At 37.9% G+C, this 72,089-nt stretch overlaps 1 protein-coding gene across 4 annotated transcripts; it reads right to left on the bottom strand.

Annotated features, from left to right (window-relative positions):
* Positions 1 to 22,754: 22,754 nt before the first annotated feature.
* On the bottom strand, positions 22,755 to 69,349 carry qm (geranylgeranyl pyrophosphate synthase quemao). 4 transcript variants are annotated; one of them, XM_069839605.1, is made up of 6 exons: positions 69,247 to 69,349; positions 65,347 to 65,501; positions 51,151 to 51,416; positions 47,136 to 47,275; positions 41,674 to 41,776; positions 22,755 to 31,968 (listed from the first exon to the last, which is right to left on the bottom strand). In XM_069839605.1, the coding sequence occupies exons 2-6, from the start codon at positions 65,493 to 65,495 to the stop codon at positions 31,745 to 31,747; spliced, it is 882 nt and encodes a 293-aa protein (XP_069695706.1). In that variant the 5' UTR covers positions 65,496 to 65,501; positions 69,247 to 69,349; the 3' UTR covers positions 22,755 to 31,744. The 4 variants fall into 4 exon arrangements, with proteins under 4 accessions (XP_069695706.1, XP_069695703.1, XP_069695704.1 ...); XM_069839602.1 differs by lacking the exon at positions 69,247 to 69,349 and adding an exon at positions 66,767 to 67,020; XM_069839603.1 differs by lacking the exon at positions 69,247 to 69,349 and adding an exon at positions 66,697 to 66,822.
* Between the last annotated feature and the right edge of the window lie 2,740 nt (positions 69,350 to 72,089).

Here is a 72,089-nt window from a genome sequence, read left to right as displayed (position 1 = left end):
TTTTACTTTGATCCTCTAACGAACGACTTCTGTTGGCAAACTTCATAACAACTTTTCAAAGGTTCCCTTGCGGGATTTCTTTACGTCAAAAAGAGATTCTGATATATTAGATTACTAAAAAGTCAGGGCAACTTTTCATATGCACGAACTTAAAAAAATTGTGTTTATACAAAAATAAACACACCAATTTATTCACACAAGAATGCAGTATATACGAAGAAACTGATTTATTCACAGTGTTCTGCCCAAGGGAAGTCTTACCAACGAGAACAGAATATTCTGCTCGTTGGGTCTCACGCTCCAAACCCAGTATTTTCAAATCTTTCCTATTTTCCGCCTCCCTCTTAGTCTCCGCACACGATGCATGTATCTTAATGTTGTCTATTATCTGATATCTTCTTCTGTCCTGAATTTTTTCCGTTCCCCATTCCTTTCAGTACATCCTTCAGCAGATAGTTTCGTCTTAGTCAGTGACTAGCCAATTTCTTTTTTCTCTTCCTGATCAGTTTCAGCATTATTCTTTCTTCACCCACTCCTTCTAGATAACTTCATTTCTTATTCTGTCTGTCCATTTCACACGCTCCATTCTTCTCCATATCCACATTTCAAATGCTTCTAGTTGTTTCTCTTCACTTCGTCGCAATGTCCACGTTTCTGCCCCATTTAATGCTACACTCCACACAAAGCACTTCACTAGTCACTTTCTTACTTCTTTTTCCAGAGGTCAGCAGCTCCTTTGCATTAAAAGATAAATGTATTAATGTATGAAATTCAAATAAATATGACCACTTTCTTCAGGCTCTTTAGAATAGTCAAAAGCAATTAGGATTAATTTGAATTTTTTCTTTTGTTTTTTTAAGCTGACACGAATGGCTTGGTCAACCTCCCAAAGTTGGAAAAATATTTTCATTTTCTAAGAAAATAATTCTAGCTGTCTTCTAAGAATTCGTCATATAGTTGAGTATTTATTTACCTGTGGTGTCTCGAAATTTCCTATATGCTACTTATTCAATATTCGGAATTATCACTAATTTCTTGTAATTTCATGTAAAAATATCTCAGAATTTATACAGCAGAGCAGAACACTAAGGATTTCGGTCAACCAAAATATTCGCTACCACAGTAACGAAATGAAACGATTTCTGAAAGTATTGTGACAAACCCTATTCTTTTGTAAACAATTTCAAGGTATCAAATCTTACTTTTAATAAAATTCCGCCCATTTCCAGAAATTGTACAACCCTGCATATAAATAGGCTAATAAGGTAGTAACGACTAGCGAAGCCCAATCAAGAGCAAATGTTGACGCATTGTACACACATTTTACAAATTAATCTCTACAGGGAACACAGGGCAACGCTTAATGTATTGCACTGTATTAATAACCTACCTAATTCATTTGCGTAGTCGTGCATGACATTAGAACTAGGTACCTCATATTCTCTGTGAAAAAAAGGCAACCAACGTGTCACAACATATTACATCAGCTGTTGTACACTCAACTAAGCTGATGCAATTTCAGGCATTTTATTTTAATTTACTACACTCAAGAGATAAAGCCAATTTAAAACCGAAATATTTATAGTATCATGTTACGGATTTTTAAGTGAACAAAGATAATGTATTCTATTTAGAATTGAGTATTTTTTCCCACGTTAAGGATAATAACTAAAATACAAAGTGTAAATGATAAGTGATGCAGTATATTCCATTCAACATAAGAATCTAATACTGTTTTATTCTACGTGTAACAGTTTGCCTAAGTTAATTCGATTTTTACAGGTGCTGTTTCTTTTGTTTCTCCACTGCTTTAGAGTAGTCTAGTGGTCAGCGCGTCTGACTGCGGAACTAACGGGCCCGAGATTGAATTCTGGTTGGTAAAAGTTACTTGGTTGTCATTTTTTTCGGAGCTTTCCCTCAATTTATTATCCTGTTTACTTCCAGACAAACAGAATCTAATCTACTGGGTGCATCAAAACAGGATTCTTCATAATAATCACAAAAAAAGTAGGCAAAGGCAGAAATGACTACACGTCAGTATGCGCGGAGCTAGTATTTTTTTGCTGTTGTGAAATTGAATAACATAATAGGATGCATTGAAGAAATTGTGAACGGAAGAACAGTTTGGGACAGAAGAAGACATCACATGGTAGACGACATTAAGATAGCCTATATGGACCATATGAGGAGACAAAGAGAAAGGCAGAAAATAGGAAAGATTGGAGAAAGCTGGGTTTGGAGTGAAAGACCTGCCCATGGGCAGAACACTAAATAAATAAATGAATAGGATTAAGAAACTCACAAGAGCTAGGTTACAGAACATGAACCAACCACCAATAGGAGAAACATTAACAGCTTTTATCTGTGAATGAACTGAATTCACAAACTCTGACCTTCACTTAATTCATATAGAGGTAAAGCATGTCGCAAGACGAGCACTTAAACTTTATTAAGAACGCTTCCTACATCATCAGCTACTTGCATGTTTAACGTTTGTCGCTGTTGCCCAAGATTAGGCCTACGATTAAAATTACACAGGTAAGTAAGTAGGCCTACTATCCACCTTCCAAGAAATTTAGTTCATTGACATTAAAGTGCGAAACAAGAAAACATGAATAATTAACTTCAGAGTAGGGTGTACAGTGTTGGTCGCCTATATTACACGACACGTAATTTATGTCGCGTAGAAAAACTATAAATAAATAAATAAATAAATAAGTAAATAAATAAATAAATAAATAAATAAATAAATAACTAAATAAAGAAATAAATGTATTAAAGCTTTGAAAGGCCAAGAGAAAAGATTTAAAACAGAATTAAACAAATTTCTGCATACCTTCTGCTCAACTGATGAACTGTTTATGCTTGCAAATTCAATTAATCTGTTCGCTATGAATGTATAATTTTGTATAACTTTTGACTTGTTCCATATCTCAAAGCTATAAGGTTAATGTAACAGCTATGAGATACAATAAATGAAATGAAAAATAAAATCATGCCACCTACTAATAAGGTGAGCAATTATTTCTTAAGCATGAATAATGTATTCTGAAATTCTGTAGCTTATCAAGTACAAAGAGAATGAATTTCTATAGTAAGTACAGGTGGGGAAAAAAACAAAAGCTCAAATTATTGATTCTTCTGTACAATTATTATATAATATATTTTCGTCACATCAGCTGAAAAAGAGAAGTCAGCTTGCGACAGAAACAATCTTATTGGTTCCTTATGCTCATAGGTCAGCATTTTTATTGCCACAGTATCCTAAACACATGCTCAATGAATCAGTAAGTACACTAATTGTCTCATTTTGAATGAGGCAGTCCCATTTTGAATGGGAGACTCTCATTTTCAGACCTTCCATCCCAGTCCTGACAGTTCTTGCTGGGACACCTATTAGTTCCATTTTGTTGGAAAATGCATGAAAGAATCTTGCTGAGCAATGTCCCAAAACAGGATGATGTTGCTATATATACATTGAAACTTCTCCAGACAACCACCCCTTTAAGACAACCGCCCCCTATTCCCAATCATTATAATCTGGCACAGAATATTATTTTCATAAGACCAGTATATTTTGTCCCTCTTTAAACGACTACCCCTTTTCCCGACCAATGACAGTGGATTTTGACCGCAAAACAAATGGTTTTCCCCCTTTAAGATGACAAGAATTTAAAATAAAATTGGGAATACTGTAGTATTATTCCTATACAGTATTCTTAGAGTTAAAAAAACAGATGCTTCACTCTCGCTCGGTCGTCTCAGGTAAGTTGTATTATGTCTTTAGAATTTTAAGAATTATGTCATTTCAGCACCAGTGAGGAACAATTAAGCCAGGTTCGCTGTTCAAGATTACTGCTAAGTTATTTCCCTAATTACATGTCAAAATATACACAAAAGTCTGTCTGACCATTTACAATATCACATCTGACAAAAGGTATAGGAAAGATGGGTTTGTATTGAGTTTTGACAATACAGTACCCTAACAATTCTTCGCCTACCTGACAAATTGTATTTAAAAAGGCAATTAAAGATGCTCTTGGCAGTATTGCAATGCATATGTCTCTAGCTCTTGAATTAGGAAATAAAAAGCTTTATGATTTAATCAATGAAGTGGAAAAAGAATATGAAAATATTATCAGCGATAAATGTTTGAAAAATTTAGTACAAACATCCATTTTGAAATATACCATGAAAAATGATTAACTTAGTATGTAAAGTAACTTTTATTTCTATTTTTACTGTGGTACCACAGCCTAATTTTTGTTTCATTGTGAAGTATTGAGAATATCACTATTAAATGTACGATTCATTGTGTATGATAAGTTACACTTGAATTTTAGTCTCTTATGAATCCTAAGAAATCTGAAAAGGTTGAGATTTAAATCCTTCATTAGGCTATATGCTAAATTTAAATACTGTATAAATCTAAATTGTTGATACCTCCTTAAGAAGACCACTCCCCCTAGACGACCACTTTTTATGTGCAATTTCTGATGGTCGGCTTAAAGAGGTTTTACTATATATGTATATCATTACAAATGTTTTTATCTTACAAAATCCCATATAAACTTTATAATTTAAAAGATTAATGAACTCAAATGTCATGATATAATATCATAACCATTTCCATGAAATTTCAAATAATAAAAGAGTGTCTCAATGTACAACATATAATTCCTAAGAATCCAAGGAAAAGTGCAGTTGCATACTTTCGATACTCATAGGTCATTAATGTTTGTCAAAACACTTAAAAAAATTGGAATTACTTCTTCACCACTTTCTCCATTGTGCAATCTTCTGGCAGAACTGAATCAGAATCATTTTCAGCAATGTAAACCACTGTGTGAGAAATACTGGAGAGCAAGAGAGTTAATGGCTTTATGACCAAGCACTCAGCATTTGTTAACACCATCATCACTGCTGCCGCCGCTGCCACCAATATAATAAGCATCTGGTTTATATGAGCTTATCTTGTACTTTGCGGATGCAAGTGATACAGTTTACAATATATTTTTTTGAATACAGAGTGTCCCATTTATCTTGTACACCTATTATAACTTTTTTCTTTGGATAGGTATTGGAATTGTTGTGTTTGAGCATTATGTTAGAACGAGGAGCTAACATGAGCGTAGGGATTTGATGCTTGTAACTACATTATGGTACAAGATACACGTGACGTCATCAATTTTTCAAATAGCACTACATACTTTAATCATGTTACATTGATTACACACATTAAGACGAGTTCAAAAATGTATCACAATGTCACCTTCCTAATCAATTACAACAACAAAACGAAATAAAAGTATAATCTCAACGTGATAATGTTATGCTTTGAGAGTCACAGAAGATGTTCCAAATGGTGACCATTCACATTAATGCACATTCCAAGGCATTCCCCGAAAGACAGTATGACTGCTCGGCATGTTGCTGGCTGAATGGAAGCACAAACCTGTCGAAACCGTTGCTGCATGTCGTCTGCTGTTGTCAGAATATTCTGGTACACACTGTCCTTTACAGTTCCTCACAGGAAGAAGTCGAGTGGCGACAGGTCCGGAGAATGTGCAGGCCACTGTACGTGGATAGTGGCGTCGACAGTTGTTGTGGTTTGTTTACATGTTAAGACAGCAAACACACAACACACGACGTGTACAGATGTCAGTCGTCTTTCGTTTTGTGTAAGTTAAAGCACAAGATGAATGTGACACAACAAATGGTAAATTCTGATGGCATTCATTTTGCATTTTGTTGTTATTGATTGGAAAGGTGACATTGTGATAAATTTTTTTAACTCGTCTTAATGTATGTAATCAATGTAACATGATTAAAGTAGGCTATGTAGTGCTATTTGAAAAATTTATGACCACGTGTATCTTGTACCATAATGTAGTTACTTGCACCAAATCTCTACACTCATGTTAGTCCCTCGTTCTAACATAACTCTCAAAAATAAAAATTCCAATATCTATCCAAACAAAAAAGTTATAATAGGTGCACAAGATAAATGGAACATTCTGTATATGAAAGGTACATCGTATGTGACTCACATGTAAACAATTTTTACACCTGGAAAAACTTTGTTCTACTTCTACTTCGCATAATGTAGTGAGTGTGTACTGAAAATTGGAATTACTTCTTCACCACTTTCTCCATTGTGGAATCTTCAGGCAGAACTGAATCAGAATCATTTTCAGCAATGTAAACCACTGTGTGAGAAATACTGGAGAGCAAGAGAGTTAATGGCTTTATGACCAAGCACTCAGCATTTGTTAACACCATCATCACCGCTGCCGCCGCTGCCACCACCAACATATCTGCTTTTCGGTAGTATGACACATTGAATCCTAAATACCGGTAGTTGAAGTTATTCACTTGCTCTAATTCTGTTAGTAATCATTATTTTACATTTCATGTGTAGGAAGAGGGAGTTTCCAAGTATACTGTGATGTAAAGTGATCTGGACTATATGAAAACTTATATAGCCATTACGCTTGCAGTTTCATCGGTAAACAAATTGATATTAACAGGTACAGGCTCCTTCAGAAGCAGTTCAACCTGATTGAAGAATACACTAGAAGACAATACATATGAAATATTTGAGTATGTTAACTCCCTATGCATAAGTGCTTAATTTACAATTTATATTTTTCTGCAACTCGGTCCATGGTCTAGGCAGGTTAGATGTATCTATTAACTTCGGACGGGTTTTGTATTTCTTTACCAGCTTCCTTCATGAAAGAGCACCGTTAGTAACCAGTAGCACAACATTTTGTTTCTTAACACCTGCAAGCCACAACAAAGACAAGAAATGTTCCAATAACTCCGCCTTTAGTTCTTCTGAGGTTAAGAGCTGCATTTCACCTATGCCATCTGGCATGATACAGTTTAACCATAGACTGTTGCACCGACTTAATGTACACTGTATACTGTATATTGAAGCAGTAATTAGGAGAGGGAGAGACCGATTTATTAGCGAAGTGATATCTCCATATTTCTATTACATGTATTCGCGGGGATGTTCTGGCGACTTCGTTAGAATTAGCTTCCCCACACAGGTGTTTCGTCACTTGTCAGCATCGGACAGATTTAGGGCCACCTTGAGCGGTGTTTCGTATAGAGACTCGATGAAGCATAAAAGCCGAAGTCGGACTAGACCCGTGGGAAAGATACTGCCAAGCTTGGGTTTTCCAAAGAACGGGTATTCTAGTGAGATATACAAACTAATTTGAGGTTATGGGAAATCCAAAGTCTAAATTTAGAGATGACATATTTCGCGCCCAATAAGAAGAGATCTTGGTCCAGCTTATGAGGTCACTTTGGACCAATAGGGAATAGATTTTAGGCCAGTTAGTGACGTAGTTTTTAGCCAATAGGATAGTTAGTTTTAGCGTAGGATAGGTTTTTATAAATAAGGGTGACGGGGAGCGGAGGACTTCTTTCTTGGACGTGAAAGGAGCAAGACGTGTCCTGAGAACTTCTGATTGGCGCACCGGCGAAAGCAGCTACAGCGGACAGCCAACCAGATTCCTCAGTTCTACAGCAGCAAGCGAGCGCAGCAGCCAAGCAGCTCTCGGCCAGGGAGGCTCGAGGCGCCGAGCATCGTACTTCTGTCGGCCAGGCGGCGGACACCTACGTAATCGGCACTTCTTAAAGAGCAGCCTATTGGTTCCATTGCCGCACCGGCGCTCAGCGCGAAGAAAGCCGCGCAGCCTACGGAGGGCTGTGCGCACTAACTTCCCTAGGCCAGGCGGATCCCGGTCGGGGATTGGGTCCTCTCTCGAGGAGACCCCTAGCCGTCCTCGGCCCCTAGGCAGGCTTCCTGCTAGGGAGAGACTCTGTGCCTTCGTGCCGGAGTGACTGCCCAAAGGCAGGGCCTTCGGGCTAATTTGCTTTCCGCCCTCCACTCTTCTACTATTGCCCGGCCCTTCTGAGGGCTACGCAAATTTTCGTCCGGCCCTTATCAGGGCCAACGAAATTAGCGAACCAAACCGACGGTCCCCGGCGGGCTCCGCAACGCTTGTTGCGATCGGCTAACCGGGCTAGGCTTCGGCGACCGGTCGGGCGTAACTGCTGGGCTTCCACCCTTAGTGGGAAAGGGGCCTAGCAGGTTCTTGCACTGCGGACAGAGTGCCGCTTAGGTCTCCCCCCCCTGACAGGATCGAATCTGTAATTCGAATGGCTCCAGTTAAGAGCAACAAGGCCACGAGCCATCCTACTGCAGGTGGCGTACAGCGGTTGCTAGTTTGCACTAGCCAGACAGGGCCCACCACCTCCTACTTGCGCGTGTCGCGTCCCGCGCAGATTACTCCTCCGCCCAGACGTCGGAACCTGAGATCGGCTGGTCCTGTACGGACGCCGCCTGTCCCGGTCCCCGTTGCGGAGATCCTTGAGCTTCGTCCCCCTACCACCATCCCAGTCCCTTCAGGACTCCCGAGAAAGCCCACCCCTCCCAAGATAGCTCCCAAGGTCACTGAGGTGACACGTATTGACTTGCCCGGTCCTAGCGGACTGAATAGCCGTGGTGTTACGGTCTTGGCTGATGAAGTGCCGTCGATTCCATCTGGGTCCGGCGCACTTCAGGTCATTAAGGCCAAAAAGAAGAAGAATAAGGGCTCAGCTAAGACTCAGCAGGGCGGCATTCCTTCCGCTAGTGAGCTCACCAAGGAAGAGAGATCGGCTCTCTCTACCTTGGAGCAATTGGAGGCGGCGACTCTTCAAGTCGTGACCGAGGAGGCAGCACCCCCCGCCGAACCTGAGGCCCCACAGGAGACGGCTGCTGCCCCTGAGGTAGATGAGGCAGTTCCCCGCCCCCCTTCCCCAGCTCGTACTCACGTGTCGGAGAGTGAGGACGAGGAAGTTGATGTTGAGACTGCCCTCACTAGGCGACGTGGTGATATCCCACCTGTTATTATTACGCCAGCCTTCACTGGCTCGCTGGGCCGACTGAACTTAGAGTTCAAGGCACAATACGAACCGTTGGGCTTCTGCTCGTACAGGGCGCGCGGCGGGACGGCCGTGAAAACTGTTTGCGAAAGGGATTACGCAAATCTTTGCAGGTTCCTGACCGAACGGGGAGTAGCGTACAACTTGCTGCGCCCCAAGAACGACAAGCCTCTGCGATTCGTTCTAAGAGGAATAGATATTCACACAGATGAGGAGGACATCCAGGGCGACCTGGAATTCCAAAGCATAATCGTCCGGCGAGTGACGAGGATGCACTCATCAAGGACAAAGGCCAAACTCCCAATGGTCATTGTCGATGTGGAGAATTCCCCCGAAACCCGGGATAGAATGAGAGCCTTGCGTCAGTGCTGCCTGATGAGGGTAACAGTTGAGGACTACGTCCCCAGCAAGCGCCCGCCTCAGTGCAGCAACTGCCAGTGGTACTACCACACGCAGGCTAGCTGCAAAGCGCAGCCTATGTGTCGAGCTTGTGCACGCCCCCATAAGACTAAAGATTGTCGCAAGCCGCACGATGTCCCCGCTACATGCGCACTCTGTACTGGCGCTCACACCGCCAATTATGGAGGGTGTCCCGTGGCACTACAGGTTAGAGATGCCACGGAAGGAACGAGCAGGGCTGCCCGACGGAGGAGGGCAGAGCTCGAGGAACAGCGGACGCTCCAATACGAGTGGCTCCGGCAGCAGCGTGTGGAGCGAGCTGCGAGGCAGCAGCAGCTGTTCCGAGAACAGCAGCCGCAGCCACAGGCTCGCGCCCCTGTGCAGGGGCCCCGTGCGGAGCGACGCACGGAACTCGGGCCGGTCCGCCAACAGCAGCAGCAAACGCAGCAGCAGCAGGCGACCATTCCTTCGCTTTTGGAAGTGCCCGTAGCCGCGCCTCTGTGGTCCACCGTGGCAGCGACAGCCCCCCAAACTGCTGCCAATAATGTAGGACCCCTTTCTCAGCGCCCTAAGCGCAACAGGGGCAGCAGAAAAGCCACCAAGGCTACCACGGTAGAGTCCATCTCCGCCCCTGTCCCACCGGCCCAGCAGGAAGCTATTGCAAGCACCTCGAAAGGCCCGACCGGTCAAGGCGCGACCTTGGACCAAGTTCAGCACTTTGCCGAGGCGTTGCAATTAGCAAACCCTAACCTCCCGCTCGCCCCAATCCTAGAAGGATTAACCAAAGTGATAGTTCTCCTTATGGAGAATCCTATGTCTGCCCTCCCGGAGATATTTAAGCTCCTAACCTCCCTCGTTTCTCTCAATGGCCAGACGAAGTGACGGAGTTGCTAGGATGTGTATATGGAACGCCAGGGGCCTTAGACATGATAGACATGAGTTCAGGGCTTTCCTAGACGCTAATAATATAGACGTAGCATTTATAACAGAAACGTTCCTGACACCCCAAGTAAATTTCAGATGCGCGGGGTTTAAAGTCTATAGACAAGATAGAGCAGGTAGAAGAGGCGGAGGTGTAGCGGTGTTCGTTCGTTCTACGATCGCGCACTGTGAGTATCTCCTTCCCCAGCTAGCGGCATTAGAGGCAGTGGCTATTAGAGCCTACATAGGCAGACTCCCCTTTCTGCTTATGGCTGCCTACAGTCCTCCGGGCATACTAGATGAACGCGATTTAGATATAGTGACAAGTCTATCCGATAGATTCGTAGTCGCCGGCGACCTCAATGCGAAGCACGCTAGCTGGAACTGTCAACGCCCCAATCGGCAGGGCGATAGGCTTTTTCTTAATTCTACAGGAAACGGATACGTCGTGATGGCCCCTAGGGAACCCACACACGTACCGGATGCTGCAAATCAACTGCCTGACATATTAGACATCGCTCTGGTGAAAGGTCTCACAACTAGAGCGAGACTAACAACCCTGGATGATCTTCCGTCCGACCACCTACCGGTGATAATGGAGATCATGCACCCAGTCGAACTCTCCCCAACCGCTGAGAAATTCAACTACAAGGCGGCAGACTGGGTGTTCTTTCAAGACCAGGTAGCCGCTACGCTTCCACCACTCCCCCCTGAAGTCACTCCGGCAGGGATAGATAGGTCAGTTAGCGACCTGACGGAGTGCATAAAGAAGGCAATGGTTGCTGCTATACCGAAACGGTCTTCACAACCGGGACGGATGCAGCTCCCAGCCTATATTAGAGATCTAAAGATCGCCCGCAATAGAGCAAGAACATTGTGGAAGCGTACTAGGTTAGATCAACATAGAATAGAAATGAACCGCTTGCGCAGGCGGATCAGTGAGGCGGTCCACGAGACGGTCGTGGATGCTTGGAAATCCAAGGTTGAGACGATGGACAGCAGAAACATGTCAGATGTCTGGCGTGTATCTCGAGCTCTGTCCAATCCGTCTCAATCTATTCACCCATTAGTAGTCGGTCCAGATGTCACGGCCTTTACTCCTGAGGAGAAGGCTACCGCACTGGCAGACGTTCTAGAGACCACTTTTCAACCCGTGGAACAAAATTTAAACTTGCCCCATATCAGAGCTGTTGAGGAATCGGTTCGAGACCTCCTTAGCAGGGAGCCGGAAAATGGGATACGACCTACGAACACCCACGAGGTCGCCCATTTCATTCGTCGCCTCGGCCCTCATAAGGCCGCAGGAGCCGACGGTATCCAAGGAATTATATTGCAGCATCTCCCAAGGTCAGCTATGAAGCGCATAGCAGAGATAATTAATAACATCTTGGCTTCCGGTCACTATCCCATTCCCTGGAAAGAAGCTCACGTAGTTCTCTTTCCAAAGCCCGGAAAGGATAAGACGAATCCAAGCAACTATAGGCCTATTAGTCTCCTCAGTTGTCTCAGCAAACTGGCGGAGCGGGTCATACATAGACGCCTCACTGAAGTAGTATTGCCCCAAATCAGGAACGAGCAATTCGGTTTTCACCCTGGTCGTTCCACTACACTCCAGGCACTCCGCATGACGGAGGACATTACCTGGGCTATGAGCACGAAGCGTGTAGTAGCTGCAGCTTACCTGGACATCGAGCGAGCATTCGACAAGGTTTGGCATGAGGGACTCCTCGTTAAGTTACTGGGCATGGGAGTCCCAGATGGAATGATACGCCTCATTTCTAACTACCTCCGAGGCCGTACATTCAAAACCCGTGTAGGCACTAGTTTCTCCACCCCCCGTGAAATTCACGCAGGAGTCCCACAGGGTTCCATTATCGGGCCCATACTTTTCAATATATTCATTAATGACCTCCCGTTTCGCTATATCCACGGCAGAAGTAGTCATCTGTATATCTATGCAGACGACACTGCCCTCTTGGCGATGGGCAAAACCTATAGATTAGCGTCCCGTAGATTACAGTCGATCTTAGATCACCTCCAGCCGTGGTTCCACGACTGGAGAATCAAGGTCAATGTAGAGAAATGTCAGGCCATACTCTTTTCACTAAGAGCGAGGCTCGAAGACATACCACCACCACCCACACTTTTCGGACGAGAAATGCCGTGGATGAACCAAATTAAATATTTAGGGATCATTATGGACTCTCATCTCAACTTCCGAGATCACATCCAATCCCTTCTTCGTAAGGCCAACGGGCTGATAGTTAGACACTATCCCATTCTGGCGGCCTTAACTCCTGACAACCTGAGGGTAGGACTTACCATGTATAAGGCCCTCATTCGCTCTGTCATTACCTATGCCGCACCCGCATGGGGGTTTGCGGCAGTGTCCCATCTCCGTAAACTCCAAGTTGTCCAAAACCAGGTGATTCGACTCATTACCCATCTCCCCCGAGTCGCCTCGAGAAGAAAGTTCCATGATGAACTAGAGTTGCCAACCATAGACGAGTTCATTGCTCGACTGGCTAGGAACCTGTATGCGGAAGCTCGTGCTAACCCCAACCCGCTCATATCTGGCCTCGGCCAGTATGATCCTAGGTTACGGCGTAGACACCAGACAGGTCCATTAGCTATACTATTGAGACAGGAGGACAGGGAGGCTGGCGCTACTCCCAGGTTTTGGTAGCTACGACTCAACTCCATGAGACTCCTTGGATAGTGCAACCGCTGTAAAATGACCTTGTCTTAACTGGGCTAAACAAAATCCCTCCATAACCTTATCTGCTTTTGTTGATCGATGGAAATCTAAGAGAGCCAATTGGCTAGTATATATCCATCGATTCATAGAGTCATTCAACCTAAGAGCCAACTGGCTAGTCTCTGATATTGAGACAACTCATCCTGCCTAAGGTTTTTCCGTGGATTTCCTAAGGCGCTAAGACAAATGTCGGGATGAGCCCTAAAAGAAATGGGCCACGGACCTGCTCTCATATCCCCATGAATCCCCCTAATTAACAATCACATCTCTCCCCCCTCTTCGCAATTGAGCCATCATATAGCCAAATGGCTGGTCTCGAAATTGAGACAAATCAACAAGGCTCATGACCTCCAACATAATAGCCAAATTGGCTAGTCTCTTATATGAGACAACTCATCCTGCCTAAGGTATTCCGTGGTTTTCCTCAGGCGTAAGACAAATGTCGGGATGAGCCCTATAAGAAATGGGCCACGGACCTATATGCCCTTCCCCATATATATTCCACCTTTCTTATAAATTATGTATGCCCTATTTCAGATAATATTAATAGTATATTAAACATACGAGGTCACTCAATAAGTCGCAAATCGAAAGGACAGGGACCTCTCAAATTGCAGTTTAGATTTCACGGCGCTTCTTCCGACGGCCTTCACCTGCTTTGTCATCGAACAACAGATGACGGCGTCTTGCCATCCTAACGGCACACACCAGCCAACTCCTCCTCGCCCCGTTCCGTGATCAATTGATCAGTCTCAGCCCCCCTCGCGTATGTGGTACCTAAGAGGTTACGTCCAATTTCGGCTTCCCCTTCAAAATTTTCTAGAGCTCCTTCAGGGGAGCAGCGTAACCCGGAGTGAGACTAGTGGCCAACAGGCTTGGAGCTCACATATTTAGTTTTGTACAGCCCCCAACCCCTTGCAAGGACGCGTTTTGCGTACCTTTTAAATTTTCCTCCCAATTCTCCTTCGATTTTTCGATTTTTTTTCGGAGATCATCAAAACAACTTCACATCGTGTCGGCGGCCCTACATACAGGGCACAATAACTACTTCGTTTGGTGTCGACAGGACTACTATTTCGCTTCGTGTCGACACAATCACAACATCTCATCGTGTCGGCGGCCCAACTTAATAGTCTTTCTTCAGGCGAAGACTCGATAGATTGAACTTTGTCATCGGCGAGACTACTCGCCAACGTTTAGGAGCTTCGATCGTAGTGTACGGGACAGAGTATTGAATTTATAGTATCGGATAGAGCTTATTCAGAGCTGCAACTGAGTCGATACAGAATTGCGACCAACGATTGAATTATAAGTCAGCCGGAAATACATACTCTAGGGTTTACCAAGTGAATACGACAATAAACTTATAGTTTTGGAATTTACACTGCCTTTTATATAAGTAGCCGGCTTGGGATTATTCCCGACATCAAACTACACCACAACCGTACCTCGGCTACCCTGAGTGAATCTCACGCAACACCAAGACGCACCCACCCTCAAATGGCGCCCAACGTGTAGTCACAATAACAACACCACCCACAAATGGCGCCCAACGTGGGGCCTCAACAACGACACCACCCTCAAATGGCGCTTTCCAACGTGGGGCTCGAAGGAAGACAGCTGTTCCAGTGACCGGCCCCGGGTGCGAACACAACACCAAACAACGCGGAGGACCGGACGGAGCATTTCAGCCCTGCATAGCCGAGGAACGACGCTGGAAGGCGGGAACAGAACCAGGCCATCGCGATATCACGACACCACCAGTGAAGGCCACACGGAGACCACCAGAGAAGGCAACTCGGAGAGGCGGTGGCAAGTATGAAGGGAAGATGAATAAATGTGTATATATGTATATGATATTTTGGGGGAATAATTATAAAGTGTATATGTTTCAATTTCTGGTGTGATATTTTGGGTATATATATGTATTTTTTTGTGTGTGTGATATTTTGGGGGAAAGTGAAATAAGTGTATTGCGTAATTTGTTGGAAGTGAGTAGAGTGCAAATACAGGCCTAGTTAGATTATTATTGGGAAAGCAAGCGTCGGATAGATGACAGAGTAGCATATAGATGATACTACGTAGCCATAGGAGTAAAGTAGTTAGGAAAATACGAGAAAGACGAGGAAATAGAAACAAAGGAACCATGGAGCAAAGGAAGGACGAGGAAATTATGGAAATCAGAGAGGAGGTCGAGAGTAACGCAGGACAGGAAATAGAGGGAGAGCGATCGGTGGAAAAGCAACAGAGGAGAGAAAGTGGCAAAGGGGAAATGACGCTAGAACAGTTATGGGAGCAGATGAGACAATTCATGGAAAATAACTCAAGGGAAAGTAAAGAACAAATAAAGCAAATGGAAAATAAATTAGACAACAATTCAAGGGAAAGTAAAGAACAAATAAAGCAAATGGAAAATAAATTAGACAACAATTCAAGGGAAAGTAGAGAACAAATGAAACAAATGGAAACTAAATTAGAGAATAACTCGAGGGAAAGTAGAGAGCAGATTCTGAGGGAAAGTAAAGAACAAATAAAACAAATGGAAACTAAATTAGAGAATAACTCAAGGGAAAGTAGAGAGCAGATTCTGAGGGAAAGTAGAGAACAAATAAAACAAATGGAAAATAGATTGGGGGAAAGTTCGAGAGAGATTAGAGATCATATTGCAAAATTAGCGGAAAGAGGAAACAAGATGGAGGACAAAATAGAGAAGCTAGAGGGGAAATTAACCGAGAATGGGATCGGAATGGAGAACCAATTGAAGATAGCTATGGATAGGATGTCAGAAAGTATGAAGGATTTAGAAGTTAGAGTTAGAGATAGCGCTACCAGAGAGAATAGCGATCTAAAATCAGATGTTGAGGAAGCGATAGTGGAGAAGGTTCGAGAAATTCAGAATTCGGTAGAAGAGAAAATAGGTGAGATGGATCAGGAAGTGGACGGTCTCAAGCGAGCCATAAAGAATAAAGAAAGGGCGGATAACGAATGTTTGGAAGAATTAAGAAGTAAATTAAACTCAATAAACGACGTACTAAATGGGGGTAGTCCCGCAAATTTAAGCGGACATAGCAGCTCGGACCGTGCAGTTTCTAGACAAGAGGGCACAAGTGAGAGCCCGGCATCAGGTAGTAACATAAATGTAAGACATGTCAACAATAGTGTCAGTGAGGAATGTCAGACCTCACGTGATGACGTGCGTAGTGAGTTGATAAGTGTAAACGACAAGGCATATTTAGGCCGTCCCCAGTACCCCACTCACATTTTGAATGAGATTGGTTACCCTATTTTTGATGAGGTTGAATTTTCAAACCCACATAACTACATAAGTGAACTAGAAACGTACTTTAGAGTAAGAGGGGTGCCGGATGACTTAAAAATGACTGTCGTACGAAAGAGCCTAAAGAGCCGACCACTCAACTGGGCGCTAGTGGCCCTAGGGGATAATGTCACTTATGAGGAATTCAGAGAAAAATTTTCGGAGAGATACTGGGGACAAAGACAACAACAAAGAATTAGGAAGGAAATTAATCAGAGCAGGTTTGACGCGGGAAGAGGCGTCTCTATGATAGATTATTTTCTTGAACTGGTTAAGAAAGGGAAAAGCCTCAACCCGCCAATACCGGATTCAGAGCTGATCCAAACTGTGATTTCGCAGTATCCCGAGAACATAAGATATAATCTGATCGTAGCAGGGCCCCGAGACTTCGGGGAAACAATAGAGTTATTGACTGCGCTGGATGGTTCGGACGCCACGCACTATGAATGTAGTGGACAGGCAGATTATGAACATGGCAAAGGAAAGGGTTCAAGCCCCACCGACCAGAAAGCGGGGAAGGGGGCAAGTACGGCCTTTTCATCCCCAAGGACAGGAGCCCAAAATCAGAGTAACTGGGGTGGTGACAGGAGCCCCAACAATGCACATAGTCGGTACCATAATGGCCATAACGGAGGGAAAAGTCCCAACAGGGAGAGAAGGATTGACCCGCCCTTTGGGGGTCCTTACAATAATAGTAGGAATAACCAGAGTAGTCATAACAGGATGAGGAACGATCGAGGAGGTGTTGGTCCCGTGCGTAGGGTTAACCACATACGATGGTACACGGGAAGACAAGAAAATGGAAATAATAGGCTTAGAACCCAACCACACTGGCTTCGGAACAGGAATTACAGACAGGGATTCTGGCAGCCTAATTTTAGCAGGGGACCGCAAAATCGAGGTGATTGGAGGAGACAGGAGCAGGAGAGTGATAGGCGAGACGTCCTACAAGAAATGGCCTCACAAGGGTGCAATAGGCCACCTACACAGTGTAACGTGGGACAAAGCAGGAATAGAGACATGAACGGACGTCAGCAAAGTCCGGTCAGAATGAATATGGGCCGGGAGCCTATAAATTGTAGAAATAGAGACGAGGTAGCAGTGGAACCGACTGCATCGCACTCGGGAAACTGTTAGACAGAAGTCTCAAGGGTTCGGAGATTTCTGTAGCCAAGTGCAGCAAGCCACTATCAAAAGAATCCACCAACGCGGTAAGCGTAAAGAGACAGAGCGAGATTACTAACCCAGAGTTAGAAAATAATGGGACTTATGTATTGCCTTATATAGATGCTAAAATATTTGGGATAAAGTGTTGTGTGTTGTTGGACTCGGGCTCCACAAATAATGTATGCAGCTTGGAATTTTTTCAAAAGGTTAGGGATTCAGGAATAAAACTGCAAACGTTACCCATATGTTCACTGTACTGTGCGGGCGCCCTAAGTAAGAAGAAGGAAAAGGTAAAATATCAAGTATGGTTCGAGTTAGAGTGCGGAGACGTGAAATTAAATGCTATTTTTCTTGTGATACAAAGGTTGACTACCGACATCATTATTGGAGTAGAAAGCTTTTATGAATGGCACGCGCTATTAGATTTCAGGGAAAACAGACTAGGGGTTACGGCAGGTAACGGCAGTGTAGGCCATGTCCCGTTCAGTAGCAATAACGCTCGAGCTGAGTTAGACGAAAGAACCGCGGGAGAGATTGAATTACAGGAAGAGTTATTTTTTGTAGAGCACCTCAAAATTTGTAAGAATGTAATTATAGAGGTTAATCCGTGGGAAGGTAACGAGGTAACTAGGGGAGTGTGTCAAGTAGACTGCGGAGAATGCGAGTTGTGTATCGGCGAATTAGTCCAGGTGAGACAAATAGGACGTAATCTCATTAGCGGTAGGGCCAGCTATTGTAATGAGATTCCGCCGGGCGATCTTAGGCAGGTAGACGCGTATAACAATAGGAAGACAGATACGTTTGAAATAGTGAGAGATAAAGTTAGCCAGGCACACGGCCTGAGTGAGAGTGAAAGAAAACACTTAATGGATGTTGTAGGTAGCCATTTAAATGTCTTTTCAGACGCGCCGGGTCTGTGTAGATTGTATACACACAAAATTAAGGTGGTAGGAATGGAGGAATTTCGGCATAAATGTAGACCCATCCCTCTATCTTTAAGGGATCAGGCAGACGAAGTCATAAATGATATGTTAAAAGACGGAGTTATAGAAGTATCGGACTCGCCTTACGTAAATGCATTGTGCTGGGTTAGGAAGCCCAATGGAAGCTTAAGAGTAACGATCGATGCCCGACACGTTAACTCGTTTTCAGTTAAAGATAATTTCAGGACGGAGTCAGTGGACACTTTGTTAGGCCGTATCAGTGACTGTTCTATATTCACTAGTTTGGACTTGACCAGTTCGTATTGGCAGATTCCGCTGGACGAGGACTCGAGAAAATTCACAGCGTTCCTACAAAACGGGAAAGTCTATCAGTATACCCGATGCCCATTCGGCATCGCGAGTTCTGGATCTGCGCTACTAAGGGCACTTGACATAATTTTTGGTGATTCGACGAAAGGTTTTCTGGCACAGTACATTGACGATTTTCTTATATATGGCAATAATGTGGATAGGCATATTAGAGATATTGATTTCGTACTTACTAAATTGAGAGAGGCTGGTATGACAGTCAAGCTGGGGAAAACAGCATTTTTTAAAGTTGAGACAGTTTTCCTGGGTTACGTAATTTCGTCTGACGGAATTAGACCGGACCAAGAGAGAATTCAGAGCATTTCGAGGATCCCGCCGCCGCGGAACCGGAAACAGGTTCGTAGGTATCTAGGTATCCTACAATACCAGAATCGGTTTCTCGTCAATTATGCTAAGCATGTAGCCCCACTCAGAGCATTGTTGAAGAAGGATACACCCTTCAGGTGGGGGTCGGCAGAGCAGGAAGCATTCGATCGAACGAAACTGCTTTTCGCAGACTCAATCCTGTTGGAAAGGCCTAACGACAGCCTACCTTTTCAGATTTATACTGATGCGTCTTCATATGGATATGGAGCAATTCTATGTCAGACAGATGAAGATAATAAGCGACATGTGATTGCCACAGCTTCTAGGGGACTGTCGCGTACCGAAAGCAACGCATCAATCACGGAACTAGAGATTTCTGCTGTGTACTTCGCACTACAGAAGTTCCGTCAGTATATCTTTAATAGGCAGATCATCATATTTACTGACCATGTAAGCCTAGCGTTTCTGAGTAGATGCAAATTGACGAACTCTAGAATATCTAGATATGTGCACGAGATTTTGGCTCATGATGTGACGATTAGACATATTCCGGGGGCAGACAATATCTTTGGTGATTGTCTCTCTCGTTTGAATTCCAAATCGGGGCTACCGGAAACTATCACCGCCCCCGCGTACGAAGTTGCCGTGATGAAAATTGATTCCACGAGGAATGGAGCTCTGACGGGAAAATTTCGGAGAATTGCAGATTTGCAGCAGGAGGATTCCACGATAAGGGCCTTAATGGACAAAGCTAGAGAAATCTCACAGGTGAAAGACGAAGTGTATGGATTGCGCTCTGGTATCTTGTATAAATTGCATGGTAGAGATATCCAGAAGTGGAAGATATACATACCTGCGAGTATGGAGAATGAACTTATAAATAACTTTCACCTATCTATGTGTCACTCTGGGAGTGATAGGATCATTTTAACTATGTCAGAATCATTTTATATTAAGCAACTGTCAAAGAAGGTTAGAAGGGTAATATCTCGTTGCGAGGTCTGCCTGAGGGCGAAACCTCTAAATGTAAGGTATGACAATGTACCACAGGTCGTTATTAGGGGTAAAAAGAATGAACTTGTAGCAGTGGACGAACACGGTCCAATGCCCACATCGTCCTTCGGACACAGGTACATATTTGTTACGTACGATGTATTCACAAAATTTGTAAAGATTTACCCTTTAAGAAATATCTCTAGCAAGTTGTGTGCTGATAAGCTGGTTAGAGACTACATACCGACTTACGGCCCGGTAACAGCGGTGCTCAGTGACAATGTGTCGGTACATAAATCGAAAGTGTTTTGCAAAAGGCTGGAAGATGCGGGCGCGAAGCTATACAATTGCTCCGCATACTTTCCCAGCGGTAATCCCTGCGAAAGAGCGCTTAGGGATATATCATTGTACCTCCGTATTCTGTCACCGAAACCATAAGGACTGGTTTAGGCAATGTGAGGTGATTGAGAGAGTCATGAACCACTCTATCAATCCAACGACCGGAATAGCTCCGATCAAACTTATGTTAGGGATCGATCCCGATCCTATGATAAAGAGTTTGCCGCAGGCAATACAGGAGGGTGAGCCTCCTAGTGCGGAACTACTGTGTAAACTAGCTTTCGACCGAATCAGGAAAAAGGCTGAGTATAGACTCGGTAAAGTTAAAAGATATCGCCACAAATGGGAGCCCTCACCCGGCGATTTGGTATTGCTAAGGGACGTGAAGTTATCTTCCGCCCTTAGAGGACGTTACTCACGCATGGAGCTACTGTACAAGGGGCCCTACGAAATTAAAAGTAAATACGGAGACCATACTTTCGAATTGGTAGAAAGGGGAAAAAGTAAACCTGTTGGAAGGTAGCACAAGCAACTCTTGCGGCCTTTCAAACAGGAGAGGCAAGGAGGCAGGAATGAGAAAGAGTAAGGATAGTTAGTCTCACGCGTACAGCTAGGTGAACATGTACGGGGCGGCTGGTACAACCAAGCACGCAGAGTGTGTAACTGATCAATGAATAAACAATTGTAAATATGTGAATGAATGGGATTGTACATATGTAAATGTGGATATAAATTGTACATTGTTGTGCTTATTGTGTGAGAGTTGTGTACATAGAAAGGCTTGTGAAGATATATGTAATATTTATTGTAATTGCTTGTAGTGATATTATAATCAGATTGTATTGTAAATAATGTGTTACCGGCTGATAGCGTAGGGGAACTATGAGGCTAGTTATAGGCAGAAAGCGGGGACATCTCATAACATTGGAAACTCTTTCGGGAATTTCCAATGGTTATGTAGATGGGCATTTGAAGCAGTAATTAGGAGAGGGAGAGACCGATTTATTAGCGAAGTGATATCTCCATATTTCTATTACATGTATTCGCGGGGATGTTCTGGCGACTTCGTTAGAATTAGCTTCCCCACACAGGTGTTTCGTCACTTGTCAGCATCGGACAGATTTAGGGCCACCTTGAGCGGGGTTTCGTATAGAGACTCGATGAAGCATAAAAGCCGAAGTCGGACTAGACCCATGGGAAAGATACTGCCAAGCTTGGGTTTTCCAAAGAACGGGTATTCTTGTGAGATATACAAACTAATTTGAGGTTATGGGAAATCCAAAGTCTAAATTTAGAGATGACATATTTCGCGCCCAATAAGAAGAGATCTTGGTCCAGCTTATGAGGTCACTTTGGACCAATAGGGAATAGATTTTAGGCCAGTTAGTGACGTAGTTTTTAGCCAATAGGATAGTTAGTTTTAGCGTAGGATAGGTTTTTATAAATAAGGGTGACGGGGAGCGGAGATCATCAAAACAACTTTACATCGTGTCGGCGGCCCTACATACAGGGCACAATAACTACTTCGTTTGGTGTCGACAGGACTACTATTTCGCTTCGTGTCGACACAATCACAACATCTCATCGTGTCGGCGGCCCAACTTAATAGTCTTTCTTCAGGCGAAGACTCGATAGATTGAACTTTGTCATCGGCGAGACTACTCGCCAACGTTTAGGAGCTTCGATCGTAGTGTACGGGACAGAGTATTGAATTTATAGTATCGGATAGAGCTTATTCAGAGCTGCAACTGAGTCGATACAGAATTGCGACCAACGATTGAATTATAAGTCAGCCGGAAATACATACTCTAGGGTTTACCAAGTGAATACGACAATAAACTTATAGTTTTGGAATTTACACTGCCTTTTATATAAGTAGCCGGCTTGGGATTATTCCCGACATCAAACTACACCACAACCGTACCTCGGCTACCCTGAGTGAATCTCACGCAACACCGAGACGCACCCACCCTCAAATGGCGCCCAACGTGTAGTCACAATAACAACACCACCCACAAATGGCGCCCAACGTGGGGCCTCAACAACGACGCCACCCTCAATATGCAGCGAAGTATAGGTAAGGAACATTTGCGAGAGTTTTCTTTATGGAATTGCATATCCTTCTGCTCAGGTGTGCACACATGTGACATCTATGCTGCATACTTCAATCTGACTTCTTTCATTACTAAACTCCCTTTCCCTACTCATGTGGTCCACTCCTGTAAATGCCATTACTTCTATCTTTGTTATATGTATAATAAATGATTAAAATAATGAAATAAAGAACAATGGAAGATAGATTTGTGATTTTATTGTTTTTACTATCAGAACATATTAATTAATATATTGTACCTGCACATGTGATTTGTAATACGTATAAAGAATAATGTAGCATAGTTTTGTACATAACAGAAACAAATATTTAAAATGGGGGTCTTCATTTGTAATAAAATTACAACTTCTGGCATGGTTTCATCTATATTCTGAGCAAGAATACAAAATGGAAAGACAAGGACCTAAGACAATTGAGAAAATTACACAAGCCAAGAGAATAAAAATAATTTAATAATGTACAAATAAACTGACTGCCTGACGAAGTTAAGACATAAGCAGTCACACCTCTACAAACCTCTTTAATCATTCATTCTACAACCTTCAAGCTCCTTCATTAGGCATTCTTTATGGAGCAAAGTGTACAAATAGGCATAAAAATATGCTACCTTAGGAACTGTCAGTCATCTTGTATTGTCACTTTCCCTTTAAATAATCAGCATTTTTACTCGTGTAATCCTTTCTTTTCATGTTCAACTTCCATTCCTACAGAATTCACAAAATAAAATAAGTGAGCATATTTGAAAGACATATTTTCCAGAAACTATAACAGTTACAGGTAATATTTCAGAATCTAACTATACTTAATACACATCATAGCATATAATGTAACATAATGGGGTACAGTAGTAACTTAGGATGTCTTTCTATCAGAGGCAGCTTTTCAAGTGAACCAAGTGAAGCACAACTTCACCAAAGAATTTAAACAAATTGAAAAATTCACTTTACTTTTACTATACATCTCAATGCGACTTATTTTATGATACTCATTTTTTATGTACGTTCAAACATCGCGCTGTGCTGAAAAATTAACGAACATAGCACCCATGAATCCACTTTTTGCATTGCGACTTTCTATTTCGCTTGCTATGGTTACTGCAGCAACAAGACTCCAATATGTTTAAATTCTGCACTGAAGTGAGCTCCATTTTTCTCCTGGTAGTGTTTCACTCAGCTATGGTTACCATGGCAACAAGGCTATACCCCTCACCCTGCAACAACAGTTAGTATTGTGGGTTTGGTCAGACATGAAATAGTAGAAGAGACAAATTCACAATGTTCCGCCAATCAACGACAAAGGGACTAATCAGGGTAGCCAACTCTAACAATGAAAATTACAGAAATTTAAAAGCGTAAATTAATTTCACCTGTAGAAAAGTTATACTAAATGAATGTATTTGTAACTTTTTTTAACTGTTTTGCTAAAGAAGCAAGCACGAGTCTTGAGAACAGTGTAAATATAATGTAACAGGAATTGAAAAAGTATGGTTATGGTGTTAGCGTTGAAGGTAATACTGTAACCTATATATAAACTTAAATTTTTCTGCGGTTTCGTGAACAAGTGTGCATAAAGATCGAGTTGTATGCATTGTAATTATTTTCTCTACTGTTCTTATTACATTAATTTATTAGGACTATTTTAAATAATTAAGAGTAATATTTGTTCATAAAATCAGTGTGCTTTAGATTTAGGGATTTGGGCTGTTTATTAACAAATTCGTCTGCGGAAAGAAGTTTTCCTTAAATGACTCGCGTTAAAAACTATTTGCGTAGTTGCATGTCACAACAAAGACTTTCGTCAATCACAAATATTTCCATGCAGAAGCAAATTGTGTACAAAATTATGACAAAATCAGCCTTTCCACAATGATGTTACTGATAAATTTGCTACCATGAACAGAAAGATTCAACTTGTCTTCAAAAAATTGGTATGATTATTTGTTACCATTAATTTACGATTTTATTATTATTATTATTATTATTATTATTATTATCATCGTCACGTACATAAGCATAAGCATATACATGATTTTTGTTACAAAATTAGAAGTCGACCTAACACTGCTTCACGCACGAGCCACCATTGCTTTCTACATGAGGCACAGTACAGCCCTGATGGAGGGATCTATTATTCTTTGCGCAGTCAGAGGCAAGACTGTCAGACCAAATAACAGACTATAGCAAAGGTTTTTGAATGAGCTGCAATAAATAATGCAAACATCACTTTGCATTCTGGATTCAATCACCATGCAAGATTAAAGTGAATTCTATGGCCATATGGAAATTATAGAAAAGTTAAAATGGAAAAGAGATACTGTTGTTGCAACGTGATGGAGATGGCATAGCTATTAGAACATAGGTTCTGATGATGACAATGAAAATTTAAGGAGCGAACATGATAAAATTTTATATTTTTTTCATTTCTTATATGTAGAAATATCATTGCTGAAACAACGTATTCGAGATTAGTTTCTGAAAAAAAAAAAAAAAAAAAATCTGGTGCAAAAAAAGAAAAAAAATACCGGGATACAGTAATTCACTGAAATGGATATAGCACAGACACTTTTAAAGACAAATTCAAAATTTCCCTGACATGTTTACTCCTAATAGCACATTCTTTAAAATGTCTGGAGCACAATTTTGATATTGGTTTTCATAATTCTAAGATAAACAATTACATTTCAAGAATGAAATTTGCATGTACTTTTATAGAAATATGGAGACATATTTTTCAAATGCAACAAAACAAATATTCAAACCACCCTCTCCCCTTAAGGTGTGAAACTTCACAAGAATACTCCGAATAAGGAAGTTGACATGTGTTTATTACATTAACAGTATCTGCGAAAAAGCACCCTTACCAAGTAAGGACTGTTGGGTCAGGGATGGAGAACTCAGAACCAAACTGCATTTGTAACAATTATAACAAAGATACAGACACAACATAAAATCCAAGTCACTCGCTATATATGATCCATCCATGTTCAGTTTGGTTTGTTGCCGATAAGAAAGCATTTTTGTTAGGTTAGTGAGGAGTTCTATGAACATTTTTGTACTGGTCATTCTACGCAGTAGAATAATCAGATCAACCTTTCACGAGAAAATAATAATTCTGAGCGATACATTGAAGATGAATTCATATGAAGTATACTAGAACAGATTTTTTTTAAATTTGTATTTCTATTTTTTTTTTAGTGGGTTATTTTACGACACTGTATCAACATCTTCGGTTATTTAGCGTCTGAATGAGACGAAGGTGATAATGCCGGTGAAATGAATCCGGGGTCCAGCACCGAAAGTTACCCAGCATTTGCTCATATTGGATTGAGGGAAAACCGCGGAAAAAACCTCAACCAGGTAACTTGCCCCGACCGGAGAATCGAACCCGGGCCACCTGGTTTCGCGGCCAGACGTGCTGACCGTTACTCCACAGGTGTGGACTTGTATTTCTATTCAAACGGAAATTTATTGCATTAAAAGAGTCTATTACAAACACTATTACAAAATATTTGGTGATATTAGCTGTGATTCTGATATTAAAATTAAATTTTTACACTCAGATATGACAACTTTTTGGATATCATTAAGGCATGAATATCCTGAACTTTCGAATGGGGCATTAAAGTTACTCATGCCGTTCGCAACATCATATCTTTGTGAATAGGGATTTTCTTCTTTAGTTCAAGTGAAAAGCAAGTACAGAAATAGACTTGATGCATGCTCTGATTTACGACTCAAGTTAATTGCAGTTGAACCCAACATACACCAGACTTAAGAAGTTTGAGAACCACTGGCCCACCAGGTTCTGCCAGTCACAAATTAATATCGAATGACGTATTCCACTAGCTTGCCAGTTGAAAGTCAATCTTCATTACAACAAACGACATTGTTAATTGGTAAACATAAACATTCTGTTCATAGTCTGTTTAATCAATAATTATTTCATTATTAACAACACTACCATTTTTCATGAGGATTAATAAAACCTTAACATGTTGTACCACACAAGGGTGGCCCTTTTGCGAATTACGTTTTCATAACAAATGTCTGCCTGCGAATTTCATTCCTAGTGATGAACTCATTTGCTATTTCATCCAAATCTAAAGCAGAGCTTCTTCTCTGTGAGAATGAATGATAGCTACATCATTCATTTGTTGTTGAATCATGGTAGATCTAGTTAGGATATAAGTCTACTAAGAGAGAATTATCTCTCAGCGGTAGAGGTAGATGCTAGGATTGTAAGAATTGTTCTCATGAACTTAACAAGTTCTGGCAACATGTCACGAAAAAAAAAGGTTCTTTCTGAAGGAAATCAAAAACTGTCTGAAAATCTGTGCTGTGGTACAGTTTTCATCTTTGCAATATTTAATAACTTGTCCCGGTGTAAAAGTAGCCCCTCCTTATCTATGTTATCTCCATAAATTGAGAGAATTTCTTCCAGTTCTTTATCATAGTCATTCAAACCACCAATTAGAAAATTCTCAATCTTAACAAGAAAATCTGCAGTAAAAGTGTCAGTGCGAGCATCCAAACAGTTCACAATATTATCAACAACTTCGTAAAACTCTTTACGATACAAATCTTTAGGAGATGATAGTTGTGGAAACTATGAAGTCTGTATATAAATAATATGGGGGGGTGCTCGGCATCCCCAGTTGTTATTTTGGGGGTGTTCAAAATACAAAGCATCTCCGAAGTTGGCACCTATGAGTGTTAGACAAGACAGGCACAATGGGGATTTCTTGAGGTTTTCCTATTTCCCCTCACTATTATAATCACCATCATTCTATCAATACTCCATAATCACTCTCACTCTGCAAGGTTCCAAACAACACCACCAGAACAAACAAAAAATAGTTGAAAGTTGTACGCATTCAGGTTTCATAACGACTATTATTATAAAAACTAGTGGAGTATAAAACATGTATCAAATAGCTATACAAACGAAACAAATATAATGAGAATTAAAGAACTGTAATAGCCTACACTAATGCTTGTAATCTCATATACAAACTTAATAAAATACATTAAACTAGAAGTGCATTACACTTCTCAAACATATGCATTTCACCATAACAAATGTCGAACATTCAAAGACAAGTGTATTGCAATATTTGCGACTAAAAAAGCAAGGACAAATTCAGAGGCAGTCAAGGAAGATATTTCCTTCCTTTGGGGAAATTTACGTTCTACATTTGCAGACTAAACTTCAGCTTTATTGCCCATGCCAAAAGATACTGCCTGAATTCAATAAATAAAAACAATGCAGTAAAATAGCTGTGCTAGGATATGAAAATGTAAAAATATATATCCTTTACATTATACTTAATTTGTATTACATTTTGACATGGAAGATATTACTTTTACTGGTACAGGCACCGTGCATATACACTAGTGGTGCCTTGCCATGGCAGTGTTTGTAAGTTTTCATATGAGACGAAACAACTCGTTTCAGTTGGTGTTTCTACCTTTTTATAGTTTAACTGAAGAAATGTGCGGTATTATCATTGAATGTAGCTTTCAGTCAATAAATAGGATCTATAGCCAACTTATTAAAAAATAAAGCTCACTTGAAAGAGAGAATAATCTTTTCGTTAGTGGACATGTGAACTTAGTTTCATTCCAGCAGAAGTGATTAAACAGACATTTGCAACCCTCTTACCTTACAAAGTAAAGTTAGATGCAAGCATAAAATGATCATAGGTACCGTAGTAATATTATCACATCTTCAGCTGTTAATTTTCCTTCCTGCAAGAATGGGATGTCACTACAACACCACCACGGCCAGAAAAGTTTGTTTTGATTCCTGGAAATCCCTTAGTTATATTTAACGACGTTCACAACTGCAGAGGTTATATCAGTGTCGTTGGTGTACCGGAATTTTGTCCTGCAGGAGTTCTTTTACATGCCAGTAAATCTACTGACATAAGCCTGTCGCATTTAAACATACTTAAATGCCATCAACCTGGGCCAGGATCGAACCCACAACCTCGAGCATAGAAGGCAGCGCTAATAATATTGTTTACTGCCAGAAAAATACAATGACTCCTCAACTGTAATCTCAGTACAGTCAGTTATGGTTCTGCAGTTTGGATATTCATTTTTAAACGCAGCCAGCACAGTTTCTTGAACACAATGCTTACTTTGCCAGAATATACGTAAATTTGTTTGTTCTTGATGCTAGTTCCGTCAATGTTTTTACAAATAGTTGGGACACCATGGTTCGATGCCTACCGAATATTCTCAAAGTTGGTGGGAGAGACCCATTTCCCACATTTATTAAAAATAACAGTAATTGATTTTCGTCAGACACTGCATAACACTTCGATTGTAGTAACAGCTGAAGAAGTTAAATATCTCAGGTGTTACTGAAGAGAAGTCTGTGTTATCTCTAATAGAAATCTCTGAAATCTTACTTTTATGTTAATGTCATCATTCATTTCACAACTCTTTACATATTTAATTCGACCAGCACTTAAAGGTATATTTGTTTGTATATACAGATCATTTCCAACCGTGTTGCAACAGAAAATTAGTTCACTGCCATGAACATTGCATACTTGTGAATGCATTTATTTTATTATCTCGAAACCAATTCATTTGTCAAAATGTAAACTTTATTTCCTTCCACAAGCCTTTTGAGCCCATTCGACGACACCAGTAATGAAATACTTGTTGCATGTCAATTTCTGAAAATATTATGGCTCAAAGAAAGGTTTTGGGGATGACTAGACTTTTGTTTCCTACAAAGTGGACACTGCATATCCTTGAACTTCTAGTTGGCTTCTTTGTGATGCAACAGGACCAGAACCAATAAAATAAATTTTACATTAAAATTAATGATATTAAGTTTTATAAGAATAGGGAACTGACATTTTTAAATTTAGAACAGCAGTTTATATCATTCATTTAAATCAGGCCTGCACAAACGGCGCTAATTGAGCGTGGACGTTCCTTCGGAGCAGGAGAGTCGTCTAACAGCTCGCTGGAAAGGTACGTTGGAATGACGTAGGCCTGCTATAGGTAGAGGATAGTCCACACAGCTATCTGGTGTAGTGTGTATTATCAGTAGCTATTTCACTTTGCCTATCTATGGCTACATAATGGAGGAATCTAAAAGTTGGAAAAGTGATTATCAGGCAAATTCTTTCAATATTCCATGGGAAAATGCTTATTTTTTCGCAGCAGCTGGAGTCAATACTCATGCCTTATCTGCCACACAAGTTTGAAAATAAGAGGAAAACATAATATAATGCATCATTACTAGTCCACGCATACAGATAGGATGGTTTTGTTGGTGAATATCGCAGTAAAAAGATTCAGGAGTTGAAAGATGCATTATTACATCAGGTAGGGTATGTTAGAATTTATTAATCTACAACAATTTAAATATCTCTCTTCAAGGAAAAGGCCAGCTCATTGGTAATATATTGAATAAATTACGGGATTTCAGTCATAAACTTACACTTTTCGTAAGTCAGTTTCGGGAAGGTAATATGGCTCACTTTCCAATGATGGAAATTGCTCGTAATGAAGCCATGTTAAATGATTACCTGCAATATTAATTGAAATTCAAAAAGAATTTAATTCTAGGTTCCAAGATCTTGTCTTAATTGGAAAGAAGTTTGAAGTTATAATAAATTCCTTCAACACTAGATGAAACAGTGAACTTATTGATCTTCAATGTGACCTAAGGCTAAAGACCGTTTGAATAATACTACTAGTCTGGTTGAGTTTTACAAGACTAAACCTCAACAATAATATCCACAACTACACAGGCTGGCTGTGAAAATGATTGCTATGTTTGGCTCAACATTTATATTTGTGAGCAACAAGTTTTCTATAATAATCAACTTTAATAAAGGCAGGTATCTGTAACTGATGTTTCATTACGATCAGTATTGTTCCTTTCAGCTGCCAAAAGCATAAACCCCGTTTTGATGTACTGATAAATAAAAATATAACAAAATGATATTGCAGTAGCTATAGAATTTCTATTTCTTCTTTATTAATTAATAATAGTCCAAGATAGTTTTGTAAACACTGAATGGGAATTCATTTCATGAAAACTCGTACTAGTACTTCTTTTTGTGTATATTTTGTACGAGATCACCCTTTCTTCCGGTCCACCCTTATACAGAGCGCAGCCAATATCTTCATTCCGCTAGCGAGTTGTGAGCCAAGTCGGTGAGCGCAAACCTTGTGCAGGCCTGATTTAAATAACAACTGCTTAAAAAAATCAGAGCTGGCAATAATACGTATGTGATTTACAGTTTGCTTTGTTCTACTTCTGTGCTTTATGTAGGAAATGTATAAAATACTACCTCATCTGTATTATTCTATGTATTAGAACAACCCACTACGCAATATTAATATTGCTTTTTCCGCATTGTTTACTCTCCATTGAGTACAAATGTTAGACCACAACAATTGTTGGTGCGAAGCTTCTCCTGTGTTGTTCCAGAATCACGGAACTGGCGTAACTTGCACAGTGCCTATAGTTCTAAATTATATGCAGTATAAAATGCGCAGAGATATAACTGATCTGACACAAACATCCAAGCATTCTAATATGAGAACTAAAGTCGAGATGTATACATTCCAAAGGTAACATATAGGTCTATTTGCAATATGACATAAATATGATAATCAGTACATCTGCCTTGCATTTTAAGTTTATGAAAACATAAAAAAAAAATTATTTTGGTGTTGAGATGTTACATAGTGTCTCTGAACCTGGTCATTTAGAACAGAACTAAATGCACTTCTGATGTAAAAAACTCGATGGTATCATTCGCATCGAAATATAAAAAAGATATTCACATGAGGATAAGAATTACACGAGTAAGTGTATTAATAAAATATATTAAATACTCACTCAATATAAAAAGTTAAAAAAAAAAAAACTCGTTACACTTGAGACAATAACGCACTTGGTAAATCATCTTCAAGGAAAAATAATATTAATAACAACAATAAACAGTATGAGCACCATAAAAAATGCCTATGCTTAGTTACTGTGTAAGCATGCATTCTTCACTCTAGTCTCCACACCTTACATCACAAATCATCAACCGTTTAACCCTCTGTGGCTTTACTCTTGTCCTCAGCCATACTACAATTACACGACACCCCAGAAAATACTGATGATAACCAAGTCTACAAGGAACATTCTCACTGCTCTGCGTTCTTTCGTGTTGGACCCTGTTTCCAATTAAGTAGATCATCCAGCACTGCTTCCAGAAGAGGGTTGCCACCCAGTTTGGACACCTCAGTCCTCGCCTCTGCATCCAGCTCCTCCAGAGTGTGCCTGGTGTAGTTGAAAGACCCAAACTTCTCTAGTAATGTGATGCAGTATTTCTTCACCTCCACATCATGTGTTCGCTGCCTCAGGATATCTATCTTGGGGTCAAGGTCTTACATCATTGAATACACGCATTTTATCTCGAAACGCTTCTTGCCCAAGGACACTTAAAACATTCATACTATGGTTATGATTTTCTCGCATTAACTATAAAAGCGACAAAAATAATATTACAGTGATTTTGTGCTATCTTGGCAAATTATATGATTGTGGATAAAAATATATGGATTTTATTTTCGCGAATTATAGCGGCAAGATTTTTTTCAACAAAGGGTGCAGCACAGGTAGTGGCATTATTTTTTTGTATACTGTAAATATTTTTTTTTAATTTAGCGAGAAATTATATTTTTCTCGTTTGTTTTTTTTTTCTCAAATGACTATCACTTATTTTCACTCTTAATTTTCCTTAGGAAAAAAATGTTATGTTTTATTTAACGACACTTGCAACTGCCGAGGTTATATTAATGTCGCCGGTGTGCCAGAATTTTGTCCTGCAGGAGTTCTTTTATATGCCAGTAAATCTACTGGCATGAGGATGTCGCATTTAAACATACTTAAATGCCATCGATCTGGCCCGGGATCGAACTCACAACCTCCGGCATAGGAGGCCAGCGCTATACCAACTCCCCAACCAGGCCGATGTCTTCCTTAGAATTTTGATAAGATGCTTGATATAATTATTTTATAATATAAGGTAGAAATATAAGTGACAAAATAAACATTATTATTCCTTCATTTTAGTCCTAATTAATAAAGTAATTAGATGTTCTTCTAACTTCTACACCAAATTTATTTTGAGAAGTATAACATAGCACATATTACAACAAAGTTCTCTTTCATTAGCAAATTCTTTAGTTCTGCTTATACAGTGCCTGTCGTTGTCCAAACCATCTTCATAATTAATATAGGAATACAGCTGATACAAGACATTAGAACTAATAAGGGACTTGGGGAAATTCTAAGGCACTGTAAGTGAAGTAGACCTCTCTAGCCATCCTTATACCACACATCTCTTCATGTGGCCAATGAGCTAAGAAATTTCCAAGAGTAGTTTCTTATTTTGTGTTATTCATTCATTCAATCTAAAATTGAAAAACATAAATCAAAATTCGCTTTTCCAGGTATCAGTATTCCTATAATAATTTCGCCCAGTTATGATGGAATTTGTGTGGGCAAAGCAGATGTTGCAGAGACATTTTTCAGGATACTCCTGATTCCCTCTATCATTCCAACAACAATCTCCATCTTACCCTCATTTCATCTATCATCTGCAAAAGTAAAAAATAAGTTGGGGTGAAGTCTAGGAGGTAGTACAGATTTCTGATGCTGTTATAGGAAGGACTAGAGCTCCGTGCCTTGGGGCTTATCAGACTAATCATCCGTGGATGGGACCTTACTCTGTTACGGCTGAGGCAGGACGGCCTAACATTGAATTCACAAAAGCTACACAAGCTAACTCTCGGACTTGGCCAAAAGTCTTATATAATATGGGCCAAAGAAGCCTAAGTACAAGTATCCATTCCAGAACCAGTCCTCAAATAAGCCAACAAGCAAACGTTCTGATGGGGGCAGATACGAGGGAGATCCAGGAAATAACGACCGTTTTGTTGTAATTATTAAAAAAAATATATTTATTTGAAAAAACAAAGTCTGTTACATAACTGAAGCTTCCTTTACTTCTCTACATAATCACCACCTACATTTAAACATTTGTCGTATCTGTTCACTAGCTTTAGAATTCCCGTGTTATACTCCTCTGCCGCCAGTTCATTAAGCCAGGTGTTCACTGTCTTCTTCAACTCTTCATCACTTCCAAAACGCATTCCACCCAGAAAGTCTTTCAGCTTAGTGAAAAGGTGAAAATCGCTAGGAGCAAGGTCTGGACTATAGGGCAGATTATCAGAGATTTCCCAACCGAATTGATCCAGCAATTCTCGAGTTGAAGCAGCAGTGTGCGTGTGGGCGGGCATTGTCGTGAAGAAGCACAACTCCTCTCGAAAGCATTCCTCGCCTCTTGTTTTGGATGGCTCGCCGTAGTTTTCGTAAAGTCTCACAATAACGATTTGCATTGATTGTAGTGCCTTTTGGCATGAAATCCAGCAAAAGAACATGTTTGCGATCCCAAAAGACAGTAGCCATGACTTTTTGTGTTGAGAGAGTCTGTTTGAATTTTCTCGGTTTCTTGGGTGATGACTGTAGACATCAGATTTTTAGGCACTAAAAATTGCAGTTTTAGGCGCCTAAAATAAGCTCAAAATTTGTAAAATTAGGCTCTATTTTAATGAAAATAGGCATTTTAGGCGCATCAAGGTATCATACTTATTTCACTGAAATTTTTAGTTATACACTAAAATACGCACAAAAAAGTATGTTTAAACATTAAAAAAGAATACTATATTATATTTATAAACAGAGCTGCACAAACTTAATATATTGAAACTAATGAAATAATGATTATTGATATCAAGATTACTCATTTTAAGTTATTGAAATTCAGTTCCATGCTCAGACTTTATTATAATTATCTGCACAGTACACCACCAGAATTTTTTCTAAATTCTCCACAGTTAACCTTTGCCTTTTGTCACTGAGAATCATTTTGAAAGCAGAAAAACTTCTTTCAACCGAAACTGATGTGAGAGGCGCAAATTTTAAATTAGGTACAATAGAAACATCAATACTTACTGGAACATTTACACTTTCCCCTGATATCACTCTTGATACTTTTTCCAACAATGAAAATCCTACATTCTTATTTAATACGTTGTCCCACTTATTTTTAACTTTTTTCCCAGTTTCGCCCAAAGCAGAATGTATGTATGTTCACTTGAGCTTCCTTTACTATTGCTATTTGGCTACAAAGAGATTGTTTTTCACGTTCTAATTGTTCTATGCTTGCAGGTATGAAAGAAAAGTTTGATGTTATGTAGGCAGTATCGTTTTTCACTCGTGAGTCATTCAGACAATCTTTCACTGCTTTCACACAAGCTGCACTATCAGTTTCAGGTAATTTATCAATAACTGTGACCACTTCTTTAAAATACTTAGAATAATACACTACTGACTGAATCCAGGTTCCCCATCGTGTAACAACCGGCTGAGGTGGGAGTGGGATATCTGGAAAGTTCTCTCTGAATATTGAAATCCTGGATGGGGCTTTACAAAAACGTTTTTTTGTGTTAGAAATAAACGAATTGACAAGAGGAAATTCATTCCGGATTGTTTCAGAAACCCTGTGAAGGCCATGTGCTAGACAGGTTACATGCGTGAGGTTAGGATAAAATGTTTTAAGAAGTGGAGCTGCAGCAACCATGTATGAGGCAGCATCAGTACAAAACAACAGAACTTTAGAATCGTCTATATTACCTGAGTATAAAGACTGTAGGCCTTTATTTACAAAATAAGCAATGGCTTGGCTATTCACTTTCGAAAGTTCCTTAACACATACGAGGTGTGGAATCGAAGGTCCATCAGGACTAAGTTTTCCTACTACCATATTTGCTATATACCTATTCATAGGATCTGAGGTTTCATCCACAGAGACCCATATGTAAGAATCACCTATATCCTCCCGAATGGAAGCTAAAGTTTCATTGTATATTCTGTCTAAGTAATTTTTTCTTAGGGTCGACTCAGATGGGATATTTTGTTTGCAGTATTTTTGTAAAAACTGTCTTAAAACCGGATTTTCAATTGCATTCCAGGGAATGTTAGCAGCAACAAACGCTCTGGTTAAATCAGCATAGAAATTGCTGCTGAGATTGGATGAAGTAGGCTGTGTTAGTAAAGTTTGTTGCAGTTGATTTTTCTGCTGAGCTTTAGCCTTATGAGCCGCTCCTTGCACATGCTGCTTTAGGTGGCACTTCTTTTCTTGCGAAATCTAAAAATGTAAAGTAAACTGAATTAAAATAAAATCCTAATTGTTGTATTGCCGTATTTCTATCACAAAGTTAGTGGGTTCGAACAATCAAAATTTTAATGACCTGCAAATACTTCAACTATCGGAATTTAAAAGGTTAAAGTGTAGTGGTCTTAAAAAGAATTATACCTCAGGATAGCTCAGTCAATGTATAAATATTATAGGCCTACTCATTAAAATTAATAGAATTTATATATTTCAACTATTGTTACATGCCTGTTTGCTACAAATCTTGCAGAATATTATTTTTCCATCATAAGTGAATCCTGAATATTCTCTTAGCCATTGCCGGATCAATATAGATTTTGCACTTATATTTTTCGGCATTATCGCGTTAAACTTCACAGGAAAACGTCCTACCGCTCAAAACTTCTCAACACAAATAAGGTGAGGGAAAGAGCAACTGTTAACGAGCATTGAAATGAACCGTTGTTATTGAGATTCAATTGGACAAAAATACAAAGTTCCACTTATTGTTGCATTTCCTGGTAGTGTTAACACTAGGAGGGCCATTCTTTTAAATATTTTGTAACGGTTTACCCTACTAATTCGCAGTTTTACGACTTTTCATAAATATTTCAAAAACACTCTTTCTCCAAAAATTGTGATTTTATGACACTCTGAAGGGCAGTACAGCTAATCGGTTTCAGACCGAAAACAGTCATTTTTATAGTATAGTATATCTCTGAATCGGTAGCAGCACATGTTGTGATTGTTGCCTGCTTCAAAACTAAGGTTGGTTCTTTGTCGGCATTTATGCCTCCAAACATGTTAAATTCGGTGAAATCTATTGCGAGTGTCGTGAGATTCAAAACATTTTGTTTCCTTTATCAATGGTTTCATGGCCGGTGTGAAGCAAACTTTCCACTTTTTAAATGCCTTAAATTTCGCAGTGAATGCATGTATAAATTATAAAAAGTAAGAGTAAAATGCGAAACTTTACAGTGAGTTAGGCATTTTTAGGCGAATATTAACAAATTAGGCTCTAATAACCGTTTTAGGGCATTTTAGGGCACTATAAAACTCTTTGAATACCTTTCAATTTCCATGAAACACAAATATTAATAATTATTTTTACTTTTCTCCTAAAGAAACAAAATAGGCATTTGCCCTAGAATCCGATGTCTGGTGATGAGGGATGATGCCACTCACGTGATTGGCGCTTGGTCTCTGGGGTGTTGTGAGACACCCAGGTCTCATCACCAGTCACAATTTGATCAAGAAAGGCGTCTCCATCTGTGTGATAGCGCATCAAGAATGTCAATGCTGAGACCATTTTCTGAGTTTTGTGTTGGTCACTCAGTTGCCGTGGAATCCATCGTGCACAGATTTTGTGGTAGCCAAGATGTTGCGACACAATTTCACCAAGCAAAGAACGAGAAATGTCAGGAAAGGCAATATGCAATTCGTCAAGTGATGTGCGCCTGTCTTGCAAGATTCTGTCGTTCACTTTAGTCTTCAGGTCTTCTGTGATGAGTGATAGGTGTCCGGGTCGAGTTTCATCGTGGACATTTATTCGCCCATTGTTGAACATTTCGCACCATTTTCTCACATTCTTTCATTCATTACAGTATCACCATACACTTCTTTCAATTGCCGGTAAATTTCTGCAGGTTTCAAATGTCAGCCATTCAAAAATCCAATCACACTCCTCACCTCACAGTCGGCGGGATTATCAATCACGTCGTTCATTTTGAAGTAACACAAAATGCACAATGGCGACTTGTTGCAACCATTACTCACAACATTATGAGAACACATGTTAAGGAAGCCAGTTGACCTTCAAACAAGGAAGGGGAGTCAGCTGCGTGGCGGGTATGCACAAACGGTCGTTATTTCCTGGATCCCCCTCGTAAAAAAGTTACATTTTTTCTTTCCACCATGTTAATAATGTCAAAAGAAGTGCTTATACAAATTTTGACCACTCGACCGCAATTACGAGGCCGTCCAGAAAGTGATTTTCCCTGGGGCCGTTTATAGAAAAAAAGCACAATTGCATGGAAATATTTACTGAAACAGATACAGGAATTGTTGCGCTATTTGTCAACATATCCCCCACCGGAATTGAGATATTTGTCATACCATGGGATCAATTTTTGTGTCGTAGAAGTCAACCGCCTCAGATAGGAACCAGCATTTGACTGCGTCTGCACCTCTCTCTGTCAATCCCATGATATGAGAAATGTCTCAATTCCGATGGAAAATACGTTCAAAAATAGCTCGACAATTGCTGTGCCAGTTCCAATAAATTTGTCCAATGAAATTTTCTCCGTTCCACTCATCCTTCATCATATGATGACACAGAATTTCTGCACGGAAATATATGTACTTCGGTACATCGTAATAATATATGATATGCGAAAAATAAAGACGGTGCTTGTTCCGTCGGATCCCAGCCACTTAGTCCCTGATAATGAGTGCACCTCTGCACATGTGTGGACATTGTGCCACTGTCATACGTATATGACGCAGTGCATAAGGGTAGGCCACTAGAGGGAACCCAAGAGGTGGAACTTAAACTGAGAGGATTCGATCCGACAATGGGATGGGAATCCGGTGTAGCTTAGTGGATAGAGCGTCAGCAAGTAGAACTGAAAACCTGGGTCCAAATCCTGGTGCCGGAGAGAATTTTTCTCCGTTCCACTCATCCTTCATCATATGTTGTTGTTGTTTTCTAATACCAGGAATTTGACAATAAAGTAATTTACCTCTTGCACTCCAATATTTTTCAAAGCTATTGTCATGGTTAACCACTGACGCACAGATTTTGAGATGTTCTGAATCCATTTCTTGATTTGAGTGGCACAATGGACAATCCATCATATGATGACGCAGAATTTCTGCACGGAAATATCATATGTACTTTGGTACATTGTAATAACAATGATATTGTGTTTTTTTTTTCTGTTAACAGCCACTGGCGAACTTATTTTTTTACGGCCCTCATAATTGCGGTCAAGTGGCCAAAATTTATATAAACACTTTTTTTGACATTAACATGGTGGAAGAAAATAATTTAACTTTTTTATCTGTTCCCATAAGAACGTTTGCTTGTATGCTAAGAAACACATACCTGAAAACATATTGTTTTATGTTACATGGTAGACTGCTCGCTAAAACTCAGTGTTTCATTTTGGACTAAAATGAAAAGTGAATATCCAAAAATATCGAAAATTGCTTTGAGGTACTTGATTGGTTTATTAACATAATTGTGTGAGCATGTCTTTCCAACCTTTCTGTTTCAACAGAAACAAACTGTCAGTAGAAAATGACTTGAGACTGAAATTGACATTCTTCAACTCTGATACAGATTTACTGATTGAAAGCAAACAGTGTCACAGATAATATTCATGTTATTTTCTTAAATTTTCAATTTTACAATTTTTTTATCATACTTTGTACAATATTCATAATACAGTACATCTCTCTTGAATTCTATGGTTTGCATTTATTATTAAAACATGAAGTCAGTGGTTCTCAAACTTACTAGCACTATGAACCCCCTTTCCATAGGTCAATATATTCGCGGACCCTTTCACACTCAATGGAATTATGGTAAGTTTGATTTTGGGGATAATGGAAAGTGAATAAGAGTAGTGATATTTCTGTTATATTTTCCAAAATTGAATAAATATTAACTGTAAATGTGAATTAAACAAAAACGTAAACAATATAATACTGTCCTGAAAAAAGTAGATCTTTGATATATTACAGCAGAGTTGACATTAAAAACAGTAAAGCAAAACAGTACCTCTAATTTCTATACATTCTGTATATAATATTCTTGCACTTAAAAAGAAATCAAGTTTCCCTATTTCAGTAACAATGATGGAGCTGTTTCCTTTCTTGTGCTTAGAATGTTATTATATTTCAGATGTACGTTATTTATGTTTAATCTGAGCTTTGCATTAAATGACATTAAATGTTTCAAGGTTCGTACTGGGAGTTCCGCCTGAATTTTCAACCCAAAATAAAGAAGTTGACATTTACTTAAAAGCTTTTCCAAACAGCGTCACAGAATAACTCAACAAGCCGATCTTACTCTCCTTGTGAGTCTCCGTGCTGATAAAGGGAATTTGAATCCACATATTGTTATAATTAAGAACCATTAAATAATCCTTGAGTTCGTCTTCATCCATATTGTGATGACTTTTAATCCAATGATACACAAAAGTTATAAAATGCTGGTGGTTTTTGTGTTTAAACTACCTAACTTCGTTTAATAACTTTAATAACATACGAAGGCTGTCAACAACTGAATGAATTTGTAAATTTCACCAAAAACAGCCAATGTGCATGTGACATTATTGCCACACAAAAAATCCTTCTTAAGGTTGTTATAACAACTCCCTTCTGATGTTATTGCCAAATAAAACTCCTTCTGAAGAAAGAAAAAAATATCCTTATCCATAATATTCGTGGACCACCAGAATTAGCTTTGCGGACCCTAGGGAATCCCCAAACCCCACTTTGAGAACCACTGCATTAAGTTATTAATAATATGTTCGGTCAATTAATAATTACTAAACTTATCAATATCTTAATCTTGATGTGTAGGAGAGAAATAATACAAAAGAAAGTTAAATCTAATAGAGAGTAAACGACGGAAATTTATGGGCATAAAAATTTAAGTGTGAGAAGGATCGCAAAAAAAAAAGTCGAAGCTTTTGGTGGGTCCCATGTAAGGGGCTATTATAGTGCTCTTGGTCCCACGTCATTAAAGTTTGAAAACTTCTAATCTAGATTGTTATACCTGTTATTATATTGTTGCCACACTAGTCTGTTATTAGAAAGAACAGGGCTATTTAGTTCTGGTGTGCAAAGACCTCTTTAATATTATCGAATATGAAGCTCCTTTATCATCCTGACATGGTTACAAATACTGGGCGCAATTCCTCTGGCTTTGGTGCTAGTGGTGGGATGTGATTTGAAGACCTGTGATTTTGTCACTGTGATAGGTTTTCACTAGTTCTGATTGTAACTACAGTTCCAAAATGAAAGCTCTGAGAAATTGCTATCTCTGCCCGTTATATGACTCATAGGGATAGCAACTGAGGTACATAATGTGACAACTCCAGAGTCTAGATAACTTGAAGTCGGAAGATTAAAAGAAGGAAAACACAACTGGGATGTAAATAATTTTCGTCCCCCTCATTTGTAAGCACCCACATATTGCGATAACAGTTCAGAAAGTGTGTTGTTTTCAATGTACAGGCCTTGCCATGTCTTATATCAAAAATAGTCTTGATATAAGACATGGCACCAGCATATCAATTCAATTTTCAGAAGAGCAATAAATATAAACATCTGTGAGCTCGTGATGAAAAATATGGTATTTTTCGTAGTTTGTTCAGAGATAAGAAGATGGCAGTGATACTGAATTCTAGACGACTTGGAAATCTACAGACAGGAAACGCCAAGAATCATTCAAATACAAAAATCACACTGTGACAAAATCGCTATTATCTATCAGCGTTTTTTCCGGGGCGTGACAGCATTTGCTGTCACACCCCATCTCTATTTGGTGGACCTCACAATATTATTTTGTAGGAATTAAGAGAAAATAGATCATTCACTTTTCTAGAAAGAAGTGTAACACCTGTACACTGTGTGATTGATTTCTAAAATAAAGAATCTTACTTGAGAGTGAAAGAATCTAGTGTTGATCACCGAATTATGGGAAGTTTTTTTTGCTCATCAGGACTGTCATATGAAGTGAATATTTCAGCAACTCATAAAAAAGAAATAACCAGTACTACTAACACAAAATAAATGTATACATGTATTATTAAATGCACATAGCAATTGTCAAAAGGATACGCATTACCTGATTGTCACTTGGCTGACTTTTTATGGCGTGAATAACTGGGAAACTAAATTTTCCTTCTGTGAGATCTTCACAGAAACTTTTATTTTCAGAATACTGAAACAATAAGAAATACAAAATAATCAATGTGACTATTACGAAATATCTTTTGTAGTTTAATTCCAATGTAAAGTTAAGAATTACGAGGCAGGAAAGTCAAAGCCCTTTTTACAATGCTAATAATAATTAAATATCATAATCTTAATGTGGAAAAAATAGTAATAAAATCTCTTTAAAGCGACATAATATAGAGTAGATCGCCACTAGTTCAGGCTCTGGTAATTCGAAATTCTGGATAATATAAAAGAAAAAAAAAATAAAAGAGGAAAGGAAAAAACAGTATCTAATATTTAAAGTTAAATTCAATCACTTTAATGCTACAGTATTTATAAACTCAAAACGTAAAATATACAGTACAACTTACTTTATCATTAATGAATGAATTAGACTTCAAAACTAAAAAAAAAAAAAACAATAGATTGTGAAGGATGGAGAAAGGATAAGGCGTAGTTTCTCTGCTTGCATTCCTGTTCCCCCACTTAATTCGAAATTTCGATGATCTGAACAGGCCCCAGTTGCAATTAGTTCAAACTAGTGGTGTTTCACTGTACAAACATGCTTCTATTAATAGGAAGGAAGAAGCTGGTGCATCTGGCCACTGTTTCAACTACTACATAGAAGTAGACGAAAATAAATCCTACTCTACAGCCAAATTCTTTGTTATTCAGCTACTACTCATCTATTTAATCTCTTCAGTAAACCTTTTAATAGGCTCCAAAACTGCCATTCAAAGAAGTAACAGAAAACTATCTGCTCTGCTAACAACATAAAATTTTCACACAGATGTCAGATTTGTTTATGAATTTTTATGTAAAGAGTAGGTTGCATTTGTTTCAATTATGTCTCCCATAGGTTCTTTTTCTCAACCGCATCTCTCCACCACACAATACAAAGTGAGTCAAGTCAGGAACCACTGAACTAAGGTGTCTTTTAGATGCTGAGATGATGCTGACCGAAGATGATGATACTACTGGCTGGTAATTGCAGTGCAAAAGATGCTGCTACAGAGTTCAACCACTGACACCCCAATAGACACCCAATTACACATGGCTTTAAGGATACTCGCAGTGTGCGTGATCGACCTCACTCAGATAGACCCGAACAGCAACCAATGAGGACATGTCAACTGCAATTTTAGCTGCTGTCTCTAAGAATCCAATAAATAACATGAGACATCTGTCCCATGAACACATCATCAGCCAGAGAAACATTGTTCGAATTCTGCATAAAGCAAAATGACATCCTTACATACTGCAGATGTTTCAACACCATCACTAAGATTATCCTGATCGTCACACAGAGTTCTGACAATGGGCACTCAGCAGGATAGAGGACCCAGACTTTGCAATTCTGCTCACTGACAAGACATAATTTTATGTGAACAATGAGGTCAACATGCAGAACTGGTGACTGTGGAGTGCCACCAATCCCAATTTGATAGATGCGTCCAAGATGCAGGATGAGGAGAAGATAATGGTGTGGTGTGGAATATGGAGTGGGAGGATCATTGGTCCATTTTTTATTGAAGGTATCCTGACCACTGAGGAGTACATGATCTATTAGAGTGTGTCTTGCCATCAATTCTAAATGAGGACCGCAAGTTCCCTACAATGTTTCAGCGGCTGGTGTACTGCCACATTATGAATTATTCATACGTCAGTGGCTGGATGACTAGTTTCCGGAGAGGTAAATAGGTCGACGAGGCTGCATTGTGTGGCCACAAGGTTCCCAATCCCACACTAATGAATTACTATCTCTGGGACAGTGGTGCATTTCTAAACAAAAAAAAGTGCCCTGCCTCTGGGATTTTGGTAGTACTGATAGTAGTTGTCTTTGTCATCATCGCATCATCATTATCATCATCATCACCTCCACCATTTCCGCAGGAATATTTATGGAATGTCAGACGAAAACACATGGGTTCGAATCTAGATACAGAGATTGTTAGGTCTGCATACATGAAATTGTTTAGGTATGAATAAAATATCACGTTTTATAAATGAAAAACTTGACGACAATATTAAAATCATAAAACTGCCACAGCATTGCCCGGCCTCAAAAAGTAGTACCCTGGTGTCGCCAAGGCCCACCAGGCTGGAGTACACTCCTGCTATGGGGTTACCTGAAGGCAATGGTTTATTCCACCAATATTCGCGACCTACACCATCTGCAATGGAGTATAATGGAATGTGCCATGCAAAAACCGCCCGACACAATCCTCAGTATCCTGAAGATCTAGGAGCGTTATCTGAATATGTGTCTTGCTGAAGAGGGGTCACCATATTAAGTATATCATATAGACAACAGAAGTTGGAGTAACACTATGGTTCCTGACTTTTGACTCACCCTGCTGTAGAATATTTTGTATAATGCTAATGAACATATTCAGTTTGTTTTTTGCTTATGTTTTTATTCCGAAGAATTCCATTCATGTCTCTTGTTCAGTATGTTGCCAATGCAACTTTAGTTTGTCCCATCACTACATTACTAAATATTACTAAACCCAATATTTCAAATTGTTGGTTATTTTAATTTTACTAATTCTGGTGTGTAAATTTCTTCCTATTTTCCCAGCACATGTACGTTCGGTTTTATTTAAATTTAGAGTGAGACCCCATTTGTGTAACAATTCTGAAACATAAAATAATATAGTGAAAGGGAAGAAAAATACAAAAATTAAATGGATAGGTCATGAATATCAATTAAACTTTGAAGTATCAGAGCAAATTGATGATAATATCAGTGAAAATGTAAATATTGATATAGGTGTCCCTCAGGGAACAATTTTAGGTCCTATTCTATTTTTAATATATATTAATGATTTATTAAACATTGATTTGAAAGTACATAATGGCTCCTGTTATTCTTACGCTGATGATACGGTGGTGATTTTCAGTGGTTTAACTTGGGAGGACACTTATAAACATGCCAATGTAGGTATAAATTTTATCAAAAACTGGCTTGATGCAAATTTGCTATCTCTAAATATAACTAAAACTACTTTGGTGCCATTTTCTTTAACAGTCTCTGGATTGAACAAATTGGAATCACTTTCTCATTTAAAATTAATAATCCACAACTCATTTTGTAAACTCTCTACAACCTGTAAATGCCCTTGCCTGAAAGAATCTGTAGATGTGAAATACCTGGGAATTATTGTTGATCAGCACTTGAAATGGGATAGACAAATCACCTTTTTATGTAACAGAATACGTAAAACAATTTACAAATTTGTAAACCTTCGCCATTACTTGCCTACTCACGTATTACGTTTGGTTTATTTGGCTCTAGTTGAATCTGTTATCCAATATGGTATAATTGGATGGGGAGGCATTACAAAAACTGCTCTTTTTCCTCTAATTATGTTGCAAAAACGTATAATCAAAATTTGTTTGAAAAGGCGACTGGATTATCCAACAAATTTGATCCATTCTGAATTGAATGTTTTTAGAATTGACCAAATTTATGAATACTCTTTAATGAAATTCTATCATAAAAATAGAACGAAATTTGTAGCTCAGCCACATGCTCATAATACGAGACGAAATGAAATTCTTAAATTAGTTGAACCTAAATATTTCACATCTGCTGCTTTACTACACAGTACAAATTATGGTCCACGGCTATATAATTCGATAATAAAATTTCATCCAGAATTGACTACTTTAAGCAATGAAATTTTCAGATCCAGAATTAAAAAATTTATATGACAGACTTCCCTGTATATATATTATGTACCATGTATTGTAAAACAAGTTTATTTCTATCCTAAGTGTATTTTTCTATTTTATCTTGGTTACTATCTCAACATGACCTGCACTAATTATACTACTAATAATAATTTAATATTAATCCATCAATCTAAACATCGTCTCTTTTTTCACTCAGTTATTATTAGTATTATTATTTACTAATTTTATTACAATCTTTATGTGAGCTTTTTTCTTAAGTATTTTGTCTACAAAGTATGTGTATCTATGTAACGGAACTGTCCCCGAACACGAGCTTTGCTCTTTCGGGGTATTTTAATGTAACGTTTTTATGTATATGTTATTATTAAATAAATAAATAAATTTTAATGTAACATGAGAACAGTGAGGAGAAGATAAATTGACCAAACAGAAGATGGCTGACAAGTTTTGTTGCCAAAAACTCTACACAGCCTTTGAGCACTGTGTAATATGGAACATGTTTAAATGGAGGCACTTCGCTGCCAGAAAGCGATAATTTATAAAATTAATTTGCATGCGTGTAAGTTACAACACTCAGAAAAAGAGACTCATACCTACAACACACCACTTTCTGGAAATTTGAATTATGAGCAGAAAACCACTTTATGATATTTAATAAATATCGACTAAGTTCACAACATTTCACAGTTTCACTTTCCTTACTTAATTACTTACTGGCTTTTAAGGAACCTGGAGGTTCATTGCCGCCCTCACATAAGCCCGCCATTGGTCCCTATCCTGAGAAAGATTAATCCATTCTCTATCATCATATCCCACCTCCCTTACTTACTTACTTACTTACAAATGGCTTTTAAGGAACCCAAAGGTTCATTGCCGCCCTCACATAAGCCCACCATCGGTCCCTATCCTGTGCAAGATTAATCCAGTCCCTATCATCATATCCCACCTCCCTCAAATCCATTTTAATATTATCCTCCCATCTACGTCTCGGCCTCCCTAAAGGTCTTTTTCCCTCCAGTCTCCCAACTAACATTCTATATGCATTCCTGGATTCGCCCATACGTGCTACATGCCCTGCCCATCGCAAACGTCTGGATTTAATGTTCCTAATTATGTCAGGTGAAGAATACATTTCGTGCAGTTCTGCGTTGTGTAACTTTCTCCATTCTCCTGTAACTTCATCCCTCTTAGCCCCAAATATTTTCCTAAGCACCTTATTCTCAAACACCCTTAACCTATGTTCCTCTCTCAGAGTGAGAGTCCAAGTTTCACAACCATACAGAACAACCGGTAATATAACTGTTTTATAAATCCTAACTTTCAGATTTTTTGACAGCAGACTAGATGATAAAAGCTTCTCAACCGAATAATAACACGCATTTCCCATATTTATTCTGCGTTTAATTTCCTCCCGAGTGTCATTTATATTTGTTACTGTTGCTCCAAGATATTTGAATTTTTCCACCCCTTCGAAGGATAAATCTCCAATTTTTATATTTCCATTTCGTACAATATTCTGGTCACGAGACATAATCATATACTTTGTCTTTTCAGGATTTACTTCCAAACCGATCGCAGTTTCACTTTCCTTACATTGCCAAATGCAAGGCACTAGACAACAACTTTCCTTACAATAAGAACTTAATGTATCTATTGTTACATACCTCCTGCAGACACAAGTTGCAGTAATCATCACGAATTTGAAAGTACAAACCCAGAATACCAGTCAGTTTACTAAAATCTGCTTTATTCTCACTGAACAGCTGCATCAGTCGAATGGCCAGCATAAAAAGTCCACCTGTTTCTGTTCAGAACATTAAAAACAAAATATTAATAGAACTAGTTAACATTCTAAAAATAATAGCCTTTGTTAATTACATTTGCAATGTTCAAAACTTCCAACTACAGACTATAAAACACCAAGGGCAATGGACGAAAAAATTCCAAAATACAGCATTGGTGGCATTGGGCCCCATGCCTCAAGAAGTTTACAGCATGTAAAAATCTTACAACACTCCACCAATTAATATGTTAAGAAAATTTCTCAAACTGACCATTTTAACATCCACCATGTTGTAGTATTGCTAGAAAATTTTCACTTTTTTCCCCTTTTAGTTACCAGAGGATGCTGTCACGTTAGCAGTCGAAAATAGGACCTGAAGCCCTTTTGGAAAGGAGAAATTCATTTACTATAACAAACTATTAGTATCACAGAAAATAAAGGTAATTAGTTTACTGACACGTGATATTAATGTTGCAGGATATCGTGTAAATGGCTGATTATGCAAGACAATTGACATGCATGTAGTGTGTGCACATAGGGTGGTTTGAAATGCTCCTGTTCCAGGATAAAATTTGTTAACTGAAGTATTTGTGTCTAATTGTTTTCAATTTGTCTTGAATACATTTGTTGAAAGTTTCATTTTTTGTAGTTTGTGTTTGTTTTCTTTTATTACTGTATACAGATGACATGCGGAAAACCAGTTTTTCTATAGCAAGTATGCTGAAAACATGTTTTTGTGTGAAAATTTCAACAGATTTCTCCCATTATCACAATACTGTATTTCCGAACCTCTTTATATTTCATATAATGAAAAATTAAATTAAATTAAACAAGACATTGCAAACTAACAATAAATAATTACAGTAGAACCCCAATTTTAGGCAAGCTCCATTTAACATTGTTCTGCAGTTCATGTTAAATTTTCATGGTCCTCATAATTATTAGGCCTACATATGAGCCGTTGAGAGCACAAGTGGTGTAAGTCAAAGATGGGTAATGAGTGTTACAGTAAACATTCTGTAAAATACAACACAAAGTAGCAATTAATATTTAGTTTATTTAAACTATTAGTAGTCAGTGGATAGCACCAAGGACATATTAATTGCTACTTTGCGCTGTATTTTACAGAACTTTTACTTTAAACCTCATTACCCAATTTTGACTTGCATCACTTCTGCTCTCAACGGCTCATATAATTGATGTATTTTTTATATTCAACTTAACGTTATTTTCTTTGCTGTGAAACCTACATTTTATGTTGACTATTACACTCTTACTACGTCATACTACTTTTGACCAATAAAACGGTACGAAAGGACGTATTTCAACCAATCATGGCTGCTTATCGCACAATTTTATCGCGTCCCTAGCATTTGTTTAATTTTATTGCGTCCCTAGCATTTGTTTCTTTGTTTGCCAACATTTGAAACTGCGCTGGTCTGGACGTCAAAAATATATATAAAATTACAAACCACTCCAGTCGATGCACAGCAGTTTCAAATATGACTCGCATTGGCATTCAAGAACAAGAATTAATAAAAATCACTGATCATACCTATGCATCTTCTGAAATCCGATTTACAAATAAATGAAGAGCACCATTCGGAAATCCTGAATAAGTTGAATACACCATGTAGGCCTAAATCAACGAGTTCCACTTCTATTATGCACACGTCCAATATAACATCAATTGAACCACCAACCACATTCAAATTTGAAAATTGTACATTCAATAATTATTCCTTTTAAAATTATTCATTCGGAAATTCTGAATAAGTTGAATACACCATGTAGGCCTAAATCAACGAGTTCCACTTCTATTACGCACACGTCCAATATAACATCAATTGAACCACCAACCACATTCAAATTTGAAAATTGTACATTCAATAATTATTCCTTTTAAAATTATTCATGTTTATTTTTTATGTCATCGTCGTTAATTAAAACTTTTCTAACACTTTTGTATATTAGTTAGGTTATGTTATAGCTTCTGCTCTGAGAGGATAAAAAGAACTTCTGCTATATGATATTATGGATAGTCACGTATCAGAGATTGTTTAATATTAAGATTTATTGAATAGTAATCATTACAGTGTCTGTATAAAGACACTACTGCCATCTAGCATGCATCTAGCGTAATATTTGTAATGTTGAGATGGTACAATAATACATTTGAAGACAGTTGTATTTTCGTAAGTCAATTAATATTTTATTGTATTGAAGTACTTCGTTACTTCTAATCTTTATATACTTTCTTCTAATCGTGTAATAGTCAATTAAAACCCACTCGAGTTTTGATTTTCTCTAGATAAATCTGCTCGTGTTCCACTCGCAGATTTATCGATAAAATCAAAACGTCTAGTGAGATTACTGTTGAAAAAAGTTATTATTTTTTTTTTAAATCTTGATTAAAGCTAAATTCATTTCGATTCAATGTGACAATGAGTCCATTACTAGACAATACTGCTGCCTTGCCACCACATGCCTGTGTAACCATCACAAATTACGGCATCAGTCACTTCTTTGTTGTGCTTGCTGAGGTGCGTGGTGTTGGCACTACTATAGTGAATGGACGGAATTGTTTTCGCCATTACATATCACTTGAAAACAATGACCTCAAAAAGAAAACACTTTCCCTTGTGGAAAATGTTAATTTAATTCACAAAATTGAAGAAAAAAAAAATCCAAATGTGAAGATATCCGAGATATTGAGAAGAAGAATTGGCATCCAGACTCTCCTCACTGTTTTTGCAGTTATTTTGTGCAGTATTACCTATAATTTTCCTATTGTAGCTTTTTTTTGCAAATACGAGGTACGTCCATATAGTAACTTTCCCACTCGTCCCACAGCTAGCAAACCATATGTTGCGCGAAGCGACTGCATGTACATGATAGAGTAATGTCCTGGCATGGCGCATGCGCTAGCAGAACTTCCCGAGTGCTCTCAGTAGCTTGGTTGCATTGGTTGAAGATGGACGCTCCTATTCCAGCTCCAGCCGAGTGTGAAGTGTGGTCAGTGATAAAGTTTTTGAATACACAGGGCATAGTGCAGATTTAAATTGATCGTCAGCTGTGCCAGGTCTACGGGCAAGCAGATGGTGCGTTGCTGCTGTAGACAATTTTCAGCAGGACGCCAAAATGTGCATGATGAGGAGCGCAGGGGGAGACCAACCATCATCATAGACGACCTTGTGGAGCAACGCACCATCTGCTTGCTCATGACATTAGGCTCATAGACCTGGCACAGCTGACGATCAATTTCAATCAGCGCTATGCCCTGTGCATTCAAAAACTTTATCACTGCCTGCACCTCATGCGGCGGGAGCTGAATTAGAAACGTCTATCTTCAACCAATGCAACAAAGCTACTGAGAGCACTCAGGAAGTACCGCTAGCACATGCGCCATGCCAGGACATTACTCTATCACGTACACGCAGTCGCTTCGCACAACATATGGTTTGCTACCTGTGGGACAAGTGGGAAAGTTACTATATGGACGTGCCTCGTATATTGAATTTTTGCCACAGTATTCAAAATTCTTTAAACAAAACGAGCAAAGCCCTATTTTGTGTCAACTTCCATTCAAGATCAATTATTTTATGTCCCCAGGAAAAAGTTAAATAGGGGTTCTAATGTAATCTATTTCGAAAGGTTACAAAGAACAAAATAAATACATTACGGTATAACCAAATTGTGTGATGAATTGATATCTTTAATAGCTGAAAGCCCACACCTTGCAATGAAATGTTGATAAAATCAATAGATTAAGTTTTGCAACGGTGTAGCACTGTTATCCAAAAGCAGGAATGAAATTTTTTTTCATAACCACGTGCTCAGCAAACATTTGGCACTAGCTAGACCTACTTCACCATTACAAGCAATGTATTTCTTACTTCTCTTTGTCATCTCCCTGTATTCCTCTTCTGACGGACATGCATAGTTATCACGCCAGTAGATTTCCATTCCCTGGCCTCTATGCAGTTCTAGGAGTTGCTCTGTGTACACCATAGTGGCTTCAGGATGATTCAGGCTTAACACTCTCTCCAGTGCCACGAACAACACATAGTTGGCAGCATTTATTGTGCTTGCAACGCCATATATAGAATGTGCCACAGGAATACCTCTGCGCAGGATTGAGTTGTCCTGGATGTCATCAATTCTGAAATTGTACAAGTATTTTCTTTTATACATCTTAAATTCATCTATAACAACAAATAAGATGATGACCAGAAACGGGAATTGTTGACAGTGTTAAATTCAAACATTTTCCTTGGGATGCAAACAAAGTAGACTATGGGTTAAAGGGTTATATGCTACATAAAATGAAACCTGAAAATAAATATATTAGGCTACAAAGTAGCTCTGTGTTCAACAATCTAGAGAATACAATTCATATTAAATCTTTTTTTTTCCAACTAATAGCGGGTATTTGACAGTTTGCCATTCACCCATATGGAATCAGTTGTGTACACCAAATTAAGTTAGCCATAGGAGGCTGATCTACGCAAAACCCACAATGAGATGAGATGAGATGATGGAAATTTATTGGGATGCCACATACGAAATGAAGCTCCTGGAGGAAATTACTGTGTTATCTGGACCATGAGCTTACCCAACATAAATTATAAATCAAGGGTATGCCAGGGATCAAATCTCTCAGCTTGCTCCCTGCTCAAGTTGAAGCAACAGAAGAAAATAGTGCTGTGTTAGATTGTCTGAATGAGGAGTGTGGACTATTCAAACTCTTATGTGTGTTCGTTTTTATATAACTTTACTTACACCATGAAAGTGTAACATTTATAACGAAATTTTTAGAGAATTTTGTAACAAAACTCACTGTGAACAATGTGACGAATCAAAACATAAAATGTATACCAAACTGTCTTGAAACATAATCTGTCCAGATTAAATATTTTAATAATATGATAGTTTTTTAAATATCTTTTTAATTCTGTGTATGTCGCAACCACTATAACTGATAATATAACAAGAACATTTCATTCTTTTTCTACTCCAATGGGTTTAGAAAACTCTTGTTTTTTTTTTTCGACCCCCTTCTCCTGAAATTTTTGTTACATGTGATATTGAATGTTTGATTGGTTGATCCTCACATGTTCTCACCAAAAAACCCACAAAGAAGAGAAACATGTCATAACAGGTTCTAGTGATCATCTCTGAAAAGGATGAAGCACTTATCATGATTATGAATCCGAAATTATTAAAGAAGACAGATGAATGAATTAACATGTTAAGCACACAATTTTAATTAACATAATGTAAACAATCAGTTATTGCCGATGATCAAACAAATACATCCAAGAATAAGGATAATTCACAATGAGCATTATATACACTTAATAAAGTACCCAATCAATTTTATATAGGTAGAAATATGCTCAAGCAAAAATAAAGAATAGCATTTTATGCGAACACAGTATAAGATCAAAAGCAGCAACAGAGAATATCATCTTGAAACAAGTGACTCTATTCACAGATTTCAAAGAGACATGTGACTCAGTTAATATTCGTGACCAGCCTCATGGTCTAGTGGTCAGAGCTTCTGGCTATAGTTCGTGAGGTCCCGGGTTCGATTCCCGGTTAGAGCACAGGAATTTTTCCTTAAAGGAGATTATTCCTGTGTTCGTCCATGGTCTAGAATTTAGGTTAAGTTTAGATTTAAGACCTCTCCTGGCACCACATTATCATAATCATCCTATCACATCATCGGGGTAATGTAACTCCACCTTCCAGACGCCCCAACCTCAGAAGTGGGTTACAATTAAGCCACGGCCAGGAGAGAAAACTATTATACTCTTATTACAATAGTCATTCACAAATTAATTGACAATATTATATATATATATATATATATATATATATATATATAATATATTATTTTACTTACTTACAAATGACTTTTAAGGAACCCGAAGGTTCATTGCCACCCTGACATAAGCCCGTCATCGGTCCCTATCCTGTGCAAGATTAATCCAGTCTCTATCATCACACCCCACCTCCCTCAAATCCATTTTAATATTATCCTCCCATCTACGTCTCGGCCTCCCCAAAGGTCTTTTTCCCTCTGGTCTCCCAACTAACACTCTATATGCATTTCTGGATTCGCCCATATGTGCTACATGTCCTGCCCATCTCAAACGTCTGGATTTAATGTTCCTAATTATGTCAGGTGAAGAATACAATGCGTGCAGTTCTGTGTTGTGTAACTTTCTCCATTCTCCTGTAACTTCATCCCGCTTAGCCCCTAATATTTTCCTAAGCACCTTATTCTCAAACACCCTTAACCTATGTTCCTCTCTCAGAGTGACAGTCCACGTTTCACAACCGGTAATATATTATATATTATTTTATTGACACAAAATCTATAAATGTTTGAGATATTAAACATGAGGACTTATATTATCACCGGAAATAGATATTTACTTTACAAAACTACGCAGAAAATAGGTAAACTAATTAAATATATATTTCCATTTCTTTCTCTCTGTTTTAAAATTTATTTTGATGTGCTTAATGAAAGTTGATCTTTCTTTTTGTTTAAAATAGTTTTGTAACATTTTAAAATTCCTTTTCAGAATGAAAAGTTAAATTTGTTCAGATCAAATTTCTGTACATCTAAGGGACAAAACTGAAATTCTTTTAATCATTTACAATCATAACACAGTGCTCTCTTAAACTGATTGAGCATATTGGAAATTGCTATAATTTTCGACACAGTGCATCTAATCTTACAAAGGTCACTTGCACTCTTCAGAGATGCAATAGCAGAGCCCTTTCATCATGCGGCATGCAAGTTAGCTGCAAAAGAATCTCGAACCCAGGTTTTCAGCTCTACATGCTGAAACGGTTATACATGAAGAAAAGAATTATATTGTTTATAGTTTCCTGGATCAAAATATGTTGCCAGCTCCCACTCCTTCTGTCTGATACACTCCCAATTTTCTAACTAAAACATGGATTGAAAAACGATTAAGATATTTATCACTAAAGAAAATTCTCTGAAAATCTTATTTGCACCTGTAGGGCAGAGTTTGTGAGTAACAGAGACTCCTATTTATAAGTTGTCCTGATATTTGTTTCTGTTGGCAAGAGGAGAGGTATCATTTACTTGTTTACAGATGATACGATAAGCAGTGTATTATACATCACCAGTGTATGTCATCATGAACTTTGCTCAAGTGAGATGTGTTGAAAGAAGCAAGTCTCTCTAGTTACGCAATATCGTAGGGTACAATATGTTTTGCTACCATTTGAAACAGCGTATACTGTATGTATTTATTTATGAACTAAGTGAAATATAAAAGCTACAGGACGTTTAAAAGGAAGTTCCAAAGGAAGTAAAGTACAATGACTGCAAGAGACATGTTCGGTAAATTAGCAGAGAATTATGTCTGCGAAAATTCCTGACTTAAATCTGTATTACTTTTATTTTGTGGGGAACACAGAGGGGAAAATAAAAATAACTCACAAACATTAGAAGAATTAAAAGACAATATTTTGCCTATGACAGGTAAGAAAATTCATTATACGAAGTAGCCTACAAAGGAAAAGTACTGAATAAGTAAAAAAAGAATAAAACAACTTATGTTCAGTGTAAAGTAACTATTTATGATAGAAGAGTATGTGAGGCATAAATAGACGGAAAGCTTTCATAGATTTACTACTTCACAAAGATTCACTGTGGGAACTGTGTGTCTCGTGGCGTATGTCCATGTAATAATCAAATTCTTGCTATAAATGGGACACCATGTCCACATCTGTGATTTTGATCGCAGTAGCAATACACTGTAGTAATTTTGGCAGACCTGGAGGTGCAGATGATACATACAATGTCCTTCATATACGGTACTCATATTCTCAGACCACAGAAAAAAAAACATAGGAAGTACGAAATAAAGTCAGGCAACATGGGTGGCAACTGCGAAATGCCAGATCAATAGTAGTAGAAAGGTCAATACAGTGATGAGGAAGAGGATCATTCTGGTAAAGCCAGATTTCATTGTGAAAATGGAGAGGTTCCCATCCATGTCGGAGTTATGTAACTGCTATATAGTGCTCATACATCTGTAGAATTAGCCATTGCTGCAGCATCCTCAGTCATTATGGGTACGAGCTGTGGATTTTCCATTTGATCTTAGGTGAATCTAGACTTGTTCCATGGTGGCATGAGGGTCTCTGTGCCCCATAGTAGCAGATTATGGCGATTGAGCTTACTGTTTACATGAAATTTCGCTTCATCACTGAAAACTACACAGCCTCAAAATCATCTTCCAAGTCCACTTGCACCTCTATGCACTGGTAGCACATGATCTTGTCCTTCAGTGTCAAGGTTTGTCTCAACAGCAACTTGTATGGATTGATGATAAAATGCTTATGGACAACACGATATGGAGTTTTATGGGACAGCTACAGCTGACAACTGGCTCAAGACGTACATTTTTGCAGGCTTGCTGTGAATCAGTGGAGGCTTCTCAAGGGGGTTGCAGGTTCGTACACCCCCCAGTAATGTACTAATCTCCCGTCTTTGTTACTTTTAAAAATATAATTTTATTTTACAATTTTCATTCATGACTATCTGCAGCTGGCATGTTGTTTTGTACGTCTGCAGGAGCCTCCGAGCCTCTTGGTTTGCAAAGACATTGAAAACCTATGGAAGATAGTTTATAGAGATGTTCGGCTAGTGCGGGGACAGGGGGGTTAGAGGCGTGGTCTACTGCTTTCCTCATTGAGAATGGTTTGTCGCACTCCCTGACATGGACACCAACGTCAGTGCAGAAGAAACTAAATTCACTGGGAAAGTATCTGTTTCAACTAAACATTTGTCCAAAGTAATAAGCATGAAAAATGTATCCATTCGGCTTGTGCAACGAACAGTCGCATATTTCGCATATTATTTTCTCAACCTACATGCACACAAACGGCATAATACATAAAGGAGCTTGTATTTTGTCTTAAAGTTCTAAGAGTTGTCGTTCTGACAATAAGTGCTGCTATCTCCCAACAGTCTACGAAAGCTGCATTTTAATTTTATGAACGAAAACGTTGCACTTGGTACTTGGTAGCATTCTGATGACGATTCTGTGCTCAAATGTTTTTCATGAGTGTAAATTGCAATATAGAGAGCTCCGCCCACGATCCCTTCCACTTTTGGACTTTCTGTATAGATAGGTATGTTTGTATTTAGTCATTTTACTTATTAATTGCATATAAATTAGCTTTATATGTATACACCCTCAGGTATACACGGTTTTAAACTTTAAAGTAAAGTATGTTTAACTCCTCTTCGATATCCATTGTGCACCACCATATTTTCAAACCACCAGCCGCCACTGCTGTGAATGCTTCTCTGATTCTATTGGCATTAGCATCTGCCGCTCTCTAAGTCTTTCTTTTACACACAAAACCAACTTCTTTCAATTGATGGTATTAAAAACAGATAATCTTCGAAGATGGTGGATCTTTACCAAAACGTGTGTGAAAATGTTATACAGTAAAACATCTATCAATCAAAATAAGCATAATTCTGCAAATGAGTTAACCTCAACATAATAGGCCGAAGCAAAATCTATACAACCATTCTCTTCTCCTGAGACTTTATTTTATTATTATTATTATTATTATTAGGCCTATTATTATTATTATTATTATTATTATTATTATTATTATTATTATTATTATTATAACAATAATATTCAAGAGCTTCCACAACCAATAAAACAAACTTGCTTATAGGAATATATTCATTATCAATACATTTTTAAAGTAATATAAGACAGTACAACATCTTATTCCAAAATCTTGAAAATTCTCATGTTTAGGGAATAGAGGGAAATGTGATGTTGGAAATATGGCAATTCTATGGAAATGTTCGCTCAGACAATCATGACCAGTAAAAAACCGAAATATGGCAACAGCAGTTTTATGAGACAATTCAGGGATTTGATTAGGGTTCTCCAAAAGTTTACAATTTTCATTCATCAACTTATGATAATTTTAATTCATTTTCGTCTTCATTATCCATTTTATTGATTCATCAAGGAATGCCCAAGCTTAAAAGTAGAATTGATTGAACAACCCCAGAAAGTAATGAATGATAGTAAAAGTTACATTGATAGTTTTAAATATAATTTTGAAAATAATTCACAAGCAAAAGACTTGCAATTTATAATAAGCTTTTTTTCACTAAATAATAACAAAGTTGTATTTGAAAATATAACAGATTTAAGTCAATGGTATTTATTTGTAACAAGAGCAGCGAAGCACATGGATATGGCTAGTTAACGAACAAAACTGTCTTTCCTATATTTGAATGGTGAATTTGCAAAACGACCTAAGTCCACATTTTGGGGGTTTTGAGTTGAGAGCATGATTATGTTACTGTGTGTAAGGGGCATCGTATAGTAGCAGAATGATTTTAATCCACGACTTTTGTATCGTTTTTCTTAGCAGCAGAATATTTGGTTAAGGGGCAAAACGACTTTAGTCCTGGCCTTAAGTTGTTTTACCTGTCAAGTACTGAAGAAACTTACATAATATGTAATTTCAATCATACAATCAGCTGACAAAATGTTTTTTATCTGTTATTATTGGTAATTTTTTAGTGGAAAAAATTTCTTACGTTTGAAGAACAGAGCATGAAAATGAAAACCAATATGCTTAGTAATCATGATAAACTCGTAGCTGAAGTAAAAGGTATTGCAAAATGGAGCCAAGTTAAGCATCGAGAGAGAGGGTTTTCTTGCTGTTACATTTGACTACATGAAAAATGTATGCTTGCCTAAACACCAGTTCAGGATATGTACTACTATCGCCAGCTTACCGTCCCAGGTTTCTCTGTGCACAACATGAAAACTAGTGAAATGTCCTTTTGTGTCTACCATGAGGGGCAGGCCATGAAAAGTCTTAATGAGGTATGTAATTTTCTCCTGCACACTACTTCAATAACTGTGTCCCATCCAGTACATTAAAGAACTGTGATTGTTTTGCTACAGTTGTCCGAGACAAAATAAGAATAACACAGTGATCAAATTCTTAATGGCAATAAGTACTCAGAAACATTTCTTCAACATCATACTTTTCTCCATCAGAGGTCTGCGCTCTTGTGATTAACAAATTGTTCAAAATAATGTTCAACAATTGCAATAAGGTTATTTTATGATTTTGATATTAATACATTTAGTTAAATATGTTTATGTGTCAGTAACCTAATAATTATGATGCAGGATTGAAGTTAATTTCTGAAGATAATTAATTTTTTACGACCTGAAGAAGAGTACAGAAGTATGAATTTTTATACTAAAACTATTTCTTTTACATATATCTTACATATGAAAAATTATATTGTAAAAATATATGGTTCAGCGAGACCAAAAACAGTTTTCTTTAATTTTTTCAAAACTACTTCTAGAGGCTTAAGTCGTTTTGCAAATTCATCATTCATTTGTTGTATATTTCCTCTTTCTTCCTTGCTTATTTATTTTCTCATATCATGGGCTTCCTGGAAAAAGTTAATAAGTAATAAAACTTGCCAACTTTTTCCAGTAACCCTCGATATAAGGAGTTGATTCACGTGAATTTGCAGTTGTATGTAAGGTAGGCTACAAGTTAAGAATGATTATGTAATTGTGACAGGAATGGCAAGGCCATAAAACAAATGACGATGTATTATCAGAGCTTAAAATCAAACCTGCTCTTGAAAAAAGTCCAGCAGTACAGGAAAGTACATGTTGAAAGAATGATGAGAAATAGATTAACAAACTGAATTTTAAAGCACAAACAAATAGGAAAACACAGCCAGAAGAATTCTTAATGAACAGTAGTAGCCTAATAATTTATTGCTGGAATAAAGATAAATATTGTTTTTTTTTAAAGCACAAACAAATAGGAAAACACAGCCAGAAGAATTCTTAATGAACAGTAGTAGCCTAATAATTTATTGCTGGAATAAAGATAAATATTGTTTTTTTATATATGTTGTTGTTGTTGTTTTCTAATGCCAGGCGTTTGACAATAAAGTCATTTGACCTCTTGCACTCCAATATTTTTCAAAGATATTATCATGACTAGCCACTGAAGCACAGATTTTGAGGTGTTCCAATCCATTTCTTGGTTTGAGTTGCACAATGGGCAGTTAGGGGACTGATATATTCCAATTCTATGCAGGTGTTTGGCCAAACAATCATGGCCTGTTGCCAATCTAAATGCAGCTACAGACGATTTTCGTGGTAAATCGGGAATTAACTGTGGATTTTGATGCAGAGAGTTCCATTTTTTCCCTTGGGATTGAGTTATCAAATTTTGTTTGTTGAAGTCTAAGCATGTAGATTTAATAAATCTCTTCACAGAGTAATACGTAAATTTAGTAACAGGTCTGTAAGTAGCAGTGCTGCCCTTCTTTGCTAAAGCATCCGCATTCCACAATGGGATGGTATCCATTGGAATACAATTCTTTTATTGAGTGATATTAATTGAGAGAGCATTTTAGTTATTTCTGCTGTTTGAGATGAAGGTGTGTGTTTAGAGACGATTGATAGAATAGCTGCTTTGGAGTCTGACAATATAACTGCATTCGTAAATTTATTGATGTGGCATAGAAGATTCCTGAGACATTAATTTATTGCAATGATTTCACCATCAAAACTTGTTGTTCCATATCCAAGAGATCTAAAAAGTGAGAAGAGACAGCACGTAACACCTGCACCGGCACCTTGTTCTCTGGAGATCAAGGATCCGTCGGTGTATAAATGAAGCCAGTTTTGTTGAGGGTACCTAATATTAATTGTCTCTAAAGACAATTGTTTCAGCATTTCATTGTTTACTTCTGATTTCAGTATTTCTTCTGTTAAATTTAGATTATATTCTATATTTAATAGAGTTAAAGGGTTTGGTTTAATTTGTAAGGTTTCTTTTAAATTCGGGATATTGATTTTCTGTTTTAATTCTTGAACAATGGATACGAAACTTTTTTGAGTTTTAAATCTACAAAGAGGACTGTATGAATGCCAATTGTTACCTGGTAATCTGATAAGTTTTTCATACTGAATCAGTGCTTTTTCTTGTATTGTCATTTTGATGCTGTTAATATTAGTGAGAATCTATAGAATCTATTGGCGTTGTTTTGATTCCACCAGTAATGAGTCTGAGAGCTTGGTTTTGAACATATTCTATGTCGTTTATGAAAGGTGAAGTAATTAAAATTTCTCCGCAGTATGTCAGCACTGGCTGTATAAACATTTTGTATGTAGTGTTCAAAGTATTCCTAGAGCATCCCCATTTCTTTCCTGCTAGACTTTTTAGAAGGGAGAATCTTTTACGAGCTTTTTCAGAAATGTATTTCAAATGGTTGCTCCATGTTAACTTACTATCGAAAATAACTCCAAGATATTTGGATTCATAAGTCCTAGGAAGGTGTTGGCCATTGTATTGGATATTGAATTCTCTTTCTTTTTTACCGAGTGAAAATATTTGGTAGTTACTTTTGCTTAAATTGAGTGTCATCAAATTTGATGTATTCCATTCATGTAGTTGATTTAGAGCTTTAAGAGCAGAATTTTGAATTTTGTCTCTATGTCTGTAAGATCCGGAAGTCCACAAAACTATATCATCTGCAAATAGTGCTGTTTTCATGTCTGATTCCTCTAATAGGGAGGGTAAGTCATTTATATAAATATTGAATAAAGTTGTGCTGAGGACAGCGCCCTGAGGTAGACCTCGATATGTTTATCTGTAACTAGAAAGTGAGTTATTGAATTTAGTGGGCAATGAATCTTTGACTAAGGAATTCTGATATCCATCTGAACATATTGCTGGAAATACCTAATTTCTGGAGTTTTAGTAATAATTTATTTCTCCAAACAGAGTCATATGCTAACTGAAAGTCAATAAATATTGCCAAGGTATCTTCTTTCTTGTTAAAACTGTCTTTTATTTCTTGGCCGAGGCGTATGACTTGTTCATTGGTAGAGTGTAGTTGTCGAAAACCGGCTGGTCTTGGTGATAAAAGATTTTGGGATTCTAAATACCAAGTTAATCTGTTGGAGATCATGGACTCCATGGTTTTTGCTATCATGCTTAATAGTGCTATTGGTCGATAACTATTAACATCATGAGCAGGTTTCCCTTTTTTTGTCAATTGGTACAATGATTGCTTTCTTCCAAGCTGCAGGAATTAAGGTGTTCCATGATAAATTGAAAATGGATAAAAGTACAGACTTGGCTTTTTTCCCCCAGATGTTTAAAAAATTCGGAATGAATGTTGTCGGGGCCAGGAGATTTCTTGGTTTTTAAATTTTGTATAGCTAGAGTTAATTCTTTGGAAGTAAAATTTTTATGAAATATTTCAGGTTCTGTACTAGTAATATTGTTTTTATTATTTTTATGTAATTGTCTTTTGATAAATTTGTCAGTTTTTTTGATATCGGGATGTAATCTGTGAGAGTTTGAGAAGTGTTTATTAAATGCGTTTGCTATATCTCTACTATCTGTTAGTGTTTTGTTATTATGAATAATAGGTTGGCTAGTATTTTCCTGTGTACTGGAAATATTCTTCAGAAATTTATATGTTTTAGCGCTATCGGTTCTGTAATTAATATTTTCAATAAATTTATTGAAACTGTTCTTTTTTGCTGTCATGATTGCTTTTTTATATATAAAAACCACTCTAGCACCCCCAGAAAGAGTACATACTCGTGTTCAGGAAGCATTACACAAAATTTTAAAACAAGTATTTAATTAATTAGAAAATGAAAAAGTAAAAAGAGAAAAAGAAAAACACAGAAATTAACAGTAATTGAAACTTTATATTGCGTATCTAAACAATAATTTCTAATTGATTTTTTAAAATAAGGAGCATTAGCAAATTGAATGTTTGGTAATTTGGCTGTTACCTTGTTATAGAGCCTTGGACTGGAGTTGCTACTGTGATTATAAGCTACAGTTTGGTACATTGAGATTCTGTCAAGCATATATTTTATATTTAAGCAGGCCATTCAATTAATTGATGATGATGATGATGATGACGAAGTACTGAATTCAAGAATAAAATATTGACATAAACTACTACAAACATACAGTGTGTTAGTAGGCCTACGATGGTTCTTCTTAGGAATATTAACAATATCCTCTCCTTCTCCAGCTCATTCCTTTTTTTTTTTTCTTTCTTTTTTTTTTTTTCCATGTCAATGTCATTGAATTGTGATGTGCAATATCAATGTGTATCTTAATCAAAACCCTTTACGTTGTATATGGCTCCTTTTTGTGACGTAAAAGAAAAACTAATTTTTTTTTTTATCCATGCACTTACACTGGTTTTATTTTTAAGTAATGAAGAAAATAATATTGATTTTTGTTTTTTGGTCTAAGACAATGTATTTAACTGCAATGAAGTTAAGTTATTTCTTGAATTTGTGCCGCAAATCGACTGATTCTGAACAAAGAATGCATGCACATGGGAACAATAATCGAAAACAGATGGTACTTGGAACCGTGAAATGTCATCCATACAGAGAGAATGACAAATTGAGGTTTTGGTATTTTGTATTGATTTAATAATTATTTAATACTGATAAACGTATTTTGTTTACATGGATAAAGTGAGCGCCTGAAAGTTCTTGGTCCACGAAAATTGATATATCAGTACAATGAAAAGATGTTATTAAACTTGAATTTGTGCACTCGACCAAAGAACAAACAAAAATGAACAAAATATTCTAACTGACATAGCACATGGGCACACCTCCTAAAAACAACTGCAATAAAGAAGGAAAAACAAAATTTGGCTAAACTAGCACACAGTTCCCTTCATACTCTGTTTATACACCTTCAAGTGTTTAGAGCTCTCTCCTCAGTCATACCAACATAACTTTGGAGGTATTACGAAACTTTCACGCTAGTGCACACTCACACAATGCCTTGCATATTGTCACTGCGCTTCTAAAATCTGCTATGTGCATTTAAAGAGATTTTTCAAGAGAAAAAAAAAACATTATCGCTATTATTTCACTTGATTTTCGAAGATACTTTAGCTATAATTACATCATTTTTCATAATAATGACTGAAATTATACCGAAAGTAGCTTTGAAAATCAAGGGAATTAAATCAATCAATCTTCTTAATGTATCCAGCTGTTTGCTGACAACATAAAGTCCACTATAGTCCACTGTAGTCTATTCACTTGTTGTTTTTCACGAGAAACGAGGGGTATTTTGATCGGTGTTCATTATAGATGCCTGTTGCTAGTAGCCAGAGGTGGGGTGTAGTCAATACATACTGCAGGGCTGTGTCTTCTGCAACTGGTACTGATGATTTTAATTTATTTCTTTTGTGGTTTATGGATGGACAGTATAGAAGAAAGTGTTCCAGATTTTCATCATGATTATTACACTACAGACAAGTAGGATTATCAGAAATGTGAAATCGATGTAGGTACAATTGAGTGACAATGTGACCTGTTCTGGCTCCTGTTAAAAATGTTTGAACATGTCTGGGCAAGTTTTTGTACATTTCCAGGTCATTTGGTTTCTTTTGTACAGACTGTAAAATTTTTCCTTTGTCAGAAGAGAGCCAATTGTTGATCCATAGGTTTGTAAAATGAGACTTTACTGAAGCAAAAGGATTGGATAGAGATATCACTTGAAGAGGTCTTGGTTGCAAATATGTTGCCTGTTTTGCAATATTATCGACTTTCTCGTTTCCAGGTATACCACAATGACTAGGTATCCATTGAAATATTATTTTCTTTTGGAGTTCTTTTAGTTTACTTAGTTGTTTCTGAATTGGAATAATTATATGTGCATATGGGTTTGGTACATATCTAATTATATTAAATATAGCCCCCTTGTAGTCGGTAAGTATACAAATAGATTTTTTCAGAAATTTGAGTAACACACTGAAGAGCAATTCAGTGTCAAGACCGGAGGAGGATGAACATGGTATGAAATAAATAGTCCCTCAATCGGATCTCCGGGTAGGGACTGCACTAAGAGATACCAAGAATCGTACTAAAATATTATTTGGAAGGGAATTAAAAGTGATACTGTTTTTTTTTCTCCTGAAAAATAGCTGATTCTGAAGGCGCAGTAACGATATACAAATCTGTAACAGGTTAGGTTAAGTTAGATTAGACTTTTGTTATGCCTTGCATGTACGAAAAATTTGTGCAAGATTTTCAAACACTTAGCAAAGACAGGTGATTTTTTGCTTTGTGATGATGTCAGTAGCCCTACTGATCTGTAGTAAGGTAGTTTAATGGCGAATGTACAAACAAAGATACATTTCGAAAATTGGGTTCTCCCACCCTCAATATTATTTGTTCTGCTAATTTTTTAATGCTTATTCCATTATGTCTAATGCAAGTGATGTTCAAATTACATCACATCATGTCTTTCATACCCCTACGCTTCCTTCTTTCACTACAAACACAACATTCTACATCCACTACGATGCATCTCTCATTTCAAAGTAATTTACTACATTTTCGAACAATTTTCCTTTCTTCGAATAACTCATATCCCTATAAAATCCTTAACTTTCCAACTCCATCTTCACAAAAAAAAAAATCCCATTGGCCTATAGGGCTAGATTCAACAATTCTCACTCAAGAAATCATCAGAACTGTGAGCTAGTCTCACAGAAAATTTTACCTCCCGTCACAGATATCATGATATCAAAATTGAAGTTCGTTTGCAATGATATACGTAACAACATGCTAATATTTCTCAATATTATAATTCTATTGTTGTAAAACAGCCACCAAGGTAGCCTATACATATCTTTACACATGAGTTACTGGTAGACATCATAGGCTATGTCTATTTTTTATGAAATTGATAGGCTTTATATTGATACATTTTTATTCTACTTTTCGCGCTCTTTTCAGTGGTGCAAAGCATTATCTCCTACACGTAATAATATGCGATTTAGCCAGTTGGAAAGTGTAGTATGTGCCATATGGTATCGAGGTAAAGAGCACTTTCATTTAGCTCTTCTGTAAAATTCTCCAGTATATGCCCACAGATATGAAAATGCAAGGGAATTTTCAAAATATGAACACAGGTGTAAAGTTGGTACTTACAGCAGACTAGAATTGTGAAGCATCTGTACAATATCTCCAACAACATTCAGTTTATCTGATGGAATTTTTAACCAATAGTTGAAGGCATGGGCCAACTTCGCTCGTATCTGTTTGCCAGGAACTTGCAGGATATATTTGAACGGCTGCATTAGTTTCTGAAATAATAATTTACAACATTAAATCTTTTGTGATCAATTGTAGGCCTATTCAAGTATCGGTAGCTATTATAACAAACGGTGAATGTAGAGTATCCAATGCCCACTGAACGAATATTTCACTTTTATCACTGCCAATGTTGCGCTGTAATCGTATATGCAAGGTAGGCTATAACAAAAACCTAAACTAACCAAACCTAACCTGTCAAAGAAGCAACAAGTTATACTAAATATGTGTAAAATTGGCCTATGTCTCTATAGTGGGCGGGACATAAGTAACATTGACCTAACAAACAACACACTTAACAGGAACAAGCATGATTTTGCAACAGATCCAATTAATAACTAGACCTATAGAAAAAGTCTGGGATAAATGACTTTACAGCTATACTGATAACATAACTTGCACAGCTACAGACAAACTTCAGTTTACGTTTCCTTCATTTCCCTCTGACTCTACCACTTCCATCTTGTGCACACAAAATAAATTGTTTTAATTAGTGCTTTTTCTTATGCACGAAACCTTCTTTTGCATAAAATCAACAGTTAAATGTGTAATCAATCGGTACAAAAACAGTACCAAAACAAGGTTTTCTGGGTATATATAAACAAGTAAAACCGGCTTACACATCTGTGTGTAAATAATTCATAATTTAGTAATATTCGTTGCTGCAATTGAAAATTATTCAGTTAGTATAAGAAACCAACTAGCTATCCTGTTTAAATTTCTTCACTAAATTCATGTCCCATCCCTATGAAATTAATCACTAAAGAGGTAACCTAGTAGGCCTATATCTTTAGTAACTAACAGTAACTCTGTTCTGTTTTAATCTCAGTGGTTGTCTTGGCCTGTGTTGCAAACTTCAATGCTGAAAATTTTCTGAACGCTATAAAATGCTAAAATAATATTATTTCACACTACTGAATCGAATTCATGTCATAACCCAAACATAGTAAGTTATTACAATTTAATATGTTACATAACTTCGTCACTTAACATTAATTACAAAAAAAATCAAAGCAATGTCCTTAAGAATTACTTAGCACTATAATTATTCTTCTTTTACTTCGCTTAAAAACAAGGTATGTGAGCATGAAGAGCCGCATAATACAACACCGTATTGCGCTTGAAAATGTATAGGTTAAGTCACGTCTAATACGTAAATAACAATATTATAATCTCATTTTCACTTACGGCTTCTTCATTTCTACCCGCCAAAGTGACAGGATTACTCCCTGAAAAATCATGTAAGTTCATTTATTACCTCGTCTATGTCTCTGTCACCCGTTTTGCTATAAGGAATCCCGTTTCCATTGCCATGTCCTTCCATTTTGAACAACTTCCTTTGTATAATCACGTTTTTCCCTAAAAGGGAAATGTTTATAATTCGCCCCAACAACCTGACAAACTGTAATTCTCCAATCACTGTGTAAAATAACTGCCGGATCAATAATCACACTACCATTTGTAAACGCGTGTACAGTTTTGTAACACATTTCGAGGCGCTGCTTAGATCGTGTTATCGAGAAGGCTATGACACGCATGCGCACACTCGCACGTAACAACGCGAACATCGTGGTAAATTCGAATTGCAAATCACAGCGAATACCGCGCGTCAGTAGCAGTAGTATGCCTGCAAAAAGATAAAGGCGGATAAAGGTTACATGCCATGAAGACACTTGGGGTGCATGAAGGTAGAGCCCCATGCTTTCTTGACCGCGGCACTAGAAGGTGGTGGTGTGGTCGGCACCACGCTGCGACCGTCTTTTACCCCTGGAAAGACCAGGCTGAGTGGACCTCGGAGTCGTTCTGAAAGTTTGGAAACGAGAAAATCCTGCCACCACCTGGGATCGAACCCCGACCTTCCAGTCCATAGCCAGCTGCTCTACCGAGCTACCCGTCCGCTGAGTAGTAGGTCTACAGTTTATTTAACGACACTTCCAACTGCAAAGGTTATTCAATGTCGAATAGAGAAGAGGCAAACATCTATAAAAAAATTAACGTTTTTAGCCGAAGCGCAATGGCCTTGAATTTTTAGAATTTATATAAAATTATTCCCTTCACTAAATAATTACTATTTGACAACCTTCCGCTTGACAGACTGTAACCTTAAGTTGTTACGGCTCATTTAATACTTGCGAGATAATTGTCCTTATTAAATCACGGAACTTTATGCACTAAAAACCTGAAAATATGCATGCAACTATGCGGTTAAAACTGTTGAAATATGCGATAAAAATTTTAAGCTATGCACTAAAAATACACTTTAGAACTTTATTTGGTTTAATAATACGATATAAATGAAAATAATTTAAATTGCATATTATTATCATCAAGCCATCATTTTCATTAATTTTTCTATAAATGAATTAATTAGTCATTTTACGTGGTAGTTTACATACATACACACATACATGTTTTCGAGAAAATGTAAAATTTGTTGAAGGGTACCGGTAAGCTAGCAAAAAAGATTGAATGGCACTGGTGTAGAGTTTCTGATGGAATTTTTAACCAATAGTTGAAGGCATGGGCCAACTTCGCTCGTATCTGTTTGCCAGGAAATGAGAGATGTGGTTAGCGTCACAATACAGGGGTAAATTTGAAAAATATATAGTGGAGCTCTTCGTTGTCTCCTTATCATTGTTAACTATTAATTTGGTTGTAGGCTTTAAGTGAAAAGCTTTGTAAGAATGAACAATATTTTTAAAGCGAAATATATATGCTGATGCTGCGTATTAGAGACTCTCCACTGGAAGCTGGGCGAATAGTACAATAATTCGAATAAAAATTTAATGTCTCCTGGAAAGTCAAAAAATTACAGACGATTAAAAACAGTTTCTCTACGTCTGGCTCGTCATCACCGCCTTCTGATATCACCTTCATTCACTATGTAAGGTTTGTCTCTTATAGTACATAATATATTGGAATCTTAAAATCACTTCATCTAAGAATTCATTATCCCAACTAACCATAATTATACTGTAATGTAATATAAAACCTTAACAGTGCGAACTCTTTACATACATACATACATACATACATACATACATACATACATACATACATACATAAGTGTTCTGCTCATCGGCAGGTCTTTCACTGCAAACCCAGCATTCTCCAATCTTTTCTATTCTCTGACTTTCTCTTAGTCTCCGCATATGATCCATATATCTTAATGTCGTCTATCATCTGATTTCTTCTGCCCCGAACTCTTCTCCCGTTCACCATTTCTTCCAGCATTTTTGCAGTTTTTCTTGAGAAGGATAAATATGCGGTAGCTTAGCTTCCCGTTGCTTTTCGCACACCACTCTCTCTTCCGCATTTTTAATAGATCCCAAGGGCCTCAGCGTGAAAGTGAAGAGAGTGGATTTGACTAATTGGGCTCTCCAGACTTCACCGAAATTCACCGTAAGGGGTAAATATCAGTTCTATCGGGGTTTTTGACCCAATCAGAGACCCAATCCCAATAAGTCTTTGCCCCCAAACTCTTTACAAGGTACTTAAAATAATTCCCAGGTCACTGAAGCTTGTCTTCGGCGTTGCGTAGCCCACCACTTGGTTTTCTTAGTAGTTTATTTTACGACGCTTTATCAACATCTCAGGATATTTAGCGTATGAATGAGATGAAGATGATAATGCCGGTGAAATGAGTCCGAGGTCCAGCACCGATAGTTACCCAGCATTTGCTCATATTGGGTTGAGGGAAAACCCCGGAAAAAACCTAAACCAGATAACTTGCCCTACCGTAAATCGAACCCGGGCCACCTGGTTTCGAGACCAGACGCGCCAACCGTTACTCCACAGGTGTGGACCCCATCACTTGGTCGTCGTCTGGTTCTTAACACCACCGCGCTCCACATAATATCTAAATACATACTGCAGTGTAAGGACGAAATGGATTATAGGCTGAAAAATGTGAAGGTTGTTATCTATTAGTTATTACAAACAACCCGTCAGCCTTGAGGAAGTTCAAGAGAAACATGAGGATTACAGTGATAACAGTTCTGAAAGTCACGCTTAATTAGAGGTCATTAGCAGGGCTATGATTTTTATGTAATATCAGATTTGAAATATGTAAATATTTATGCAACAAAAATAGGCAAAACATGTATTGAAATATGTAATATGAGAAAAATATGTAATATTTGAAACAGGCAGGTTTACATTAGGATGGTATTGAACCATTACTATTCGTACATGACATACATTTTCTATTTTAATTGTTTTCCTTGCAAAAAGGATTAAATCAAGTTATAGTATGCCTAGAACATGTGAAATTATTTTTCTCACATTACTTTATTGCGCAGTGAAATAATACGTATTTTCGAGATTCTGGGGAATCATTAAATTTAATGTTGCTGATCAGATAATATCCGTTTATAAGCTGAAAATGATATCTCTACGTCGCAGGATGTTGCTGGAACAAATTTCAAGAAATGAAACTTCCCTGGAACGACATCAGCATGGAGATCTTATTCTTCTCCGTTCAGAGTCTTGCACACTGCAAGTTGAATAATTATCCTGGATTTCTTTCCATAACTTCACGGAATTTGTTCAGCACCTTCTATCCGATATCTCCCTGTACAGCACTAGGTCTCCTCTTGACGTCATCGACAATATGCAACACTCTTGTGGAGAAAGTCCAACAGCCTCTAACATCTTTATACTCCCAGCAATAAAACCAAAATTGCTATTAATAGCCTATATGCAATGGAGCATCCTAGTTTCGGTTCATCAAAAAATTGTGACTCACGGACAGGCATATTTTACTTTTTCGAAATTGTAATTTAAAAATCCACAGCCTGTAACCAAGTACAGTACCTCATCTTGTTATAACTAACTCAGAGTCATAGGCGGAGTTATCGGGGGGGGGGGGCATGGAGGGCACTGTCCCCCAAACTTGTCTGAACTCATTTATTTTTTATTAACGTTAGAAAATATTGAATTCTAAAGATCTTTTTTTGCTTTTGTTCATGATCAAGTTTCTATGCTTAAATTGACGAATTAGTGTCTTCAGATCATGTGTCTGGACTATAATATATTTATTTTAAAATTTTGAATGTATAAGAATTTCTATACCTCATTTGAGGAATGGAAGCAGAGTAATGTTTCTTTTGTAACAGCCTGTACTCGTGTGTAAGAAGTCTGCAGGTGTTCAGGCCGCCACTTGGAGAAATATGAATAACATACTGTACAACAATGCAGAAAAAAGAAAAATGATCCCAGTATAATGTTTAAACTTAAAGACGAGGTTAAATAAAATAATTAGAGTTTACATTTCATATGATATCTTCACAAAATCTTAATATAAAAAAGTTTCTGTTAGCACTGTTACGTAGTTTTATTGATGTATATGTGTTTCTGTACGAGAGAGAAAAGCGGAAGATTGTTTTAAATTATTCCCTATTATAATTTGTAGTAGATCTACAGTTCAAGCCCTATACAATTCGGTCCGAAACGTCGCAGATATGGATGTAACACTGTAAGAAACATATACCCCGAAAATACCTTTATTCCGATATATTGTACTGTATATTGGCGTTCGAAGATATCTGCCTTAACGATTTTATGATCATGTAAGCGAACTTTCTATCCACGGGATAAGTCAGAACCAAAGACATGAAAAAATGAAAAATTTTGAAAGAGTTCCGCTAATTCCTAATATGTGGGACCATTATTGGGACCGTTAAAAAGTGTCAGTGAAAATGATTATGTAGATTAAGCATCAATTATTCTCATAATTGACAATATTAGCGGTTTCCAGTTAAACTCAGTGTTGTTTTACAATCAGTAAAGTGAGATGAAACATTGAATTCTATAATACGGGTACATTTATGTACGATTGGTGACCACCGCCATCTGTTCGTGAAAGTAATAATTAAAGAAGCCACACTTACCAACAAATTATGGAAAACTATCGATTAGTAGGATCAGATATATTTGAACGTCAGTGTACGACGGTCAAGTTATAGGGGTGAGAGGAGGTAAATAATGTCCCCCATAATCCCGTTATATGGGGATTCTATGGTTTTGCTTTGCCCCCCTCCCCCCAAGGAAACGGTTCTCTCTCCGCCCATGCTCAGAGTGTATGGGGTTGTTGGGTAATTGGTTTTTGTAACACTGAACACGTTGTGGAGTTTAAACAAAAACTTTCTTCATTGTCGAAATGAGCTTATTAAATTGAGGACAATTACCTCGCACTTCTCCGGCACCTCGTTGAAGTCTGTGAGCTAGACAGGTGAAATAGATTTTATTAACACAGAGTACCTTTAATGCAGTAGCCGCTTTCAACATACAGTACTGTTCGACCGAGTGGTAATGTCGCATCTCGGTTTCCCCCACCCGCTTCTGCTGGTCCCTCTGTAAAGGCTAGTGACTGAGCTGTAAGGCTTTTTCCTGAAAATATTTGCTGTACGGAATCATAACTCTACGTAATATTACACAACTCTTTAAAATAATTTAAAGAGAAAGGTCCCGTTAAGTAAGCAACTGACACGTGATTTCCTCCTGTTTCGACGACTCTGCGACATAATCACTCAGTCGGACAGTGTATGCTGCAGCATCAAAGTATAATACAAGCATACTTT

Source organism: Periplaneta americana, chromosome 11 (assembly GCF_040183065.1).
Source record: "Periplaneta americana isolate PAMFEO1 chromosome 11, P.americana_PAMFEO1_priV1, whole genome shotgun sequence".
In the NCBI taxonomy this organism is placed as follows: Eukaryota; Metazoa; Arthropoda; class Insecta; order Blattodea; family Blattidae; genus Periplaneta; species Periplaneta americana.
Note: the sequence above shows the minus strand (reverse complement) of the source record. Positions and strands in the feature narration are given on the sequence as shown.

Excerpts from the sequence above, each read along its gene's own strand:
- qm (XM_069839602.1), bottom strand. The coding sequence starts at position 66,832 with ATGGAAGGACATGGCAATGGAAACGGGATTCCTTATAGCAAAACGGGT. Across the intron at positions 65,502-66,766 it reads GTGACAGAGACATAGACGAG|AAACTAATGCAGCCGTTCAA; the intron begins GTAATAAATGAA and ends TTATTATTTCAG. Across the intron at positions 51,417-65,346 it reads CTTCACAATTCTAGTCTGCT|AATTGATGACATCCAGGACA; the intron begins GTAAGTACCAAC and ends GTACAATTTCAG.